This window comes from Apteryx rowi, unplaced genomic scaffold, assembly GCF_003343035.1.
Source record: "Apteryx rowi isolate R43461 unplaced genomic scaffold, aptRow1 scaffold_24, whole genome shotgun sequence".
NCBI classification, from domain to species: domain Eukaryota; kingdom Metazoa; phylum Chordata; class Aves; order Apterygiformes; family Apterygidae; genus Apteryx; species Apteryx rowi.
The window spans coordinates 534,159-603,360 of NW_020448752.1; the positions used below are offsets into that span (position 1 = coordinate 534,159).

The window sequence follows — 69,202 nt, forward strand, 5'->3', positions numbered from 1 at the left end:
CTGGTGTTTCTGCTATGTGAGGACAGTGGGGGGTAGTGGGTCGGCCCCAGGCTTGCGAGCAGTGGGAGGCTGCACAGTTCGGGGGCTCCTACTGCCTGCAGTGGGGTGGGGGGCCTGGGGGATGTGGGCTGTGCAGAGGTGGGGCGCTCCCCTGCATGCAGCGGGGGGGTCGTGTCTGGGGTGTGTGTGTGCGGGAAGGGAGCACGTTCCCGCTCCGTGGGTGTGCGACAGCGGGGTGTGCAGTGAGGGGGTCCCACTGTGTGCGAGCGCAAAGGCAGGGTGCTCCCGCTGCACGGAGGAGGTGGGGGCGCCGGGGGAGAGGGTCCCCCCGCTGCGCCCGCCTGCGTGATGAAGGAGCGCCGCCGCGGTGGGTGCGCGCCAAGGCAGGGCCCTGCGGGGAGGGGGGCTCCCGCTTAATATTGCATGTGCGTGTGCAGAGAAAGGGGTGTAGGTGGGAGGGTTATTGTGCGCTGGGTGTGTGTGCGTGTGTGTGTGCGTGTGTGTGTGTGTGCAGTGGGGAGGGGCGCTTGTGCTCCGCGTGAGCGCGCCTGTGCTGCGGGGGGGAGCCGGGCCGTCTGCGTGTGCAGTATGGGCCGAGGGTCCTGCGTGTGCACGGAGGGGCTGCGTGTGCTGTGTGCAGCGGGGGGCACGTCCGTGGGGTTGTACGTGGCGTGTCCGCCTGCCCACGCAGCGAGGATGAGGGCTCGCGCCGCCTGTGGATGCGCGCGATGCCGGGAGGAGCGTGTGCAAGGCGAGGGGAGCGAGTTAGCTCGCTGTCTGAGATATGAGAGCTCCGTGCTGCGGTTGGTCTGTACCGTCAAGGGTGTCTGATCCCCTGCGGCCTGGCTTTGTTACCTGCGATATTCCAGTTGGTCCTTCCTCCCAGTCCATCAAGAAAATGGTTACAAGTGCGGGGAGAGGGGTGTGCGCACATCTAGCAGCGTGTGTGTCAGCTTAATTAAGTATTCACCGTCTTGGTAAATACTACAGATATCATCCATGGGAGCCTGGATTTACCCAGGCTTTTAGCTGAAGTAAACTTGGAGGCATTTTTCTGTATAGTCTGTAGGAAAACAAAGCTATGTTTTTCATAGGGGTTTTGCTATGTTTTGGCTCATCTATGTTGTACTTCTGGATTTGTTTGCTACTGGAGTAGTTGCTGAAAATGGGTCATTTTGAATAATGTGCTAGAACAAAATATTAATGAGAGATCTAGCATCTTTTTTTTGAGAAGTAGTGGTGGTTTTCCAAAATGTTTTTTGAGTGAATTAACTCCAARGGGGTGTTTTTGTTTTGGGTATTTTTTTTAAAAAATGGGTTATGAATAGCTGGCTTATTGTACTGAATATGAGACTGCCTATTGTGGTACCTTATCCGTCTCTGACAATCCTGTACTCCTGGTTCCATCAAATATTCATTCTGTTGCTCTTTGTGGGCTGTATTTTGTGCAGAGGGTGAAATAATGATATACTGATTCTTCTGTGATATGGTAGGGTGTAGAATTTCTGAAGGACTGATTTTAAAATCCAATTTCCAGTATCCAGTACCAAGCCTGCTAATGATTTGTAGGTTATTAGCCTATTCTTCCTGACACACGTGATGCCTCTGTATGTGTGATGCAGAATGTGGATAGGTAAAAGTGTGTTAATTATTTTATAATGGGAGCACCAGATTAAATTAAAAAGGGAGTTCATTAAATAATAGCTCTGTTTCCTTGTAATAGCATAAAAATCTTTTCAACAGCATAAAAATATTTTCAACAACATAGTAGACAGTTTCTATGTATCAATATTCAATAACTAAAGCATTAAAAATGAAACATTTTATATAGGGAATCCATTATTAAAAAGACCTTTTCTTGATGAACTTGCTTCAAGATGACAGGATCCATATTTTGTGTCTGTATTTTGCATTTTGGGTTTAATTTATTTTTTTTGTTTTGTTTTCAATTTTAACATATTTCAGTAAGAGGTGTCTGCAGTGATATTATCTTTATCTTTTATAATGTAGTAGAGCCCAGTCACCACCATCAGGATTGAGTCTTCAGCATGAAAGATGCTGTGTGAAAATGTTTAAAGACAGTCTCTGACAAAAATAGCCATATTCAGAGCTTGTTGCTCTGAAAGCACTTATTTAAATAGTTGATGTAGGTGAATGCAGGTAGATTATTCACATAACAATGCTGATTTAATGTAGCACTGATTTAAGAATTAATCCTGTGAAATACGAATTTTAGATGTCTTTCTAAAACTTTCTTGTAAACACTAGCTTTGTAGTCTTTATTTTGACTTCATCTGTAGATTGTTTTTGATGAACGGGTAAATGGTATCCTGCTGAAGAATCAATGATTTTCTTTACCAAGTATCAGTATGGTACAGAGCCTGATCTAGAATCCTCTGCTGCTTCAGAGGCAATCATCATATTTTTTTAAAAGACATTTTGTATCAGTTACTGCTGTTCAGCATTGCAGCATACCCCTGAATAAGACAAGATAAGAGTCTCTGTCAGAGATGTAGGCTGAGGCATGTCGGGGGGGGCAGAGCTTGGGTCAAAAATATTTGCTGTGTTTCATTTTTAGATATGCTGTTCTTAAGTTAGTGATTCTCTGAAATTCAGATCTGCGGTACCTGAAACAAGCATTTAAAAAACCCCCAAACATATCAGAATGTAAAAAATTTCTTTTCTGTATCACAAACCTTTATGCATTAGGTTCTACAGTGTCACTGTAAAACCAGAATATTCTGTCTTACCGTCAATAAAATGCATCCTAAAAATGACTTCTGTTACTGAAGTAGAACTACTGCAGATCTGGGTAGTTCTGTTTTGGGCTTTTTTTTTTTCTCTTTTTTTTGTCTGGCCACATTTTATATCTGACTTGTACAATGGCTTGCCAGTACATAATTTGCAAATAGTACACATAAATAACACATTTTGGCCATCTTAAATTTATATGACAAAACTTATTTGCTGAGCTGCAGTATATTTCTGTTTAACTCTGACCTTATGTTTCTCATATCTTTTGTCAAATGTGAATTTTAATTGCAGTTTCTTGGTGGGGGGACAGGGGGAGACTTGATTTTCTTCTTCCCTAAATTTGTCATCTGGCTGTTCAGACAAGTCCTCTGCTGTTGTTAAGTGACTTCTGAAAAAAATTCATAGGTCATGAAATATTAAGAGGTGTATTGAGATGTATCAAGAGTTATATGAATATTCCATTCATTTTATTAATGTGTGTAATTTTGCTTCTCACCCTGTGGGCAACATTAATCCCCATGGCAATTAAGTAAATGAGTATAGTATATCGATATAATCTCTCTGTATTTAGCTAAGAGTTGTGTTTTCCAGTTTTTTTAGGTAGGTACCTGTGCTTTACTGCCTTGCTGACCCAAGTCAACTTATGCTTTTAGCAATTTCCCCCCTCTTTCATGAGGACTCTTTGAAATGTGAGTTTAGTACATATGAATGGGCTTAGTTGGTATTAAACTGACAGCTCAAGAAACAATTTCTTTACTCAGGATATATACAGAGGGGTCATCAGGCTCGCTTGCTTATGATTTGTCACAGCAAACTTAATTCCCGATTTTTAATTCCGGAGGAACCTACAAGCAATTGCAAGTAGGTGAAGAATTGCCTATAAATATATTAGCTTTGGAATTTCTCCTTTCTCACCACCTGCTACCTTTTTATATAGCTCAGGAGTAACACCAGTGTATTCCCCATATGACTCCGGAATGAGCCATCCTGTCACAGCTAATAACAGTCTCAGCCCCACAGGCAGAATTCCCACATTGAGATTCCTGGATGTGTCTGCTGGGGGAGAAATATGATTGTGGTCTAAGATACCACTGTCTAGCGTTACTTACATGACTTCATTGATTTTTTTACATCATGTTTCTGGCCCTTCTTAGGTATGTAGTCATTCATGTGATTACAGGTTAAAAAACAACAAAACTGAAAATGTTAATTTGTACTGTTGTTCTGCTGGATATAGAACATACACTTCTAAACCAGTTGTATTTTCTTGTATGGTTAGTTATTTTTGTTGATGATAGCAATTTTGATTGAAGGGATGACAAGTAATTGACTGAACAGCAACAGTAAACTCAACTTTCAGCATATGATGTATGACATAAATCTAGATTACATTCTAGAAATCAAACCTGTTGAAAAACATGTGTTTCTTGTTGGTAGCAACTTCAGATTTGAACAAAAACAGAAATTCAGATTAGACAGGGCTTTTGGGGTGTGTTTGTGTTCAGAAATGCATCAGATGCAAAATCTGGAAATGACTCAGTTTATAAGCAAGCAGTTGTGAAAATTCCTCACAGTGGTTCGTTAGCCTGTGCAATGTTTGGGATAAGGGAAAATGAATTATCAGATACATTGTTCAACTTCTTCATCAATGACCTGGATGAAGGGACAGAGTGCACCCTCAGCAAGTTTGCTGATGATACAAAACTGGGAGGAGTGGCCGATATACCAGAGGGCTGTGCTGCCATTCAGAGAGACCTGGACAGGCTGGAGAGGTGGGCGGAGAGGAACCTCATGAAGTTCAACAAAGGGAAGTGCAGGGTCCTGCACCTGGGGAGGAATAACCCCACGTACCAGTACAGGTTGGGGGTTGACCTGCTGGAAAGCAGCTCTGCDGAGAAGGACCTGGGAGTGCTGGTGGACACCAAGTTTGCCATGAGGCAGCAATGTGCCCTTGTGGCCAAGAAGGCCAATGGTATCCTGGGGTGCATCAGGAAGAGTGTTGCCAGCAGGTCGAGGGAGGTGATCCTCGCCCTCTACTCAGCCCTGGTGAGGCCACATCTGGAGTCCTGCGTCCAGTTCTGGGCTCCCCAGTACAAGAGGGATGTGGCACTGCTGGAGCAAGTCCAGCGAAGGGCCACAAAGATGATTAGGGGACTGGAGCATCTCTCTTATGAGGAAAGGCTGAGAGAGCTGGGCCTGTTTAGCCTGGAGAAGAGAAGGCTGAGAGGAGATCTTATCAACGTGTGCAAGTATCTGAAGGGAGGGTGTCGAGAGGATGGGACCAGACTCTTTTCAGTGGTGCCGAGCGACAGGACGCGAGGCAACGGGCACAAATGAAACACAGACAATTCCATCTGAACATGGGGAAATACTTTTTCACTGTGAGGGTGACAGCGCGCTGGAACAGGTTGCCCAGAGAGGTTGTGGAGTCTCCTTCTCTGGAGATATTCAAAACGCGCCTGGATGCAATCCTGTGCAATGTGCTCTAGGTGACCCTGCTTGAGCAGGGGGGTTGGACTAGATGATCTSCAGAGGTCCCTTCCAACCTCGGCGATTCTGTGATTGTCTGAGCCTTTCTTGTTGAAGGCCAGTAATGTTGCCAGCTTTAATTCTGTTGGGGAGTAGTATATTTGCTTTATCCTTAGGGACTGAATATAAACCTTCAGCTAGCTTTCTGTAGCCTGCTGAATTTCTAACCTACATGTATACTAGTGACTTAAACCAAAGCTTCTCTCATCATTGTCTTTTTGTCCCACTTCAAACTTTTATTTTCCAAGTGAAGTATCCAGTTAGAATGACATTCCAGAATTGTACTAAATTTTTGAAACATAGGTTTTATTTAAGAAAAGTCTCTGTATGTTCTCAATGTTTTAAACAAACCTCTTGGAAATCTGAAACAAATACCGCATTGTGCCTGTTCCTTGCCTATTAATCCAAATCAGAATGTATATACACAAATGTGTTTAGTAGAAAGTTACAGAGAAGAACATAGGAATTTTCATACAGCATTAGGTTGTATGAATATAATTCCCAATCTTATTTGTCATGCAATTTCACTTGTGGTGATGGCAACTCTCAACTCTTGATTGCACAGCAGTTAGGTTTCCATACAATTGTGCTTCCCAGAGAGAACAGAAGTTCCTGAATCTTCTATCTCTCTCTTTCCTTCCCTTCTGCTTTGTTGCTTATTATTTGAGGAGGGGAAACGTGTTTAGGCTATGAAATATATTGCTAAATCCTGTGCTATAACAAAAATGGACTAACCTTTGCTTTTCTGATTTTTCACTTGTGACAAATATCTTGTCACATGATTTGTGAAATTTTTTCAGAGCTGGTTCAAAAGTATAAGTTCATTTTATTGGCAAGACTGGCACTTACAGCTAAAACATGTTCTTAGCCAAAAGGTAACTGAACCAGACTGCCTGGAGGCTAGAATTCCCCAGAAGATGGAAAAATAATGAATAATTTATATTTGTGTTAAATATTCTACATGGCAGTGTGAAGAGATTTCTAAATTCCCTGCTTTTCTTTGGCTGTCTTACAGTTTGTTCTCACCATTCTTTCAGCTGACCTGGGATTATAAGAGTTCGTTGCCTGCTACTGCCAGGTTACTAGATGCATAGCTTTAAGTTCTGGTTTACATTAACTACCAGTACTACTGTTAACCAGAAAAAGACTAGTGATTTCTGACAGATCTAGAAAAGATTGTAGCACTTTGGAGAAAAAAGCCTTATTCTCTGTTACAGAACTAAAATAGTTTTTTGCTTGGGCAGGTGTGATTATCACTAATGTGATCTGAAGTGCTTGAAAGGTGCAGTTTGAGTGGTGAGGTATGATTTCTCAACAAAGATTTTTGTGGAACTAGGCTTGAAGGAACCCTGCATCTCAGGTTTATCCATAGCCTGCTGACCAGCAGATGTAACTGCAGAACATGAGGATCCCTGGCCATCTGTGTATTAAAACAAACATCTACTTCAATTTGTCCCTTTATCGCTTTGTGTTAATAGGTAGAATTAATATGGGGTGGACAAGACCGTACATGAAAGGCTCACATAGAACTAAAACGTTTATGTAAGGATTCACTTCAACTCATTACACGTAGTAATGAGAGATATTATATATTTACTTTTAAACTAACAAAAGTAGCTGCAACCATTCTTAAATGCTGCCATGAGGTCTGGCATGAGTTGGAATCGTAGGACAGCGTCAGCAGGAGGCACCAACAAATAAGAACAGGTGCTGAAGTCGCTACAGCAGCGGCCTTCATATCTCAAGAGAACGTTGTAGTTATGATTAGCCCCCTTTTGCTCTGTACCTATGAACTGTTTACCCATTTTCTACAGAGCTTTTTCTTCCTGCTTTATTCTACACTCACCTTGTTTTCCAGTGTCCTTTGTCTTGAAGCATTCTCGTTTTCTTTTTAAATATTTCTATTTAGTTTATCCAGTTATACCTTTTTTGAGGATGAAGTTACTTATAAGTCATATAGTAAACGTTGGTTACAGTTGCACTGTTGTAGCCCTTTTCCTCTGCCTCATGTCTCTAGATGGTAAACTCTTCGGGGCAAAGACTGTGAATGTGTATATCCAAGCATACAGAGACTAACATAAGCTTTTTCTGGGGTTTTGCATGCATTCTAGTAATGCTTAATAAACCGAGACTTTGCATCATTTAGGAGTGGATTGATGATTATTTTAACTTTTTCATAGAAAAGTAACGGGAAAATAATTTGAAGTGGAAATTTGAAATTTCAAAATTAAAAAAAATTGACAGAATTAAGTCTTTGAATGCTTGTGAGCAACCAATAAGTAATATTGTCAGTTTAAGTAGGGGATGCCCTGAGTTATAATACACAAGCTTAATAAAAATTCTTGCTGAACTGTCATGAAAACAGATTTCACTCTTTCTAATGTTAAGCTGCTTTAAGAATTCTAGGCTAGACAGAATACTAAAATGCCATTTAGTTTAGGGAAGCGGATAGCCTCCGTGTGGGAGTTGTTGCCTAGCATTTCAAATTACAAAAGATTCCTGGGGCTTTATTGAAAGGTTATTATAAAAAATTGCAGGAAGCCTTTAGAAGTGAAGGGGAAGCTAATCCTTGACATGGAGTAATGTCCCTTCAACTATATAGTCAGTTGGTGCGTATGTAATTATTTTAAATGATCCTCTCCTCTTCATGTGTTCTTGTGCTTTTGTTTTTGTTGTGCCATGCTAAAATGACTGAACATACATACTCAAGAGTTGGAGCAGGATGCTATCGTATACTGGGAAAGCCTGGACCCTTCTAACGGGGTAACRTGGTGATGAATTCACTGAATTCGTTTGTTGGTTTCATCACTGCTTTGGTGCGCAGCAGGTCAGCACCTGCATGCCCCCCAGTTGCTCCAAGATTTGAATCAGAGCTTCTAGTTTAGTTTTTGATGAGTGAAAATGTCAGTAAAAACCACATATACCCAAACCGACATGAGGCAAGTGGAGATGCCTTAAATCCAAAACCAGAATTGCTTGAATGGCTAATGTAGACACGTCCACTGTCTGCTAGGAGACTGCTAGGAATGGGGCAGAATAGCGGCTTGGTTCCTCAAGGCTACCTGGCTTCAAAGCCAATGTGCTGGGTCCCAGTCCCTCCAAATCTGTCGGAGACAGCTGTTGATCTGTTCCAGTTACAGAAATATGTACTTTATGTGGAAGAGCCATGCTTCAAACCTAGAGGTTGCTTGTTCAAGTCCCTAATGTGATAAAAGTATAATTTTGAAGAGGATTTTTTTTGTTTAGTAGCGCTGTTTAGTTTGTAGAGTCAAGAACTTGGAAGGTGTGAAATACAGTTTCTGGTTGCCTGTGCAACTTGCCTGTGCTTTATGAGAATCTTCAATTGCATGGTCATGTACAGTTTCTCCTTTGTCACATTCAGTGCTCAGATCATGTAACTAAAATTAGTGACATGAATAACCATTAAGCAGGTATTTCCAAAATCCTGAATTAATGAATTTGGAACCCAAACACCACTTTAGATCTTTTGGTAATATCTTTTTCACAAAAATAGAATCTACTTTGTGCTCTGTCAAACACTCAGTAGAAAAAAGGAGCTTGTAACCACCCACAGTCTTGGCAGTGGTGTTTTTTTCCCCTTTCTTTTGTTCTTTTAAATGGCTCAGAGAAGAAATACAAGCAGAAGAGTATGAAACTGAGAAGCAATATGAAAAAATTGCTAATATCTAATGTGAAACAGCCCTGTACTAAAATTCCTTGATATTGTATTACTAGGAGAACAGTCACTCCCATAACAATGATCCAATATCCAGTGTTTCACTTAGTAGCATATTAGGAGACGATGCATGTGTTGGAGGACTGATTAAATGACTGAGCATGCACCAAATGCTGACCAAAGTAATTCATTTTCCTGTAAGGTTTTTCATTTCTCTCTAGCTATTAAATACTGGTCGTATCGGTGGCAGGGAAACACATGCTTTTTATACGTTTTCGGAATATGCACAGAAGTCCCGAGTGTCTCAGCTATGCATCTTGCTATTTGATGACTAAATAAAAGCTGAAACTGTACCAGTGCTCTTTTTCCTTTCAGTTTCAAAAATTTCTATTTCCCTTACTGTCAAACTACTGTCATTTGAATTGTGAAAGTTTCTTTTTCCCTTTGCTACCCTCTTCTCCTACCTTATTACAAAATCCGCACGTCCCAGCTGTAGAATACTGGCCTTTCTTCCCTGGCTTAACAGGTACCAATCCCAATGTGTGTGCGGTCTCTGATCATTTTATTTGTCTGAAAAAATATGTTTCTAATTTATAAATTGAACATAACTGTGTTAAGACCAAAGGTCTATCTGGCCCCGTATTCCCTATGAAAAGCTAATAATCTTTTCCTCTTACCTGATAACTTTGTTTGAGGCCCCATATTTTTACTGAAAATAATTGAAATTGATTCTGTGCGTCTCTTCCAGGCTCATGAAACCTATTCTATATAATCTCTTCTTACACTGAAAAAACTTTCATTTGTGCACTTATGATACTCTGTGTATATGTTGCACAGTCTCTTTTTTAAGATGGTGTGATTGGAACTGCATGCAGTGTTTAAGCTGTGGGTATGCAATGAAATAATTTTCTGTTCTCTGTTCCTAGCATTGTTTTGGGCCTTTGACTTGAGTTGCCATTTTCAAAGAAGGAAGAGTTGAATAATACAGTTGCATAAAGCTCAGCTTTGAAACTTCAGCATACTTCTGAGTTAGTAATTAAATTCAACCTATTAAAGGTAGAGAAGTGTGTGAAAGTGAAATTCTCACAGAACTGTGTCTAAGATGAATAGAAAGCAAGGCTGGAAACACAGAAGTAGAACTAGCTATGCACGTAACTGCTGAAAATGCAAAGCATGTTTTAATACTTTGAATTCAGTTTTTTAAAAGCATAAGCAACTGCAATATTAATCATGAAGTGAAGATGAAGTTCAAGCAACATAATTTAAGTTTACTTAAGTACATATGAAAATTCTAACCAGTGGATTAATATAGTTCCTATAGTAGGTCCTTCTGAACAGAAGCATTAAAAAGCTTATTTCTTAAATGGTCTCTTGCTTATAAAGAAACTTTAAGTGGTTAGCTTTTTCCACAAACTGACTCCGTGCTCAGGTTAGAAAGGCTTATAGTCTTTTGAAAGTTTCACTCCTTTGAGGGAGGTTGTCTAGTTATAATTTTTACTATTAGTATTCCAGGTGATTTGTAATTTAAATTTTAATTATGGCAATTCCACTTGCATTTAAAAAAAATCATTTGGAATCAGTTGGAGGATGATCTCCTTCAAGTTGTCATTAAATATGTGTATATATAAAATCATATTCTGTACTAATGGCCTAACTTTTCTGAATATAAAACAACAAACCTCAGTGCTAAATACTCAGACTTAACTTCGTAACATGAGTAGTGCCTGTGTCTACTGTTTAAACAAAAAGAAAGTTTTCTGTTATGTTATTACTTCCCATTTTGTAGACAGTGCTACAGAGTGTAAATCCTGCTATCTGTGGTTCCATAATAAATATGGACTTATATTGAACTTCTGTCTATTCCATATCATTTTATCATGTCAATTAAAATATGAAGCAACCACAAAGATAGTAGATGAAAACAGACTCTGCTTCTGTTTTACTTCAGTGTGTACGCACTAGATAAAAAAATTAATTTAAATATTACTTTTTTTGTTTTCCAGCTGAAGTGGCTGCTGTCCACATCTGTATGCACAATCGCTCTAAATTCTGACATCTTTTAATTATTCAATGCTTAATTTTGGAAACTAAGTAAATATAAAGAGTTGTGATATTAGATATTAAATTAATCAGGCTTCATTTTTCCTTTTCAAAGAAAAGTTTCAAAATGTTCTAAGTTTAACAACCCTAGTCATGCATTAGCATTAAGATTTGAACTCTGAACCCCCAAGCACGGTGCATAGAGTTTGAGGGGAATCCTCATGAGCATACATTTTCACATAAGCTTGGCAAGCTTAAGAGCTCCTTTCTTCTGAGGTTCCTGGAAAAATTAGGATGAATCAGTAGTTTCTGAAACCTTGTTTGGAATGTTATTTCAATTTTAATGGAAAGTGTTAGGTACCTTATGAAAAGAATTTGCAATCTGCACCCATGAGAAAAATGGTCTCAAATAATCTCTCTCCCTCCCCCTCTGCCTATCACCAAAACTAACTTTCATTTTCTGGCTTCATCTTGTTTTCTGTCCTGTTATAGATAATAACCTAGCAGCAAGGCACTTCGTTACAGTAGTATGTTCACTTTCATTTTGACAAACTGGACACAGGATACTCTGAAGTTGAATTTAACTTTTTCTTCTTCTTCTTCTTCTTCCATTGAGCTCCTATTTGTTATATGAAGGTTTGTGTTTGATTAATACTGACATCTAAATTCATAGCTAGCAGAACTATCAGGATCTTTTATACAAGATAGATGTATATTTAGGTACATTTGGCTTCTTAAATGCATCTTTCGTTTTCCTCTTTACCATCACAATGAACTGATATCAGAAGTATCCAAATAGTGGTATGATTGATTATACTCCTAAAAAACCCAAACTGTACCATTTAAAATCATATAATTAAATAGGTTGGAGGAGAGCTGCAGAGTCATCTAGTTAGCCTCTTGGTCAAAGCAGGTCCAGTTAGAGCAGGTTGTCCGGGGCCTTCACCAGTTGAGTTTTGAGCATCTCCAAGGTCTCTCTGGGAAACCTGTTTTCCTRGATTATCTTAGAAGTCTCTGTTAATTTCTATTTCCTGCCTGAAGCAGACACTGTCACTTAAACAATGCAATTTGTTTGTTCTGGCTAAGTGCTATTTCTGTGGTTAATGATGAAAGCCAAATCTTTTTTATTTTCTTTTTTTAGTTTCTCGACAAACTGGACAGGAAGCCTCATGAGTTTTAGTAGGCTCCAAAATTACTTTTTTTTTCTTCTTTTTACATACATCATTTGTCATTATAATATTGGGCTTATAGACTTCGGTTTAAAGTCAGTAAGTTGAAATCTAACCTTTAAATATTTACTGAGCTCTCATGGATCCATTTTTCTCTGTCATACAATGGTTATATCATTTATATGGTACTTACATGATTCCCTGAAAGATTAAACCATGATAGAAAATAAGGGTATTCTTAGCGATAATATTGAAGACAAATCATATTCTTAGATGGTAAAGTTATTCACTACTGAAATATCACAACAAACTGGTAGCTTCCGTTCATTAATATGCAACTAGTACATATCCACAGTTTTCATTACATTTTTACTTCCCAAAGCAGTATTACTAAAACAAGGAAGGAGTAAAATGTAATACAAGTAGGCTTATTTTCTAAACTGTTTTGTTTGGACTTCTGTAAGTTGTTAGCAGCACTTTAAAGTTTAAAGCTTGGTACAGAGTATTAAAATGAAGAGTGATTTTTCAGATGTGAATAACTGGAGTTTAATGTTAGCTCATCAATGGTTCTTTTTTTAATAAAATTTCTGAGCATCTGCATTTAATCCTTCTTGGTAAATAAGTTGGCAAGACTAAAGATAATGAAGAAATACAGCTTTTTTAGCATTACAAACATATCTGTATGTGAGGTATGCAAACTGGAAATATTTTCAGGTCTCTATCTCAGAAAAGCCTAAAACAAGCAAACAAAAAACAAAAACAGGGATATGGCAAAGGCTGCTGAATAAACTGTATCGTAAGTCCAGTTTAGGAGAAATATATAGTTATGGTGGAAATGGCAAGACGATGGGGAGTCTCCTTCTCTGGAGATATTCAAAAGCCGCCTGGATGCAATCCTGTGCAATGTGCTCTAGATGACCCTGCTTGAGCAGGGGGGTTGGACTAGACGATCTCCAGAGGTCCCTTCCAACCTCAGCGATTCTGTGATTCTGTGATTGTGTTAAAGTCAGCAGAAACTAGCAGCGTCACAGTAGTGTATGTTGGAAGAGGTCTGCTCAGACTTAGAAATGGAAGCATTCTCATTCCTGTTTTGTAAAAAATAAGCTTCTTGCTTTCACGAAATATGGAAAAAGGCTAACTGCCTCTCAGTKATGCTTATTGATAAATGTACTTAGGTGATTGATTAATACAACAATGCTTATTCTTGTTTTTTTGACTTTTGTGTTTTCTTATTTCATCATATAATTTGTATCACTTATGTGCATAAACTATGTAATAACCGATATTGGAAAGAACTCCCTTCTGATTAAAGTAATACAATGAACTCAAATGTAGTATGCCTGCTCAGTCACAAATTGTGCTTAGCTGTCCACAGTTGAGCTCTCTGCTTCTATTTTCCTTCAACGTTTGCAGATTGTAATTGAAATCACTGCTGAAAACAAAGTAAATGGTGGATACATGCACRTAAATGCAGTTGGCTCACTTCTTATCATGCAGCTGGTATATATATCAAAGAGACAACTTTATCCATTTCTTTACTTATGGCTATACCATTGGCTTTCAAATTTTCTGTCTTATGATTTGTAGTCTTGGAATCATGAAAGGAGATGAGGAAAGACAGGATTCTGTTAGTAAGAAATTTCTAGGGCTAACATAAGAACTGGGGGAGCTTCTGTAACAAAGTCTTTTTCCTTTGCACATGCCAGAAAAACAAAAGTTCTTAAAACATAACAGCTTATCTCATTGGCAGGCTCTAATTATTCAACCATTTTAGTCATAGACAATTATACTGGCAAATTAAGCAGTGTAGTAAAGTAAGTGTTAACACTTTCCATACAGCCTGCTTTAAAAAAAACCAAAAAACCTCTATTCATAAGTATTAACAAGAACGTAGGTTGCTGATGTTGGTTTTTCTGATGGTTATATTCACTGGTGCAAGTGTTCCAAGTTWCTTGTGTGATAATCCCTTTAAAGCACTGGGTCTTCCCACTGTACTGCAAGTTGTCATCCTGCTGGCATTTCATAGATACCATTTGTGCTTGTAAGCATGGCTATGACAACTGCTAGGTAAGCAACACCGATAACATTTGAGTGCATGACAGCATGGTTTTCTTTCCTTGCTCTGTTAATGACAGCATCTTATCTGTAGAAGAAGACTTTGTGTTGAAGTCTTTTTTGGGGGGGGGGAGTTCATCCTTTTGAAGAAATATTGCTACAAAGAGCTCTCTTTTTGATGGCTTAGTTGCCAAGATAACGGCATTGATGTAAATGTTCACCATGCATGAGAAAGTTGCAGTATTTCAGTCAGTGTTTCTCTAAAACCATACTGCTGGACGTTTATGTAGGCCAGGAGCATTATTCCAATGCTCTTCTAGAATACTGCGACTTCATCTAGGATATTTTCAAGCCTCTGTTTTTTGCTCCATGAAGACATACMAGAAATAAGCATGTTGTCGTCTCCCTTCCACAATTATGCCCAGAACTTTAAAGCTTACTCTGCCAAATTCTTTTGAGAGGTCTTACATGTTTTGAAACAATTACCTAAATTCCTATTTTCTCTCTCACATTAGAAATTGAGATGTAATATGGAGGACTCATGGGAGCTACAGTTTCAGTAGTACGAATGAAACTATTTGAATTAAACGAGATTTCCTCCCTGATGCCAACGGCTAGTGCGCCCTTATTTTGAGCTCTGAAGCACCCGCCAGTTTAGAAACTGGTAATAGTTAAATGTATGCTAGCCCTGGTTTGCATGCTATCATTTAATCACAAATCTCCATTTAAATTTTGCTTTAACTCAGCCTGTTATCCATTTCCAGCCTTGATTTGCTTTGTTATATTAATTAAACCCCATAATTTACCTTGTCTCAGACTATCAACCAAAACTAAGGAAGGTAAGAATGGCTTGTGATAGTATTACTAAGGTTGAAAATATGTGAAGAAAAAATCTGTTCTGTCTCTTTTATCAATCTTAAAGTGATACATCAGTCTTAAAGTGATGGCCTTCACCTCAAAGGAACAGACAAAAGATCAGCTAATGATTAGTGACCTTTCAGTCTCAAATACTAATTTGAAGTATGAATATATCCTCTTCAGTTCTGTATGTAGCTTTGAGGGAAGGAGAATCATACCTACTTATCTTCTTTGAGAGACAGCAGCTTTGCTTAGCAAAATTAACTCCATGAGCTAGAACACAAATCTGGTAGTTTTCTCCTGGTAGGACTTTCTTCAAGGAGGGAGACTTGGCTTTCTGCTGGAGATGGGAGAAAGGGAAAGACTGGATATTTGTGTGACAGAAGAATAGCTGGCAGAACATGTAATCATAAGCTGGTTTGGGGATGTAACATTTAGTAAGCCCACTGGCCTGCCTGTATTTCTTCRTTACCGTTGGCCTGCAAGTGATTTAATAATCACTGTGTGAAATGTAATTAAACTGAGGGGGCTTTTTTTTTTTTTTTGATGCTGTTAATGTTCCATATAAATGCCAACCATCCCAAGATCATTATGTGCAGATGTTTCTGAGGTATTTGCAATTGCATGTTTTAGGAGTATTTTGTTCTTCTTTTCTTGTTTTCCTCACAGCCAGAAGCATAATTGGTTCTTTTAGTCTGACTTTCTTGTATCTGACGGACTAATAAGTTTTACTCATTTTCCAAGTAGTGATCTCAGACCCGTGTTTAGATTGGCTAAAAGTATGTCTTTAGGATCAGGTCTTATGCTTTCARTTTAATTTGATACCTTCTTTGACTTCTATAGGCCAGGTTACATGAATAAAGCTGCTGTTGTGCTTAGATGTTTTTAGGCTTAGACTCTACTAAAGTGTTACCGGAAAAACTGGGTAGGAAAGTCTTTGGATGTTCCTGGTTAGGAGCAGACCTGGTATTTTTCCTTCTAATCTAGTTTCCAAATAAAATTTTGAAACAGTTTTGTCCAAAAAAAAAAAAAAAAAGCACCCTACCATAGGTCAGCATATTTTTATGAAAATGCATGTTTCAACACGGTGTTCAAGTGTAGATTTCTCAACTAGTCCTTGCATTTCAAATTCAACATTTAGCTTATGCGAAATGTGATCTAACAGGGATGGAAATGGAACATAAAAATGGTTGCACTGGATCAAAGCAAAGGCCAGTCTAYTCTGGCAATGTCTTTGATGGTAACAAATAACAAATGCAGAGGGAGAACAAATGTTAAACATAATGTTAATACTCTTTGACTGCCTTACTGTGCTTTAAATKAGACCTGAGAAAATCTGAGGCTTCTGTTTTTACTTTAGAACATAACTTAAGCTTATGGAAGATGCCTTCTTACTTCTACTAGCTCCCCCTCCAAAATCTGACTTTCTGTTCTTTTTTCCCTAAACTCTTTTGTTCTGAACCTCCGATACTGTGCCTTTAAATTGTCTCCATGCGGTCAGTGAAGACTTTGYTCTTTTAGTTGCCGCTTAGTTTCTTTTTAACAAACTTCCTCAGATTTTTGTAGTTCCTCTTTTTAAATTAACCTCAGTAATGGTGTGCTTTTGGCTTTTGTTGCTTCTGCAGAGATAGTGAATTGAAATATGCTATGGTTCATGAGTAATCCTTGATGGTGTCTTATATTTAGTCTTTGCACAACACCCACAATTTAGAGTTATTCAGTCTAAACTGAGTTAAGCAAAGAATTTGTATAATTTCACTTCTAGATGAGTTGTCATAAGTCATGTGCACTTTTGCACTTGCCAGCTTTCCTTGCTTCTTCAGTCTATTAATTCTTGAAAAACTATTCTTATTTTAAGTGCCGCCAATCTGCTTCCATTTTGATTTAGATGAAATCTATCTTGCTTTTAAAGGAGCACTCCACTTCCAAAATTTCCCCAGTTCCTAATGGAGATGACCCCCCTTTTCTTATAATATTTTCTCAATCATTTATTGCATCTTTAGTTTTCAAAAGTTACCCAAATTGCATAAACTTCACATCGACATTTCGTTAGATGGGTTAGCATCTGTTATGCTAAATAAATCTGTTGTTCATTGTAAAAGCATTTTTGGAGTAGAAATCATTTTTTTCATTTTGAATAAAAAATAGCATCTATCTGTAAAAAGCAATAAGTAGATGTGATGTATGAATGCCATGTAAAAATATATAGGCTTGAATCTTTTGCTTTACTCATTACTTTTTGCTGAACTCATGGAGCTATTCTAATACTTTTTTGAAATAAAAGATTGAAAAAATTTCTTGGAAGAGAAACCATACTACCTTCCAACTTTTTATTAACTTTTTATTTTACAATTGATGGATAATGGATGTTATTTCCTAATTTAAAATGTGACTTTTGGATTTCATTTCATAATAGAAAAGTGAAAAATTTCCTCCATTGAGTCTAAAGCCATTGTCTTTAGCGAAATGTTTTTAACTTTAATATATACCAATTTCCCAACACTTGCGTATTTTCTTCTAATATGAAATTGTTTCATGTACAAGGCTATACAAAGTGACTTAACCAGAATGTACTAATATGATTTTCTTCAGGCCAGGTTAGTAAACACAGCTGCTTCTGTATTGCCTATTGAGAACCAAAGTCCTCGTTCAGTCATTGCACAGATCGGGGATTTGGAGTGCGCTGCACCCGTTGTCTGGCCCACTTCTGGGTTTGTTTCTACAGAAAAAGTGGCAAAGCAGCTTTTTACCTGTGTATTTCCCAGATGTGTAGTTGGGATATAGCCGGATGGACACACAGCAGCAGAATCTTCCTGGTGCTCTTGAATCTGGGTGTAACCAACAGTACTGCTCTCCGGAGTAGTGGCTGTAAGGTAGATTCTGCAATTTGTATTTTGTGGGCTAGACTGTTGTACTTGTCTTCAACTATCTTTCCAGCTGCTGCTGGAACAAAATCAGGAAGAGCCTTTCTTCAGAAGAAGATTTACCAAAGCCTGACTCTTGTAGTGGTGGCGGTTCTAGAGCTATGCCAGCAATAAGACCATGTGTGTCTATTTGCATGCATTTATCGTACTCTATTGGGTATTGGTGTAAGAGAATCTTTCTTCAGCTTGAAAAGGATTTTGCAGAAAATTCATTCAAATGTAAGCTACTGTTTTCCTATAATGTTTGGAAAATTAATGTACTGGGAAGCAGAAAACAAACTGTTATTTTGAAAACTCTCTCAAAGTATGCTAAAACCATTTTAGTAGGCTTTTCAGTTTCAGTTGGATGTTTTGTTGTAGTTAAATCTTTGTCCCACAGTCTTTTCATCCAGTGCATTAAGAATCCCAGTCCTGCAACCTAAATCTCTCTCTTCTTGCCTCTTGAAGCTAGAGTTTGCTGAATGCAGTGTCAGCAGTGTTCCTTACTTGGGCAATTTGATGAAAAGGATGGCTTTGTGATACTTATGCTTGAGAACATTTCTTAGAAATGAGGCAGTGGTGGAGTGACAGCCAGTTGGCTCTCAACTCTCCTAGACTTTAGGAAGCAAAGTTAATGCTGCTTCCAAAACTACTGCCACTGGAAGGTGGTGTTTCTTTGCACCGGTCCCTGTGGACCTTCACTACTACAAGAAACACTTATGTTCAGTCTGAAGTGTACGAGGTTCTTTCCTGCAAAGAAAGTCTTCTGCCCTGCTGGCCCCCAGCCTACAGCAACATGTGGGGTTATTCTGCCCCAGGTCCAAGTCTTTGCATTTGCCTTTATTAAACTGGACGAGGCATCTGTCCATCAAGGCCACGCTCCTCGCAACTTGGCATCATCCACAAATTTCCTAAGAGTGCATTCCATCCCATTTTCCAGGTTGTTGATGAARATGATGTAACAGTATTGTCCCAGTGTTGACTCCTGAGAAATGCCACTCGTAGCTGGTSTGCCAGCTGCACTTTGAGCTTTGAGCTCTTTTCTTTGAGCCAGCCGCTTTCTAGTCCGCGTCTCTAGTCGGGCGGAACAAACAGTATGTTTGTTCCACAAATAGTGCGATAGTGGCTAAGCAGAAACACAGTCTTTTTTGTGCGGGTACTAAAGACTAATAACCAAAACCTGAAATAACAAGGGATTGTCATTGCTGCTTTGTTAAAACAGTATGTCCAGTTTCTGAGAAATCACATCCTTTGAAATATCTTGGGTTGGGAACAAGAGTTTCCTTTGAAAACGTAAGCTTTTTATCTCGAGTAAATCTCTCTCTCTTCCAAGAYGATAGTTTCATGGACTTCTGTATGGTATAGGTTTTGGTAGCTGACTGATAATTTCCAGGATTCAAGGGTCACATTCCACTTTTTTTTTTTTAATTTTGCATATTGTATATACTTGTCAGAGATGGTATAGATTCTGTCAAAACTGGTTGAGTTAGTATATTGACAAAAAAGTGCACTATAAAAATACATCTTTGGCATGCAGATTTGCATGATGCAGTCATGCATTATCAGAATACTTCTAGCCAAAGTGTTACATTTCCTTTGTCAGAGATACTCCACTTCTGCTCTTAGTCTATGCTAAATTGCATCCTTATTTTCATAGCTAAAGAATTTTGACATTGGTTTGTGTGGTTTTATTCTCTTTTGAGCTAAGTTATAAATGTGAAACTGGAGAACAGACCAGTAACTGTGCTTAGGATAAAGAATAAATATTTAAGTAAGAATTGTAGATCTCTAGCTGAATAAATACATAAGTATTTTGTGCCAGTTTGGCTTTATCGTTGCAGGTGTTATGCACAGTGAAATTAGCTTCTAATGTAACTGTCAAGAACAGAAAAAGTTATCTGTTTACTTGGGTTGCAGTTTGTGACTTACTGTTGTGCCTTGAATGAAAAAAAATCAGAACAGTTGTACAAAACAAAGACTGAGAGGAGGGAAAAACATAACTGATATTCAGTTGCATTTAAGTGTTCTTAATTTTATAGTTGGTATAGTCTTTTTTTGTGTTTATTGTGTTTGTTTTATCCAGTAGCCTTTAGTAAAACCAAACTATTTTAGACTTCCTGCAACACCTTAATTTTTAGAAGCATGACAAGAATAACTGTGGGTATTTGCACATCCTCTTATTGTGGGCAAATTTTTGACTAAAAATTACTTCTTTTTCTTTGTTCCCAGATCTTTCAAAGAACAGATTTACTGAAATTCCTTCTGATGTCTGGCTGTTTGCACCACTTGAAACTTTAAATTTGTATCACAATTGCATCAAGTCCATTCCAGAATCTATTAAAAATTTGCAAATGCTAACTTACCTTAACATTAGGTGAGTAACCCTTGTCATTCTTACTTCTGTGCTTCATTGGAGTGGTGGCATCTTACTTCATTAGGACATCAAGTGCCCTTGTGCCCTTGCTTTCTCCCAGGCAGATAAAATGATTCTGTTGGTTGTTTGACATATTCTTGGTGTTTTAGACCAGCAGTTCTTGTTGCTTCCCTTGTGGGAAGGAGTTGACAGCATCATGAAACTTCAGGCAGTACACTACAGTAGGAGAGTTTGGGGGAGAGTTTTCTCTATAAAGAGAGTTTGGGAAGTTTTATTTGTTGTTAATGTTATGCAGGTAGACTATGATTAAAAACTACATATATAGAAATTCATTGTTTTGTTTTTTTTTCAAGAGGGTAAATTACTCTGGCCAGAAGACCCTACTCATTTTGTACATTAGTCACCTCCATTGCTATTTTTAGACTTGGGAAACATACAGCTGGATCTTCTCAGAAGAATCGAAAATGAATATGAGCTCTACTGGAGTTCATCTAAAGTACTATATAAATGTACAGAAGCAGAGGAATCTAGAGGAACCCTTCCATAAAGAATTGAGACCTTGTTTTCCACAAGGAAAACATATCTTCTGTTTTTTATACTGACTGTCTAAAGTCCAAAGCAGTCTTTTCAACCAGGAACTATTTAACATATGAGCTTTGTTCCAGCAATAACTTTTTGCACAAATTTCAAATTACTTTTTGAATTAACACTTGGAAAGGAAAAGGAAAAAAACCAAACCATTAACTATGTCTTAATCTCCAAATATCAGTAGTTATACTGATAATTTCCAAGAATTGCCTGCTGTGTGGAGGTTTTAAAGAATAGTAATGACATGATAAAACTGCAGTGTTTTCTGGAAGAAACTTGACCTAATTTCTTTCAGAGAACAGCAAAAGCATGTTTCTGTGTTGATGGTAACTGAGGTGCTGAATACAATTCTTGATACAGAAATAAAGGAGCATCTGGTTCTAAGTGAGCATTGCATATTATTTCTGGAGTTGCCTTATTTAATGGCCGTTTTCCATACCTTGATTTTTCTTTGTTTTTGTGCTAACGTCTGAGGACTGTTTTCAGAATGCATGAACATGTGGACAGGCAGTAGTTAAGCACAGGCTGAAATACTGGCTTACTATTTTCAGTATTGTGATTACAGAAGAAAACCACATGATCTCAAATTCTAATTTTGTATGCAGAAGAGCAAAGAAAAGTATTATGCAATTCACTGTAAAGTAGGCAGCTCCTTTTTTTTCAAAAGAACTTCAGAGGTAACTGATTTAAGTCATGCAGAGAATTACAGTTTCATTGCAAAGGGTTTTTTTTAAGCAAATAAAAAAAATTTTCATTTACTTGCACATGATATTTTTGCTTTCCACACATGCTAACAGATCACCAATCAGAAAAAGACAGTCTCATTTGCCTGAAATGCAAAACAAAAAGAAGCTTATTGCAAACCTACACCTAAAACTTACTTTTTTTTCCTTCCACTTAGTATTAGCAGCAAAGATGCATTGCTCTTTATAAGGATAGTGATACCATTTTACTGTCTGCTTACATTGTCAAAATTGCACTACTTCGAAGCTGAAATGTTGCAGGGGTGTAGTGATTTTGTTGTTCTTGCAGACGTATAAGCTATAGTCATGTAGAGGGGTGGTTGAAAAAGTTTAGGTTTTCAATATGAAAGCAATGTTCTGATACAATCCCATTACACAAAAACACTTTAAAACTTTGGGTTTTTTTTCTTAACATAGTGTGAAAACAAATGTTAGCCTTCAAAAGGTTCTTGCAAAATAGAACTTCTGGCTTCTGGACACTTGAAACTGCTGGAAATTTTTCACTTTTATGTATGAAAGCAATTGCTTTCCTACCACATCTGAACAAGCTGGTTTTCCAATGGCTTTTTTTAAATGTACAAGTTGACCAGAAAAAAATAACATGAATTTCTGGCAGGAGGCAGCCTGCAGTTGGTAGCTTTTCTGAAAGCAATTTAAATTAAATTGTCAGCAATAATACCTTTCCTGTTAATATAGCAGGCGTATGTGCATGCAGTTGGAAAATGATGCACACAGCAGAAATCAACATTAATTAAAACATACCTTCCAGACCATTGCTCAGCAAAGTAATAAATAGATGTTTAGGGCTTTTGGTAATGGCTCAGGAGAGCTGTAGCTACATGATGTGAGAAGCAGTGATCTTGTATAAATTCTGCCAGTTCCAATTTGTTGAGAACATGAAGTTTATATTGGTAGACTGTCAGATCAGTTGGTCCTTCTGAAGGTATCAGAAACAGCATAGAAGTAAATATCAAGCGTAAACTGAATATTATATGCCATAATTATTTCAGCAGAAATGTGGTCATGTTGTCAGTATTTGATCCATGTTGACTTAATATGGGTGAAAGATTTGTTATTGTCCAGATGCAGTATTAATAGAGTGACAGCATTCATGACAAGGTGCTAGATTAGCTGCACCTCTCCATCAAGAAGAGGAAATGCAGCCGGATGCCATTCCATGGAGCTTCAAGAATGCAAGCTAGAATACCCTGTGCTTTTACTGGTGTTATTTACAGCTACGTTTATAGGTCAGCGGGCTTTTTTGTTTCTTTCGACAGATTTCTCTGTGTGTACGCTTTATTGTTAGGAGATTCAGTTATAGTACATCCGCATTTACCAAATGAGATGGGGACCTACAACTTATTTAGCTAAGAGAAGCTTTATCCGGTAAGGAATTCATGATGGAGATTGTAGCTTAAACTTAGATGAAATTGTAATAAGTGGAGAATATCTTCTAGAGTAGGAGAAATATTGTACAATGTGCACCTCASACTCCTGTTGAGCTTAAAGAGAATATTATAATCTAGCCTTTCTTGTTTGTTTGTTTGTTTTTTCTTTCAAGTCGAAATCTTTTATCAACGTTGCCAAAATACCTGTTTGATCTTCCACTTAAAGTTTTGGTAGTCAGTAATAATAAGCTGGTCTCCATTCCAGAAGAAATTGGAAAGCTGAGAGATCTAATGGAATTGGTAAGTATAATTGCAAACCACTGTATTAAGTACACTTAAACTATAAGCAGCCTATTTGCAATGTAAGAAAAATGTAGATTCATGATCATTTTTACATATAGGAGTGCAGAATGTAAACTTAGTTACTGCATTTTCTGTGTTTGATCTCAAATTACAGAAGTAATATTTATTGCAGAACTTCAAAAGTTGGGATAAGCYAATCAGTATGGTGGATTAACTAAAGATTAATAGGTTCATAAATAAAACTGCTCTTTGCATTATTTCATTTGAGCTTTTATTTTGTATATTGTTAAAAAGGTGATTTTTTTTTTCTATGTTTACCGCCTTTACAGGAGGTGATTTTTCTTATATACTATCAGGAATCTTTTTCCTCCATGAAGAATTGAAGTCTGTTTAGTCTGTCCTCTTATACATGTAATATCATACCATCTTTGTTGTCCTGTTTTGCATTCGTATCCAGTTCTGCTATTACTTTATTTGGGCTGGGGTAACTAGTGATGTGTGGTATTCCCAGTTCAGCTGTCTGTGCAACGTGATTTTATTAAATGGCACCCTGAAGTTTTGTGTTTTGTCTTCTATTGCTTTCCTTATTTCTTCATAACCTGTTTGGTTTTTTCTGATGGTTACTGAGTATTAAGGTTGTACTTTAGAGAATAGTGGGCAATTATCAACAGATCTTATTTCTAGGTGGTAATAAATAATTTAGATATTGAATGTACTTTTTTTTGATACCCTTAAAATCTTCATACATTGTGTGTTAAATATTGTTAAATAAGTTCTTACTAAATTTTTGCTCCTTTCACGTGAGACTAGAACAAAGTTTTTAATCAGTCAGGAATAGAATTCCACTTTTGTTTCCTCTCGCCTCTCAGGGGAGAAAAAGTGAGTTGTAATTAGTTTATTTTTGCATATTACTTTGGAGTGACTTATGTATCCTTGGTGGTACAAGTGCAAGGAGTGTGTAGCCTAGAGCATTGTGTCTCTTGGCAGTAAGGAAATATGACAGTCTCCAAAGCTTCTCAAAAGTGAAAAGACAGATTAAACTCAAGCTCCTTCTTTGTCATTTTCTTAGTATCTTCCTTAGGTGAGTCTAGTCTCTCTAGAGACTAAAGAAGCATTTTAAAGAGAGAAAGGCTAAATTTCAGACACATAGTTGAAGAATCCATTTTGTTCCTTGACTCAACGTTGGCGTATACAGATGTAAGCCTTGCTTGAAAACGAAGTGCCTGTTTTTGTTGTGAAGAATTTTAAAGCAGTTATGCTAAAGCTAAGCTGTAAAAGCGGATCGAGAACTCACTGAAGCAGGGAAGGCGATCTTATGAGAAGTCAAGATTTGCTCTGTTGCCTTGCCAGGAATTTTTTTCTCTCACTTGTTGCCATTGCTTCTCTCCGAATGAAATGACTTTAACTACTCTAAAAAGGTTTGATAGAGAAATGGTGCTTGGACTTAATCTGACCTTTCAGTATTTGCAATTTCTTATCATATTTCCAGGATATGTCCTGTCTCAAGTGTGCCCTGGAGTTTTCTTTTAATGTGATGTAATTTTTGAGCTATAAATCAACGTTTCTTTTTTTAATTTGCAAGTAATATGAGATATTCTGAATGTTTGTGAGGCTTTTCTGATGTCTTCTACTCTGTTTTTGGTGAATTAGAAATAAGAAATCCTTTAATGTTCTCTTCAGTGTTTTAAGATTTCAAGATGGAATCACTGCTATTTACAGAAAGTGAATGTTTCTTAGAATTGCAGCTGTGGTACTTTTGCCTTTTTTCATAAATGTTAAACCTGGAGTATATGCTTGATGACATAGATTAAGGACATACCAAAGAGTTACAGTCCAATATCTATGTTGTACTTATTGAGAACATAAATAATTTATATTTTAAAAAGTTGACAACAAAGCAATATGGATGCGAAAAGATGCTTTCAGGAAAGGAATCCTATTTTAACTTGGGTGCTGGGGACAGAGAAGAACTCAAAATAGCTATGCAACAGCTCATTCCAGGCAACCTGTAGTTTCATAGACATCTGGCTCTGTGCAGACGTTTCTACTGCCAAGAGCACAGGAGCTGTGCCTATGCTGAAGCTCTGGAAGTGTGTAGAGGAGGAAGAAGGTGGATTTTTCTCGTTAAGGCCTAGCTTCTGGTTGTTTCTCAGCTAGGCTTCAAAATTAGCTTCTGTTTTTTCATTGGGTAGATAGTTAACTCTGCTTTGTTACCTACATCTAAGAAACTAGTCGCTGAAATCAGTTTTACTGAATTAGTAATAAAATAGGTTAGCAACTGTCTGTCTTACATYAATATGATTGCTGACTCAGTATGGACTACCTACACAAATACTAAATAAGTTAGTGGTAGAAGTAGCTGTAAACTGTGTTGATTTGGTGCAGCTTTGTCACCCTCTAGTGACTGAACCCAAAAAGTTGGTGAGCATGCTATTGCTTTTGTAAACTTTTAGTTGCACTGGTTCAAATTTTATAAGGAAGGAGAGTAATTTTTATGAAAGGAACAGAATCCAAATCGTTTGCCTGCAATAACACATGAAGTTTTTAGTTGACATGAGAACTACACCAGGCTCTCTTGATTTCTAGGCTCCTGTATAAATCTCAAAGCCAGTCCTTATTTATTGTTTTAACCTTTTCAAGTGAGTTCCTGAAACATAAATTGCTGAAGTTGTGAAGGAACAGTGAGGTCTGTGTTACAATATTTCTTCCACTTGTGGGGAAAAAGCAGGAAAGATCGGATGTCTTTTCTGTGATATGCTTTATAATAGTTTTGATTGCAGTTTTCCTTCATTTAATTCCATTTAAGATGTTCAGTTCATTCATTCATTTTATTTTACTTAGGATGTTAGCTGCAATGAACTTCAGGTCCTTCCCCAGCAGATAGGAAAACTACAGTCACTTAGAGAATTAAACATAAGAAGAAATAATCTCCACATGTTGCCAGATGGTAAGGTTCTTCTTATCCTTTCTTTCATGTAGGTAAATTATGTAAAGTGTTAAGTAGATAGCTGATTTTTTTTTCTTTTCCTCCATTACAGAATTAGGAGACCTTCCCTTGGTAAAGCTGGATTTTTCTTGTAATAAAATTACAGAAATTCCAATTTGTTACAGGAAGCTACGTCATCTACAAGTAATAGTTTTGGATAACAATCCAATGCAGATTCCACCAGCCCAGGTTAGTATGAAAACATTGTATTTAGGTTAGGTGCATTAGGATCTTAAGAAAGGGGAGCTGTTCTAAGTTATTACCAAATTTTTTTTTTAGCTGTATTTTTCCTAGTAGGAAATTGTGGGCGTTAACTTATCAGTGTAGAAGGTTTTGGTTGGGTGCATTATCAAAAGACATGCTATGTAATATTTTTTTTGTTTCCAAACAGATATGTTTAAAGGGTAAAGTACATATATTTAAATTCCTCAGCATTCAGGCGTGCCTCAGAATAGATAAAAAACCAGATTCTTTAGATCTTCCATCATTGGGTAAACGAATCCCCTCCCAGCCACTCACAGACAGGTAAGTGGTGTGGGGTTTTTGTTTTGGTTTTGGGGTTTGTTTTTTTCACTTTGGTATTGCTATGATGTGATCCTTGGGGAACAAGAGGGAAYGTACCACAATAAGTTCATTATAGTTTAATAGCTGTAATTTCAGTAGTTTAAAGGTTGTTTACTTAGAAGTTATACTATATAAGTTTGTGTTACTAGAAGCTTAATGACCATCTGGGTTACTATGAAATTTTTTCATTATTCTCACTAAAGATTTGAAAGTTAGAACAAAGATGTAGTTTCAGTTTATTGAAAAACTCAGCTTTCTATTTCTCACCCAGATTTGTCAAAAACATTGATGGTACATTCCCATATGTGCCCTGAATATAGAGTTAGTCTGTTAGATGAAAAGTCTGCCTTGCAAACTTGTTAATGGAAACTAATTTAAACATCAGTGAAATATCTTAGATTTGTTGATTGGATTATTCCTGAAGTCAAAAAATGTAGCACTTCTTGCTTGGCTTCTTAACTTGAGTAACCATGTGGAATAATGCTCTATTTTTGCCTATTTGCTTAAAATATTATGTGCAACCTGTGCCACTTTCTTTCAGTGCTGAAGGAAAGATAAAATTATGAATAAAGCTTACACAGAACCATCCAAAGCATGAGATTCAGTCCATGATCTCGGGCAGCTCTGCCATAGGTGGTCAGGCCACAGCGTCCATAGAATGCTTCTAAGTGCTCCTGGAAGCTGTGGTCCACACATGCTCCCCAAAAGCCTACACCAAACTTAAGGCTACAGCTATACAATGTGTTGCAAAAGGAATGAAGTCATGGATATTACTGCTGTACAACATCTCTGTAATAGTGAGATTTTGTTTGATACAATTTCCAGATAATAAATATAAACCATATAAACCAAGCTCTGCAATGCACAGCTGGAAAAGCACACCTTCCTAATGCTGCCAGTCTTCTGTCTACTGTGTTAGTAATCTTTGGAAGGCATACATTTAGAGAGAAAAAAAATAGTAGATATTTAAGCAGATTTAAACTGTTACAGTGTGGCAGTACATTAGGGAATATGTTTGCTACTAATAGAAAATCACATCTGCCAATGAAATATAAGGAACTGTAGTACTTCAAAGAAAGTAATATTTAAATTCTCCAAAGACAATATTTTAGAATGAAACATAGAACAAATCTGAAATTAGAGACATATGGACAGAGTGCCTTCATTAATCTTTTTAACTTTTCTCTGATAGGTTTTTTTTTTTTTAACAACTCTTTCAGGAGATGAAGAATTTTTCATCTGTGTGCATGGGATGTGCAAAAATTCTGTAGCAGCAGCTGTAGATGAGTATAGAGAACATGTATTAAAGAGGACGTATATATTCTTTCAGAAAAGTGAAACTAACTATTTGTTCAATTCTTATTTTTTAAATAGCATGGAGGACTTTTATCCCAATAAAAATCATGGACCAGACTCTGGCATTGGAAGTGATAATGGGGATAAAAGGCTGTCTACAACAGAAGTGAGTGTTTTTCACTGTTAAATTTGTCTAAATTCTGTTTTATAGAACAGTCTTGTTCCTCTGTATTTTGCATCATTTGAGAAATGCTTAATTAAGTTGCAGTTACATCCTTCAAGTATTTGTCACTGAGTTTAAACCTTAGCAGTATTAGACATATAAAACCTTCATTGCTTTGAGTTCTTCAGTTTAGGTTCATTCCAGTCCAAACTCTTATACATTTTAAAATTGAGTTCTGATCTAAGGAATTGTTCAGATCTTTTCAGATATGAAAAATGCAGTCACGTTTTACACAGAGGACAAAACATATGTGACATTTGCTTTTGCTATTAATAAAATAGAGGAAAATGAAAATGCATTTTCACTAAACTTGAGTGCTTGTATGTGTTAGTAATCCTTCTTGTTGTTTAAATTTTAATATGAACTTCTGAATGACACACTAGGTTTAAAGTGAAGAACAGAAGTCCCCACAACATATCTGTGTATTTGTAGAGATCAAAGTTTAGCCAGTTGTAGTTAATACTACCAATGTCAAAACTGAGTGCTATGAAACAAGACTTTGATAGTACTGTGTCCCAATTTAAAAAGAATAACTGCAAATGCAGAGCTATATTTGTAGAACACTGTAGAACAAGGAGTATTACAAGTTTTATTATGAAAAGTCAAACTGATTGAAAGTAAAGCTGTGATTTTTATCATTAGTCTAACAAGGATCAAAGTGGTTGGAGGTTTTAGATGGAAAAGTACCCGAGTTAGTTTGCTCAGCCTGTTGACCAGTATTGGGTTAGGGCTCTTTGAACAAGATGCTGTATTTCAAAGGAAACCGAACAGTCCTTTCACACAGTGTACTGTCATTCCCAAAAAGATACTGACTTGATGTTATTTTCTCTGCCCTAGGAGGCATCCCTCATGATAGGATCTTTTATACTATGTATTGTTTATTAGCAAATCATATCATATGTGATTAATATTTTGTAATAAGTGTGACTGTTTTTGCAGCCATCTGATGATGATACAATCAGCCTTCACTCCCAGGTATCAGAATCAACACGGGAACAGACATTAAGGAATGACAATCATGTAGTGGGAAGTAAACTCGATCCACAGAAAGGTAATATCTGTTGTGCATTTGTCATTTTAGGTAACAGAAATACTCTTGCTTAGGTAATATAATTTAACAAAATTGCACAAAAGATACAATGGCATGTTGGAACTGTATTTTTATCATCTCGGTAAACAACATAATAAAATCATAAATACACAAGACCAGAAAGAAAGAAAAAGATCCTTTCTATTTAGGGAAGACAGGATTTCACTGTATAATCTTTATTTGACATTTTTCATAAGTACCTCTCTCTCTCAGGAATAACACTTGGTTCAGAGAACTGCTTAATGTTATCTTTTCCACTCTTCATCAATCCTCACTAGACCAGGAGGTGTATGATTATATTGATCCGAATGCAGAAGAGGGAGCTGTTCCTGAGCAAGGAGATATACAGATTGGACCATTGCTGTCGTATATGAAGGTACTGTAACTTGATATAAGAAAAACTGTTCAGTGGTTCTTTTTTTTAAATCGAATTCTAAGTTTATTTTTCACCATATGTRAGGAGCGGGGGAAACATCCTGAGAAAACCCAGAAGACAGAACGGAACGAGGAGTGGGGAGATGAAAAAAGGTAAATCTAGATCTTTTGGGGGAAGGCTTGGGGGGGCGGAGAGGGGGGCGTTAAACTCGTTGCATATGGAGGAAAGAAATCTATAGACATGCGAAGTATTCCTACTTGGACAGAAAACAAGCTTATAGGAAGGACTTTTTAGTTATTGTCCAGTGACGTACCTGTTTCTGTCTTGCTTGACTAAAGAATATACTTTGATTTCCATAATCTAAAGAAAACTATAAACTTTAAAACTGAGGTAATGTTTAATTTTTTAGACTTCAGAAAGAACAGCTGCTGGCTGAAGAAGATGATGAAATTAAAGAAGTGACTGATCTGAGAAAAATAGCAGCTCAGTTACTGCAGCAAGAACAAAAACACAGGTATTACAATATTAGGTTAGATAACTTGTATGTTACAATTAATTTATTCTTTAACCTGTCTTATGCCCAAAAGTTCTTGACACTTCATCATTTTGAGAATAGTTTTATCCAGCTATATAACAGCTTAATCAATAGACTCTTCCAAGATACTTCCAAGATACATTTCTTTACATAAAATTGCTGTTTAGAGAAGCAGCTCTATGAATCATGTGGAAAGGAAGAGATGAATGTGGAAAGTCTCTTGTGTTTTCTTTTTTTTTCTGGTTTATTTTTTTTATTCCCCCCCCCCCCCCGGCAAGACACTTATGTAGGCATGGGTGATGTTGGTATGAAGAGATTTAGTGAGGTATTCGCATTATCTTGCCTTAATTTATCTCTGTTTACAGAACCCGCATGCAGTTTGTGTGGGGCTGGTTATTGTATTGAAATAAAGGCAATTTGGGTGGTAGTTCCTCCATCCACRTTTCCTATGGATTGAAGGGGAAATTTGTTCAAATACTTTTCTCTCAAATAACAGAGCATATATATGCAGGATTTGAATAGCATGAGTATTCATCCTGATGAACTATCTGACTTCCTCCACTTCATGTTGGCATCACAGCTGAAAGTTCCTTGAAAAGGAAAAATAGAACAAGAAGCAGGATGAAGGAAAGCAGCAGAACAAGTTAACAAATGGGCCAAAGGAAAAGCAGGAAGGAGTACCTGAAGGGGCATAGGATGTGGCTGGATTAGGGTAGGAACTGTGTTCTCTGGTTCCTTTACCAAGCAGGAAAATAACCAGTGAGGTACTTCTGAGACAGTAAGCTGTCTTTCTGAAAAATGATAGTTGTAGTTAAGTAACAGTTTATTAACCCTGATGTAATGGATTCAACCTCAGAACAGGTTTTGTTTATTTTGAATTTCTGTATAGTGATAAGATTCTGTGCTGCTGTTTTTCTCTGAAGATAGTTGCAATACACATGAAGCCCTTAGGGAAGGTGATATCTTGATACTATGCATTGCAGATGTTTAAGAATTCACCCATGTTTCATATTAGTTGAGATAACAGCAGTACTGCGTGAAGAAAAGATAAATTACGCTTCACTTAACTGTCCAGTGTATTTAAGCATTTGGTCATGACCATTGGGAAGAAAAAAAGAATGAAATCTTAATGCTAATATTTTTTTTATTAACAAAAATATTGCCAAAAGGAAAAAAAAATAATTCTTTCCTATATTGCTTAGTATATGAATAGAGGGAGAATCTTAGTGTTGTTTCTTAAACAACCATCATATAGAAACGTAGTATGTATTGCATGTGGGGTTTGTTTGTTTCTTTTTAATATTTCCTGGGTATCCTTTTTAATATTTCCTGGGTATCTAATCATTTGAAATACCAAGCCACTCCTCTTCTCAAGTATTGCAGCTTCAGTTTTACTTTTGTTAAACATGGTTGTAACTTACTCAGCTATCTTGTTAATGGTTCTACTCTGCTCTTGAACTGGTCATACATACATAATTTTATTTGTTAAGTTTTACTTCTTAGTTTAGCATTTATATTTTAAAGCTTGCTTATTTATCATTAAATACATAGGTACAAAATAGCTTCTAATTTAAAAAATCGTAATTACTTAAAGTTAGTAAAGTGTAATTCAGTGAATCCATAGTTTTGTGAATTTATAATTTCTTGCTGTGAACAGCAATAAGAATAATATTTAGAAATTAAGTCAAGACATTTCTGAATTTATTTGTGGAAAATATGTACTGTTCAACCTGAGTAAATGGAATTCTCAGAGTAAGTGTGCATCATGAAGTAATTTCTTACTAACCATATTTCTGTTCATTCAGTGTATTTTCTTTTAATATTATGCAGTCTTTCTCTTTTCTTTTTGCTTGCTATGCTATTGACTTCCTTGTCCTCTCCCATCAACCTGTCGTGCTTCCTTCTTCCGTCTTTGGCTTTGATGTACATGAAATGTGAATACAGACGAAGGCCATTAAGCTATAGGACTTCATTCAGTGAAAAGCTCTTCCAGAGGACAAGGGCGGCAGGACGTGCATCAAGGTATATAGTGCTTGTAGATCTTCAGATTTCCAAAGATAAAATATGGACAAAAGAACCAATTTGGGCCTTGTCTTGAACAAAACCAGAATAAAGGAACTGACTAAGTTAGCCTAAGAATTTTTACAATAAAAAATAGATGGAAAAGCTTTTATTGTTAGTTAAGATGAAATGCAAGGGAAATATTTCATTAAATTGGACAACTGTCCAAAGCAGATTGAGTTCAAACTAGAAGCTCAATTTCCTTCACCTTTGGCATGTTTTATCTCCAGTGGTTGTCTTTGAATATGGAAGTGCAGCACCTCAAGTGCAGAGCCTCAGGCAAAAGGTTCTTTAGAGCTTTTGATTTTAAAGTGATCACTTTCAAATTAGCATAACTGGTGACAACTTGTTTTGTATTTGACAGCCATGAGGGAGGAAATAGCAGATACAAAAACCTCACAGGAGACAAGAAATCCAGAATGGGACTGTATAGGTTATGGTCAGACATGTATGTGATAAATCAAGTGATTTCAAAGTTTGTCACCTTGTCAGATGAAACTCTAACTCTACTCTGGATACTCCTGATCTGTTTCAACAGAAAGTACAGTATCTCAGCTTAAATAACTTTCCTTAGGGAGGGTTCACTTTGCCTGAATGTGAAGTACGGATGCTCAGCAGACAGCAGTGACTTTCTAAAGCAGTCTGTATCCGCAAGAGTGCATCTTACTGTCACAAAGCAGCGAGGCATATGTGAAGACAGGAGACTGTTCTCAAAGGAAGGGAGTCTTGACTCTTGAGTTTAAAATCTGTCAGGAGTTATTTCTCTGTCCCACTGTAAAAGCTATTGTGTCCTTACATGCTTTATAGATCCCAGATAGTTCTTAATTGTTTAAACTTGGAGGCAGCTATTCTTAAAGTAATTAGCATCATTCGCTTCATTTGTGTCTCTTAAGCGTGATGTTATGTTTACTCAGGAAATGCAAGCAAAAGAGAGGGTTTAGAAGAGATTCCACTTATTTAATCTCAAGCCTTGGAAAATATTTCCTGATAACATAGTTTGTCTTGCCATCACCTTTATCTCCCATCTAGTCAGYAATTTGGAGCAGATGTTATGCTTGCATGATTATGAGAATTAGAAAAGTGAGTCACAGTGTTGATTTTTGTTTCRTGTATACAAATATGTATCWGTGTGTGTGTTGTTGAGTAATTTATGTTTCAAAGTTTGTATGAGTTTCATAACCTTTTCAAAACAATAGATTATACGATAATTATGTAACAGCAGAATCTGTGTGATTGGTGTGAACCATAAGTATGCAGTTAACTAATACTTACACTAATGTGTTATGACTATATGTATAAAAGTCTATTTAAGGATTAAGTATGACCATAAATAAGAATCATTTTGCTAATGATTGGTCCAACAAAATAAAAAATTTTGGATTTGATGAGATGTAATATTGGCAGAAATGGTTGCTGGAATCTTTGCACCGTTAGCACCACACTTAAAGAGCCTAACTTCAGAATTTGAGCCACGTATACTTTCATTTTGTATACTCCGTTTTGTATTTTATTTCCTCTAAGACAGATTATATTTTTATTACAACTAGAGGGTTTTTTCCCTTTCCAGCTAAACGAATTATTTTGCATTGAATTCCTTAGTCTGTGGAAGTCTGTAAATKCATACTGATTTATGTTTTTACAGTTTTCTTGAACTGATAATTTAAGTTCCTGGTTCCACAGGAAATTCATAGCTCTGACTGGACTAGTAACTACTAATGTGACATGCTGAGCTTAATTATCCTTCAATRCCTTCAGTTTTGAAACTGGAAGTTTTTAAAAAGATTGTTCTTTTTTTACAAAGTAGTAAAATATATTTGAACATAACTGGAAAACTTAATTTTTAATAAAGCCAAACATCAATTATGTATATGTTTTATAGAAATAGTTTATCTAAAAAGCATATATATGTTTGGCATTATTTTGAATAGCTTTTCCTAACACTTCATCTAATGAGATTGTTAAAAAGTAATGGCCTTTATTACATACGATCATCAACTTTACACTGCTRGTCAGATTTGGTGATAGTGCTTAGGTGACTCCGATTTTCATTTATTTATTAAGCTTTTTCTATTCTAATGGTTATGTCTTGCTACAAGTCTCTCTGAATTTCTCTTTGGCTTCAGTTGCAGAGATAAGACTAATTTAAATGGGAATTCTCCCTGAAAATCAATGACTCAAAAATGCCTTGTTTATTTTATGATGTTTGATACATCCTATGCTCTGAATGTTAATTTTTTGTAACTTTTTTTCTGGGTATAGTATAATTTAATACCTGAAAGCACCCTCAGAATTAACTTTCTGAAAATAAATTATAAGGAGCAGATACTGCAGACTGTAAATTATCTTGTTTTACAGGTTTAACTTGTCATAATCCCATTAAATTGAGGTTTATACAGTCACAGAGATCTAAGCTAGAAATAAGATTACTCAGCTCAAAGCTATCATAATAATCACAGATGTCTGACTGAAAATCATTGATCCTTTAAAATTAATTGTTGTACTGCCCTCTGTAATGATGATGAAATACAAAATGAAGATGCCTACTTTATTTTACTTTCTTCCATTAAATAGTTGCTGGTCTTCCAGTTCTTTCTGATTCTTAATAAATTTTAGTTCTCTGTATAATTTAACATTAGAATTCAAAATTAATGATTCTAGTTACTATTCAACGTGACGCTTACTTGAAAATGTTTAATTTGAAAAGTGTTTCTGATTGGTTTGCTCTCTGGTCTGGGGGAGGTGGTTTTGGTTTTTTGAGGGTTTTTTGTTTGTTTTTAAGTGTTCCTAATAAATAGAGAGCTTATKTCTTCTGCCTGTGTGCACATGTGCATGGTACGGGTTTGTTTCAGATGAGAAAACATTTCTGAATTTATATGCAAGTTTAGGCTTTTTTTGATTGATTACATTTTAGGAAAATGGAATTTTTGCTGGTTCATTCCTGCCTTGTTTCCTTCTTTCTGCCTTAGTCTTTTCTCTTACCGTTCTGTGCCTAAAATCCTATTCCATGTGTCTCTTTCCTCCCTCTTTTTCCTGCATTTCCTTTGCACTTGCAGTCRTCTTACCTAGCTATCCTCTTACCCGCTTCTACAGTCTGACCAACTTCTTATGCTCAGTCTCTGTATCATTTCCTATCCGCTTTACTTCCACCATCTCCTGTCTCTTCTACTTTTAGTGAACTGTGGGGCCTTTTGTGTTGAGGGCAGCGTAACTTCACAAAGGTGTGAGAACAATTCAGATGGTGTGTGTGTGTCAAGGAAAAGTAAGAGGAGCCTTCATTTTGTTTGGATTATGATCAAGTTTTACTTGCTTAAAACTCAAAACTTGCACTATTGCAAGAGCTGGAAACTGCATTGTTGACTTCAGTGGAAGCAGGATTGGGCTTGGGTTTCATGTGTGCATAATACACGTGTTCTAATTTTATGAAAAATGCTACTTTAATGTTCAAACCTTTTCTTTATAGGAAAAGTTGCACACACAGTACCGTATACTCTCAAAAGAGCTTTAACTACAAAGCTCTTGGATAAATGTGTATTTTTTTTTCATTCCAGGCTCCTTAATCATTCAGCCTCAGTAAGCACAAGGAACAGACCAAAGCAGCCAACGGAATCTGAAAAATGGTATTAATATACTTTTCTGTATCACAGCTTTCATTATTTTATTAAATTAAGTTTATTTATTTCATATCAGTCCTGCCATATTCTGTCCTATTGTTTTAGCTGAAGATGAAATTGAAGTTACACAGGTAATCTGGTTTTTAGCTTCTTTCTGTCAGGGGAAAAGTCAAGGTGTTCTTCTGAGCCATTAAAGTTGATGTCCTACAGAAACTCATGTGTGGGTCTGATTCAGGGAGCAGTTCAGATGCCTAAACATAGGCATTCAGTGGCACATTAGACATCCTAAAGTATCCTGTCTTGCTTCCAGTTCCAGTCCAGAAAAACATATGTCCCCTAGGTGATAGTCCCATGGAGATGTGTTGGGATACTCTTGAGTTGTACAAAATGGCATTGTGTCTGTGCTTAGGCATCTGAATTTTCTACCCTGGCAGTCCTTTTGTGTTCTTATGAGCTGTCGGAAAAGTATTGATGGGAGTTCAGCCTAGAAAACCTTTAGTTTTTATGGGGGAATGTGTCAATGAGGAATCCACTCTTGATAGTCTGTGCAATGAATTGTGCTGCTTAATACYGTTGTCTGCAGGAGCTGTGCGCACATCCGGTGCTCTTTGTGTGAATGTAAAACAAGAGAAGGGGCAGAGCCTTGTCTCTAGGAAATTGGGAAATTGCAGCTTCCTTTTACTACCCATGTGAGTGAGAGAGAAGCTTGCAAGTTTTTGGCTTTCTCTTCCTTAAGGAATCCTAGGCCAGTTCTGGGAATCAATTTGGCCAAGAAATAATCTTTTATTCCTTCAGCTGAAGGGGGAGAGGTCATTGACAGCCACCTAAAGAGAACTCTGTCCATGGAGTGGGGGAGGGCTTCTGTGATTTTTTTGCCAGCCTTTAAAATCTATATCTTCCAAAGACTCTCTATCTACCTGTGTTCAAACCCCACTTTGACTTTGAATCAGGAAGACGAGAACCCGTAGTTATTGCTGTTGTTGCTAGAGAGCACCGTGGGTGGTAACTGCTCTCTACAGCTCTGTGCAGCCCAGGTGCAAATCAGGAAAACATCCAAACAGAAAAGGGACACGATATCGATATTTCAATGTGATGCATCCTGTTTTGGCTATCTTCTCTCTCACTGGTGTCTGAGATTTTGCAAGGTTGGTTGTGCACCTGTCCTGGGGTTACATGAGCCGTGCTGCAACTGCTGCTCGTTTGCACCTGGAGCTTCCCTGTCCTTGGTTACTTACCCTGCAGTTYCTGTTCTTTGGGATGCTGTCGCCTACTGTAGAGCACAGCTATGTCAGGCTTTGTATTATAGGGTAATTCAGGGAAGGTTACCTTTGCCTTACTCTGTTTTTTACATGAAACAAACAGCTCTGAGGTTTGGGGGTTGTTTTGTTTTTTTTCCTTCAAACAAACAAACTACACTTTGTTTGAGGTGTGTGTACAAGGTAGATGTCTCAGAATACTTGTTATTTCTTTGCACCGATATATAGGAGCCCTAGTCATTGGGTAAGGTGCATACAAATAGAACAGAAAGATTGTCACACCCCTAAAGAATTTCCACTTGTAAAAACATGTCATAGTTAATAGATACAACCATGTATCAACAGCAGGGTTGAATTATTTATTGCAGCAGTTTCTGGAATTCTCAACTAGATTCCTTATCGAGGTAATGGGCGTCATTCAGACAAATTTTCTATGCCACAGAGCTAACAGCTTTAAAAAGTAGGATTATTGATTTAAGATAAATGGAAAAGAAAAGGAAAGAAAAGGAATACGAGGTAACAGAAGTTACGGAAGTCAGTCTCACTTTGTGCCGTTTTGCTSTCTGCTAAGAATTTATTAGAATTGATCAGGGTGTTAGGACCTTCTCGCATTCAGTCCCGCTTCTAAGCCTRTTTTCCGCCCAGTTGTCAGGATGCGAATGAAATGGTTGCTGGTAAGGGTAATGGAAGTGAGCTTCCCGAAAAGATTCCAACAGAAGACACCAACTTCAAACTTTGTTAGCAGAAAACTTATAGTAAGGTTAGGCACTGTCCTTGGCCCCTCAGTATATATCTGAGGTTTTGCAGTTTTGTTATTCTGTCCTAAAATGTTTGTTCCTTTCATTGCTATGGAAAAGYCTCTACTTCACTGTGTGGCGATAACAATGAGATGAAGTATATGGTTCTTCCAAACGAATATACTTTTTCTTAACTTTGAACAAAATGTTTGGTTGCCTCTTTGAGAAATGAAACAATTAAGGCGCATTAGTGATTTCTTAAGATCAATCAACACTATTCAGATATAGCCTTTGCTTAATAAAGCACAGTGTTATGTAGGAGATACTGTCAGCGTACTATAAAGGAGAGTGAAATACTATTTGAAATTTTAATCAAATTGCCATCCTTCTAGCCACAGTTTGTAATATCATTATGCAGCAAACCAGAGTAGTATAATGTTGCAGAGAAGCTGCATTTTAATATTGTGTTTGCTTTTTGGGACTTTTAAAGTAACTTGATGTTACAGTATATAGAAATGTAGTAAGGAAATTTAATAATGTCTGTTATCTTAATTTTTAGTATTTCAACAGATGAAGGGAATTCTCCATTGTCTCCATACAGTTGGCAGGTAAATGTCTAAATGTAAAACCATATCAAGCAGTAAGAAAGCGTAGTAAAACTTCTGTTATTTCCTTTGAAAAGCTTTCCCTTACTGTTTCAAGACAATTTCACTTGTGTTATGTTTGTAATGCAGGTGGCTTTTTTTTTTTTTGTTGAGAATGTAATACTAAAGGCTTAAATACTTAAGATCTTGAAACTAATAAGACATAAATATTGTTTACTTGTTTTTTGAATTTCTTTACATATAAGTTTATTTTATTACCTAACCACACTGTTCGTTCTTTTTTTTTTTAATCTGAATCGTTTGAATTATATAGGTCTTTCACTTTCCACAACTCACTGAGAAACTTGCATGACATGATAAAAGTGCAGTGAAACTTTGAAGAGGTTTTTTTTTTTAATTATTGTTTTGCATTTTAATTCGTTAGTTGTTTATGGTTGCCTTATAGGGCCTGATATTCTAAAATGAAGAAAGCTTTAGAAATGCAATTTTTGTATGTCTTGTCCTTCTTATGAAATGTTTCCTTTGGGTTGTCTGCTTTTGTTTTTCATAGAGTATACATATACATACATATTCATTGTTATTTTATGAATAAACCTCCTTTAGCTGTCTCCTTCAAAGTACTGTATTATCAAACATGTTCTAAAGAGGTTTTTATACTGCCACTTGCTGTGTATTACCTTTTAGATAAGAACAGCAAACAGGTGCTTAAGGAAAAAGAAAAAAGAAAAAAAGTCTTGTAATAGCTATCCTTTTCCAGTGTAGTGAATATGCAGATTCAGAAATTAGATACATTAGATGCCTAACTGGCTTTGCAAGCAGTTATTTATGGTAACCTTAGCTGGTTTCCTAGCAAACCTGTGAAAATTAGGCTCAGTGCAGTAGATGAAGAAAAGGGTATTTTTTTTAATTATTTCATAGGTGCCTTTTCCTCTATGAAATGTGTTTTAGAATTTGAAAGGGAGTAAGTGATTTCCACTTGGACCATCATTGAGATGAGTAACATTTTTGTGTCATAAAGCTAGGTTATGGGAGACCCAAACAGTTTATAATTGTAGTTCATAATAATTTGTGCTAATGCAGACTTGTATATTTACCTGACATGTAAAAATGTTTCTGAAACTTACAGCCATTGGAAAACCAGAAAGATCCAATGGATGAGCAGCTTTGGCCAGAAACACAGCCAGTGATTTGGCAGAATGAAGAAAGAAGGAGAAGTAAACAAATTAGAAAAGATTATTTCAAGGTAATATGAGAGGAGTATTTAGTTTGCTTTCTTTTTTCCTTTTGTCCTGGCTTCTTCAGGCTCCTTTTTCTTATTTTGTGGATGGGTTTTGGGGGGTTTGGTTTTTTTTTTTTGGAAGAGAGTAAAAGAAACTGTGTAACAAAGTAAAAGATAGGTTGTTGCGCTTTTAATTTTGCATGTGATTATAGTTTTTCGTTTAATTCTTTTGAGTTTGATAATACATATGTATTCAGGGGTGATGTCAGAATGCAGGAAAACTGGGGGGAAAATCCACTAAAAGCTTTCTTCTTGTGTTTATTCTTTGATTAAAGAAGGCAATCTACAGTTGTCTTCTGATAAAGAGAAACTAACCTTCAGTCTTTGGTTTTTCCCTGGTTTGGGTCAAACTTGAGGAATTTTGTTTGTAGTTTAAGGAAAGGAAATGTGCATCACCTTTTTGTGTAGCGTAATTATAAGAATTACTTACGCATTTTGATTCTTTCCACATCAGTTTGTTTTAGAGGGGAAATTCACTATTAGCTATTTTGCTGTTTGTAGTGTGTATCATTGGTCACCAGGTGTCAGTGTCTGCTTGCTGCAAAACAGATTCAAATTTACTGCATTGTTGGATAGCATTTGTTTTCATACACGGTAGAGAAATGGGATATTTCTGACCAGTGCTAGATTGAGTTGAAATTAAATTTGGTTTATGAAATTAGTGTCTTGGGTCTTTGCTATCAAATATCTAAACCATAGCCTTCACGAAATGCTAGGGAATTTCCAAGAAATTAAATTCCAGGAAAGACAGAACATTCTACGTATGTGAAATATTGTGGGTTATAGTAACTATTAATTTTTTTTTCCTCAAGAATTTAGGGAGTTGTGTTCTAACATGAGTTCTACTGACTTCAAATGTGAATGAGTATCTTAAGAATGCATACCAAATTGTTGCAATGGGCATCCTTAGAATAGGGAAAATTTACTTGTATTATCATCCCGAAATACATGGAGAGTATCTTTATTGTACAATTTGTACATTGTTATTGTACAGCTATATTACTCAGCAGAAGAGTAGAAAAATGCCTGTGCCTGTGAGAATCGGAGCACCTTTTTTTGTGACACAGCACAGAAGTTTGGCTGGTACCTGAAAAGCTTCGTTGTGCTAGCTATTTAAAAAGAACCTTCCTACTGAAGACAGTTTTATCAACCAAAATGCAATTTTGCTGGAATAGTTTATAGTTAAACTTTGGATCCTGACTCCACCTAAGCTGTTGAATGTGGAGCTGTAAACCCTCCCARCAGTGCTCAGAGTTATAACTTTGAGGAGGATAACGTAGTTGCTGGTCAGATTTTTTTTCTTCCTTTTTTAAATTCATCTAACTACAACCTGCATGTGTCACCTAAGTCAGATCTCTGATGGAGAGCCATCTTTCTAGTTCCAGAGTTAGTCTTTTAATGCAACTTGTATTATATAGTGTATCATAAAAACAGGTAGGCTTGTTGTACACACATACCACATTTCTTTGTTTTTGTAGGGATAGGACTATTTAGTTCTATCTCTACATTTGCTTTGCAGGCAATGAAATGCACTTGTTTTCACAGGTACCATTTCTGTAACTTTCTTCCTGCAATCCTTCCTTCATTTACAGTGCTAAGCAATCTTAGCTATATTTAAAGTATGTTTCTTTTTGTAACTTTTGTGGGTTATACAGTTTTTACTAATAAGTAATACTTCAGAGTAACAGTTGCTCTGATCTTTTCACTAGGTTCAGACATGTATACAATCAGAGTTAACATTGTAACAGTATGTATTTTTGAAATACACTTACCCTTTAATCTCTGTGAAGAAGTTCCTGACTAGCCTAGGAACTACATGTTCCTTTTTTTTCTTTTTTTCTTTTGACAACTCTGTTTAAAAAAAAAAAAAAAAAGATATTGTCTGCCACTTTACCAGTAATAAATAACATCAGGCTAATATCAAGCCATTTGGTTCAAATGAAAACCATACTTGCATTTTAAAGTAATAATTGTGTGTGTTTTGCAGTATAAGTCTTCCAGAAAGAGTTCAAGTGGAAATGAAAACGATGAGGTGAGACATGGTAATCACATAAATACAAAGTTTTGTTTTATTTGCATTTTATGAATGCTTAGGAGGCAGTTATGGAACAGGAGAATGTTGGCTAGAGTCTAYGCAAGCAAGCCTTGTATTCCAAAACCGTAGAATAAATATAGCAAAATAGGTATTGCACTCCTTTATTTGAAAAAAGGTCAGTAAGATGATGTATCGAAGAAAAGGAGGGTATTTACATACTTCGGTAATAGGAAAGCTAATTCAGCTGTCAAGCAGAGGTAATGTAAAAGTAATATCCTGCCTAAACAGTGAACAGTATTTACTTGACTCTACATGTTTTTAAATTCAGTTGCTACCAATGTGCCATGTTTGACAGATGTCGCACGTTTCATGTATGGTGTATGTATTTCATAATTTCATGCTTTTATTGTTAAATCATAATTTTCATTTTATAATTTCATCTCTTTGATTTCTTTTTAGCAAGACAGTGATAATACTAATGTGTCCCCACAGTCTCCTGTGTCGTCTGAGGTACAAGTTTGTGGTTTTGTTTTTCATTCAACAAACATTTCTTTATGCACATTACTGTTGTCACCAGGTTTCCCATACAAATATTAAGCTGATAGTTTTCTTTGAAACTGGAATTAGAAATATTTCACATGCCTTTCATAATAAAAAGTCAGATATAAATAGGAATCAGAGACAGATATTAGCACAATGTTAATTTCTTCAACTTGTTTTACCTTTGCAACTATTTGAGCTCTCCTAGATTATTACTGTTTGGTTTTTTTTCTGGGCTGGTTTGTCAGAAGGATGCATTGTTTGGTCTCCATTATCTTTCCTAATGAAAATAACTAATAAGAAAAATCAAATTTGGCATGTTTTGTAGGTATCCACACTGAACTAGCAGTTCAGAAGATTTTAAGTACTTGTGGTTTAGTATTCTGTCCATCATAGGGAACCCAGAGATGCTGAGACTTTTTAAGAGGTTTCATCCTTCACAGTTCTATCTTCACTGCTGTGGTATAGCTTCACAGCTTGATTCATCAGTTGTTTTCCTTTCTAAGGAAAATCCATGCAGGTCTCACTATGGTTGCACTACTAAGCTATGAATAAAATACACCAAATACGATAATTATTTCCTCCTAATGTCAAAAGGGAACCTGAGGGAGCAGAATGAGGAAAGCATCTCCCAAATATAGCGAAATGAGCTGAAATAAGGAAGTCTGGTGTGCATATCAGATTACTGAGTATATTTCTCAAATTAGATGGTTGCATGAGAAAAACTGATCTTCATAATTCAAAGTAAACATTTCTTTAAAAAAAAAAAGTTGATGCTAAGTGTTATTAAGTAGAAGGACTCACTTTAGGCAGGAATAACTTAAACTTTATCTTGATGGGAACAAAAGTTAATTCTTAAAGTCAGTTTTCTTCCATTCATTTAATCTCTTTTCACAGGATTATGAAAGGACAGACAGTAACACTCATGGTCCGTTTGGTCTCAAACCAAGGTCAGGTAAGCTGCTCTTCTCTGACATAGCGTGATAGAACAGATGTTTCTTCCCCAGGCTGGAACAGTCAGTAAGGATAGCAGATGCATGAATTGGAACGAATACAAAGAGAGGCCACGGTACAGCAATCCACTCGGTGTGCTTACCACAAACATAGTACTGGGAAAGGCATAGACAGCTGCTTTGGCAAACTAATAATTGAAAGTTGCCCAAGTTGCACAGTGATTTGTTATTTCATTAATTTATTTTCTGCATATTTAGTCACCCACAAAGAACAGGGGGACAGCATGCAAGTCTTGTTGAGACTTGATGGCTGACGCAGAAGGGTTTCAAGAGAAGTAGGTTTTTGTAATTTGTCCTATGAAAGGATATGTGGAGCAGCACTTTGCCAGTTTAATGGCTTCGCGCCTTGTTGCGCCCAGATCTTTCAGAGTCTGCCAGTCCCCCGAAAGACAATTGTGTCGGATGGGATTGTCTAAAGCAGATTTTCATTCCTCTGAAATCTAGGAAGAAATAGTRCAGATTTTTTTTAACTGGTACAGTATTCTTTTGTTTAGAACTGTCAATGTGAATGCTGTATTGGAAAATGTAGTTTGGCAAGGCTACTGTGCAGTCTTTGTTCCCTTGAGAGTAGTATTAACTGGAAAAGTCCTTCTGCAAAATCATTAAGAAAAATGATCCGAACTCTTCAGAGTTTAGTTTCATTCTGTTTGTACGTTAACAAAGCTTGACCTCCGTAATACTCATTCGTGATCCCTCAATAGCAGAATACGTCTGCCTAAGATCATGCAGGTGGCTCCTTCAGGGGCTCTAATCGCTTGTGATTTGTAAGCAGTCAAGGGAGACTTGTGTGCCAGAGTTGTGTGTGTTGCACGTATGAGGGAAGCACAGCAGAGCTTATTTAGAGGCCTTTGACTTATTTACAGCCTTGGCTGCAGGAAGKTGCAGATTTGATGGGTGCACGCAAGGTTGTTTTACCATTTGTCTGCCCCCCCCCCTTTTTTTTTTTTTTGGTTCCCTGGTGCAGCTCCTAGGAGCTGTTGCCAGCTCACATCTGCAAACCCCTTCTAAAGCTCTCCTTTCCCCTCTGTTCTTGAGTGTTATATGGCATTTTATCTCTTGGCTGTGAGCAAAAATCTTTGTATGGCTTTTAAGACTTGCTCTTGACATAGCATAGTTCTGAGAACAGTTCACTCTCTCACAAAAGAGGTGTTACAGAAGAAATCCCAAAATCTTAGTGTGTTTTTTAGATACTTCCATAAACATTGTAAGTAAAATACAATTTTATTTCTCTGTATACAAAATGCATATTCTCATAATGTAAAAGATCAGAGCAGTGATTTCAAGAACATCTGCTATGAAATACCTGTGATTTTTTTGAATGTTAGATCTCTTGCTAAAATCCAAACTATTAGAAGCAAGAAGGTTCTGAAGAATTAAATACTGAATCTTTTTCTCGAAAGTACAGGCTAGAATACTTAAAAATAGAACAGAATTGCTACAAAAGCTTTATTTGCCAGCATTCTGTAAAATAATACAATTGATCATATTAAAAGCTTTCTGACAATGAAAATTAGTAATGTATATGTAGTTAAGAGTATTTAATAGACAAGGCTAGGCTTCAGGATAAGCTTGCTAATGTACAAAGGGAATTATATACATCAAATGGATATTTGTGTATTGTGTATTCTACCTCCATATTTTCTAGTTACAGATTTGCAGTTAAATAAGATGATCCATGTGCTTTGAAAGTTCTGTTTCATAGAGAGCAGCCTTTTCCTTAGGATTCTGAAAAGTCTCAGTTCTGAAAAGTTCTGCAGCTTTTTTCTGCCCATTTCGTCCTTGTTGGTGGATTTTTCGTCATTGCACTTTTTTTAATCTGAATTCTGAAAACTAAGTTCACTAACGTTCAACAGCTTTTAGCCGCGCATCTCGCCAGGACTATGGAGCAATGGATCCTGGATTTACAATGAGGAGGAAAATGGAGCATTTAAGGGAAGAAAGGGAACAAATAAGACAACTTCGCAATGTATGTACCCTTATTTAGTATATTGGTTCAAGCTGTTGGGTGCAGTGTATTTAGTTTGCTCTGTACTACAATTTTTACATCTTTATAATAAAGGCCTGGGAATCATTCCGGTTGTACTAGGGCATCTCTGCAGTGATATTTCTTCCCAAGGAATTTTGTGCAACAGAGCTGTCTTTCTACCTGTCTGACAACAGGCAGTTACAGTAAAATTAAACAACAAAAGTGTATCATTGGGATACCTTTATATCCCAGAGGACACTGGTAGTATTTTTGGTCCGCCGGAACCAAAAATTTTTTTAGCTGAATGCAGGGAAAATATTTTTAGGTTTCTAACATTCCTAGGGAGACCCTAAGTCTAATTCAGTGTGTGCTGCTTTGTGTGCTTCATCTGAGATTTGAAGAATAGCCAAGTGCTTTTTGTGTGTAGAACTTGCTGTGAATTACCTAATATCGAATGGGATCTAAATTTCAAAATTCCAGTAAGTTGTTTTCCATATAACTCTGTTTTCAGATATTTAATAGTTTTAGTTAACAGTAAATTCACTGTGAACGGTAAATGCTGTGGTAGCAGCTTTGCTTTCCAGGGTAGTGCTAGTTTGGGTTGTGACTTCTGTGAAGGCTGTTTCTGTTCTGTCTGGTCCACATCCTGATCTGTGAAAGCTTGTTGCTGGAATGAGATAAAAAAACATTCCCTGATTCCCCCCTCTGTCTTGCAACACAAGTGTGGGACCTTCCCGGCCACCATTTCCTACACTACTTAACTGTCACTTGGCACATAAGTGAAACATCAGCCATGCCTGAAGTGATCGTATTCCCCTCTTCCCTCTTATTTCTCCTGGTAAATCTGTGTGTGATTTCTGCCCTTAAATTCTGTGCTTTCCTATTGCATGTAGTTAGTTCATCACATGCTTCCGAGTTGTGAGCCGTGGTAGTAGCTGGCAGACTCTCTTTCTCAGTGTGTCTAATTGTGCCATTAAAAAAACGAGCAGAAAAAACATAAGATTAATAATATAAAGGATATTTGTACTCAGTAGAGCGTGAGCTTGACTTCATTTATTTCGTTTTAGGATTAGCGTGTCCTTTTTAAACTTAACGCTTTAAAACAAAAATTCTGGATTTAAAATTAAAAATTAACCCAAAGTTGAAAGTCACTTACCTATGGAATTTTCTTTAACAGAATCTTGAATCAAGGTTAAAAGTAATTTTGCCGGATGATATTGGAGCAGCATTGATGGATGGAGTCATTCTTTGCCATTTAGCCAATCACATAAGGCCACGTTCTGTTGCCAGCATTCATGTACCATCGCCAGCAGTGGTAAGTCATTTATCTCACTTTTATTTGTCTCTTACGTGAAAACAGGCTGTTAAAGCTCAATACTAAAAATCATGAATCATGTTTATCATATTAATTGGCTACATTCACCACCTCCATTTTCCTTCAAGAAGTGTTAAACAAGGCTCAGAAGTTTGGTTTAAAAGCTGTTGTCATATACTGAGTGTTCACAGAATTTGTTTYGTGTTCTAGTTTGTGTTTTAGCAACTGTTACTGAATTTGCATCAGAAATATACAATCCTTTACAAATGTATGACGAAGATCTAACATCCTGTCTTTACAGCCTAAACTCAGTATGGCAAAGTGCCGAAGAAATGTTGAAAACTTTCTTGATGCTTGTAAAAAATTGGGCGTTCCACAGGTATACGAATTGCTTTATTGACTACTATACTTATTTACAGTAATCAGAGAACATACGTCAGCAGTACTGCAGTTCATTTTTCTGGGTAAATTCAGGGAGCCTAGTGATTATAGTGCTGATCGGGGAGCTTTAATTGTATGAAAGAAGTCAAGTGTCCCATTTCTAGCTGGTGGCCTGAACTTGAACAAGACACTTCATCTCTATGGGTTTCTGGTTAGTTCCATGTAGTAAAAATGATACTGACCTCCGTAAAACAAAGAACAGAAAAACTGATGTGAGATAATTGTTGCTGTAATATTTGAAAGTCTTAGTTTAGCAACTCAACTTTGGAATGAGTTTCAGTGTCTGCCTAGGAAAAATCTTGCAGATCATACTACAGAAATATGTAGCCTTTAGCACAGTTGTAGTTGCAGCTCATTATCATGTTCCTGTTGCCCAAGTTCATCCTTTTACTTCTCTCAGGGTGGGGGAAAAAGTTAAACCATGTCCTGCGTTTTAGGGGAGAGACAAATCTCTCTCACCGCACTTCACTGGAACAAGAAAATTAGTTCATGGATTTAAAACCGTGGGTTTCTGCCCTGCCTCAGCTTCCATCTTGCATGAAGCCCTAGGTCTTTCAGAAATTAAGGATTCAAAGATTCATGTACTGAGTTACCTGTAACAGCAGTTAGCATGGGGGGGGAAAAATGTCCAGGTTGTGCTGTCAGAGCCTTTTTAAACTGAAAAATGACTTCACTGGGGAATGATTCATTACTGAGGACCTAGTCTATCAGCACTTTCTAGGTGTCCCTTCTACAAAATAACAGGAAGGGGGAAGTAGGCCACTGAGCCAGCACTGCCCATCAGCCTTGCTCTGATTGTGAAAAGAAATAGTCTTTGGCTTTATGAAATTAGCACCGTCTTTTATGTATCTTCTGCTGTTGTTGTAGCTTAACATTTTAAATGTTCTTTTTGCTGGTTATGCATTCATAGTTTGAGTGAATTTTTCATCCTCAAATGGGAATTTTAGATGCAATTAATTTCTGAGCATTCTGYTACTGTAGAGAGCCACATGCAAAATCTGAAGTCAAAGCCATTTTCTATGCAAATGTCTGATAGTGAAGTAAATGAGACTTCAGAGAAAATACTTTTGTTACCCAGCTTGGAAAAAATGAATCAAGCATAATACGTGTACCACTTTATTTTACAGGAAAGACTCTGCTTGCCTCATCACATACTGGAGGAAAGGGGTCTGGTTAAAGTTGGCCTCACAGTTCAAGCTCTGCTTGAATTACCTACGTTGAAACTATCTCAGCTTTCCTCCATGTAACGTGACTTCTTGGAAGCTAAACAACTTACCATTTGGTCTGTTGATATGGATTGCTCTGGGGCAATTTAGCTTCCTAAATTGGAACATCCAAGCCATCAAAAACTAATATGTGTCCTAATGCTGTAGAGAGCCTTACTTTGGAGTTGTACGTAAAACCTTGGAGTCAGCTGACAGTTAACAGAACATAATGATTTTTTTGTGTGTAATTGGATGCACAAAGAGATTGAAGTTCTCTTTCCAGTTAACCTAAGTCAAAAGCTGCCATAAAAGCTTCTGTAACATCTCATGATGTTACAATTAAAAGATGGATTTCTTTTCCTACATTGAAAATGTTGTTTGAATTTCTTTAGAAGTACAAAACCCAAACCCCTTGCTTGAAAGATTAAAGTCAATCATTGATTTAAAGGTAAAACAAAAATGTAGCATTGATATGATGGTAAAAATCTGAGTGACTGATCCCATGTAATCCACTTTTACTCTTTCAGAAAGCTTAAAGTTTGAGTTCTTTATTTCTTGCACTCCTGATTGTAACTTACAAACTTCTAACATTGCCAGTATTTAGTCTGAGTTTATGGTAATTATACAAACAGCATAGAATGGGAAAAAGAACATATTTTGAGTTTTTCCAGTCTTCTAGGTTGGTGCCAAATATTTTTTTCAGTTGTACTGTAGATTGTTTACATGTGAAGTGCCTGTGTAATTGATAACTCTTAACGGTCTTAAACATTTTTGCAATTTCTTTGTTTAAAATAGATACAATGGGAATTTTTAAATATTTTAATAGTTTTTTGTAAAGTCAGTATGTGAAGATTTGAATAATACTTCACTTTTTTGATGTTGGATGTTTTAAGTTTGTTGCACAATTTAATTGGTTATTTTATTGTCTAATGATTAGAAAATACTGTAAATACATTTTTATTTATGATATTTAATTTGATACCTAATCACTTTTGTTTTAATGTATTGTTGGACAAAAAGGTTGTCTGCTTTCCTTTGTTTGGGACAAACAGTAATGTACATGGTGAGTAAGACGTGAGGACTAGTGATGCATACAAAGTAATTTAGGACATTTTTGATAAAACTGCCAAAATCTCAGGTTTACGCTGTRACTTTCAGGATTTTATGTAATATTGTTCCTGATTTCACATTACATTTTTACAACAGATTTATCCATAATTTAGTTGAAAAATATCAGTGTTGGGATATTTATTTTTAGTGTTTACAGGGTTTATTGTAAAATTTACACACACGCGTGGCATAGCACACAAATCAGTTTGTACAGATGTCACTGTGCTGAGACGTGAGACCTTTCTGGACAAATGTAGAAAGAAAAAATATTCCCACAGTGGTAGTTATTAAACTTCTGGGTATATGTACTTGTTTGTTTCTGCACAAGATCTCAGTGTTTTGAGAACATTCTGAAACCATACACAATTGAATTCCTCTCCAAAAAAGTTGCAAATCATTTGGTAATTTTGGTAATAAGTCTGTTTGCATTAGTTTGTTCTTCACGAATAGGTAGCTCAAAAGAGAGAAGAAAAGAAAAAAAAGGGAAAAAGACAGAAAATGTTAGGTTCTGACTGTCACTGATTTTCTGGTTTAAGCTGTTAATTTAGATCAACGGATATGTTTGTCAATGTATAACAGAATTTAATTCTGTTCTTGCTGGTTGATCCAGAAACCACTTGATAAAATTCATAAAAGAACGAGGGAGGGGTATCATCTACTCCCTATTTCAGTTATAATAGCCCTTAATATCAATAGTTGAGAGAAAAAATAAACTTCCAATTACAAGATTTTTTARAAGTTACTTCATTTTAAAATGAAGTGAAACAGACTGATTCATGTGTAATAGTTAAAATACACTATTGTTTATATAGTGTATTCTCAATGTATAGCTMATTGACAAGTTAATTACAACTTAATTTGTGAAGTCATCATTACAAATTGTTGGTTACAAAAATATTTGCTTAAGGAAATTGGATTGCCTTGATGTTGAAACATGCTAGTTTATTTATCTCTAATTGTTTTTCAAATCATTCACATAAAACAGAGATTTGAGTTTTTAAAATGAGTATTTTTCACTAAAGGCAATGTCAGAAAAGTCTTGCTAAGACTAAAATGAGTAAGCTTAATATAATTCACTAAGCAGGATTTTTGTCTCTGCTCCACTTGCAGAACATAATTTAAGAAAGGTTTGTTATCTTTCAATTCCTTGCTATGATACTTGACAATAAAAAAAAGTGCTCTATTTTAGTATGGTAGCCACAGACTTGCTAGCTGTAAAGAAATTAAATTGTCATCTAGATTATGTGGCTTGATTTACGCTACTATTTCATTGTCATATTTTAAATGTGTTCTGATCCTAAAGTAGCACTTTCTTTTTTCCAGTTAGAAATAAATTCATTCTTCATAGCTCACTGACTATAGTGAGGTTTTTTTCATTCACTGATTATTTTTTATTTCTTGAAATAATACTATGTGTCAGGGAGATGATAGTTATCACAATGTAAACATTAAGAATTCTCTTGTAGTATGCCAGCTGCTTACAATTTTTTTAAAACTTAACCCACTATTTCCAAAATAACTTGAAAATTAGATATGAAGTTGACGTGCTCATTTTGAATTGTGTCTCTTAAGCTGAAAACCACTAAAACAGCATTTAGTTTTTTAAGCATTCTGGTGTTCTTCCACACAAACTTGCTAGAAGCAGTCTTGCTTTGCCATTTTGTGGAAATTATTACGGCCCCTCTTCATGCTTTTCAGCAGGCATCATGGGGAAGGATAATCATGATTCTTACAGGATTTCCTTTTTAGCATTGCAAAGGTTAAGGCCTTCCAGTATTCCCAGGAGAAGTTTGAGGAGTGATCCTGCATGTCCAGATGAATCTTTTCTCATCTTTCTTTAGCTGCTTTCACAAATACTCTAAAGCCAYGCTACAATTAGCCATTCCCTTTGTGATTTTTTGGGGGAACCAACTGCAAAAGAGATACTAAAAAAGTTTATACAGCACTCAATTTTAAAATGGCCAGTGGAAATAGTTGCTCTCTTCCCTGTACGAGAATCCGCCTACTGTCCCCTTCCTTCCTTTCCATCTGATCCCAGCATCTCTGTATTTCTTTTTCTGCTTGTTCACAGATCCAGGAACTTCACCTTATTCGTTACTGCATATTCCTCTTCCCCGCTCCCTCTTTACTACTTGTAAGAGAAAATTGCTCCAGTGGCAATAGTGAACTACTGTGATCCCAGAATCCCTGCTCCCAACATTTCGTACATTTGAGATGACCTTTTTCTATTTTGTTTAGGAAATAAAGTGATTACTTAATATTTGGCACAGCCGATAGGGGTTTTTAAAACGTTTATCAGAGGCCTGCCTAATTGCTATTGTGGTTGTTTGGAGTTTTGCTTTTGACTTAACATTAAAAGCTTTAGGAGAATTCATTAAGTTTTCCTAATAAATGTAAGAGTTACTAGGGTGCTTTTGTTATTGTAGATGCTATACAAAGTTACTGCAATAATGTGATATGAAACTGTAAATTACTGAATGAAAGAGCATACTGACAGAGGGCTTCTGGCCTTGTGTATATATATTTTTTTTCCCTGTTTCTTATGTCATTGGATGTTTGAATGGCTGCAGTATGTCACACATGAATGATCTTTCCTTTAAGCAATAATGTCCCAGATATTGTGAGATCTTAAAGTAGTGGCATTAAAATGTTTGTTTTAAAGTTTGGTGACTTCATATGCAGTATCTCAGAAATGCTTCACAGCTATTATATAATATAGCTAATTCCGTGTGCTAGTTGGGGTATTGCAGAGGATCCAGAAACCTGGTTATACCCTTACAGCTGAAGATCTTCCAAAATATAACTGAGAATTGAAAGTATTATAAAATGCAGAGGAATACATTTGGAACAGTAAATAACTATGACATGAATTATCATAATTTCTGGGTAAAATCCTAGCTCCACTGAAATCAATGTAGGTTTTGCTGTTGACTTCAGTGATTTCACTCTTTATAGGAAACCAAAGCTGCTGACCATGATGGCTTGGTTAAACTTGTTTGACATGAGCAAAGCTTTAGTTTTGAAATTCTTGGCAGTAGTGTTTTGCAGGGTCTGCTGTAAGCTAATTCTAAAAGAAATGACAGAAATTAGCGATCTCTGGTAAACCAAAGGCAATTATAAAATATTACATTGATCCATTTATTTAAAAATATTCTTATGTGCCATATACAGTATTAAGATGGCAGGAAAAATTACTSTGAAGCACAGCTTTCATTCTCTGGGAAGATATGTAGCCTCAATGAAAGTGCAGGTGAGGACTGCCATCGGGGTTTTTTGTTGCTCTAAAATTGTGGTTCAGCRGCAGTATTCTCAGATTATTGACATAAATCTGCGGCCAAATTTAAACCAAAGTTGAAAAGACATCTGTTTTTTTCACTAACCAAATTTTCACTTCTCTCCTCAATGTCATAGAGGAGAAAAAACTCCGGCATTGCTTCCTTTTGCTCATTTCTTAAATGCTTGTGCAAAAGGTAGCTCTTGTATATGATAGGGCTGCAATCTGCCCGACTGTCTGAGAACAGATCTGTATGCCAGTGCAGAGATAAGCACGTTAATGATGTACCAAATCTTAGTCAACTAACGGGCAAAGATTCAGTCAACCTTAACTTTAACGTATTTTTCAATCTGAATTGTGGATTTAATCTTAAAGCAACTTACAATGGTAGATTTTTGCAGCGTTTTTTAGCAGTTCCTCCAGACAGGAGATGACTTTTGTATTGGTAAACCAAACTTCTCTCTTTCCACGCTATGTCAGAGTAATATATGTGTTTCCGTGATGAAGTACGTCATATTAAACAGTGACCTTTATGTTCTTTTAAAAACAAACAAACAAAAAAAATTGTGAAATATTTCCTGTTTACAGATGACCCTTCTGATTTAAAAAACAAAACAAAACAAAAAAACCCTACCATGATCTTCAGTTGGAAAGGCAAAATCTACTTGTCCAAGGAGATGGTGCTCTCTGGTTTTATATCGAATAATTTCACAATGAAGAGACTTCAGGAAAGAATTAGTAGAGAAAGAAATAAATTATTTCAAACTACTGTACATTAAGGAAAGCAGACCAGTTCCTGGCGGATCCTTAGTACTCAGAGCTGCCTGCACTGGTTACAGTCACGAGAACCTACATGAGGCAAGGAGCTAAGGAGCATGTGGCAAGGCTCACCTGCGTGGTCCCTGGGCAACATCTCAAGGGAACATCCTTCCACGTAGTAGGCTGCAGAATTCTTTTAAATAAATCTTTGGAATCTAAACAAACACTAAGATTTTGAGAGTAATAGATAAGTAGGCATTTGCCAATATTTAACTCCCACCAGCAAATAATGACGTAGTGGGCTAGAGAGAAAGCTTGCTCTAGGAACTAGAGAACTTCACTGATGGAAAATTGCACTATGACTCTAACGGATTAGTGTATCTTATCCTGTCAAGTAAGAGAACCAAAACARTAATACTGTTTTCCACATGGAAAACATACTACGGCATGTACAAATGGAGGAAAATGCAAGCTACCATTTTTTAATCAGGAATTTTATGGCACAGATCTTTTGGAAACATAAATATGAAGGTAAAAAATTATTCTCCTCCTGGAAAGAAAATTTCTGTTGGTTTTTGACTGTTAAAATAGGATTTCTGGTCAACTTAATTTCAGTTTAAACTTGCCACTGTACTGGAGTAGTTCTGACTCTGTATTTTTACATAAGAAAATGCAGCTTTGTTTTATTTGTCTTAAGTATTTCGCATAGCAGAATTTTGATAATGTATAATTTAAAATTGCGGTTACATATTGTATTTATTCAGCAGTTGTTTTGGACCTACTTTTTTGGAAAAAGTGGGAGGCAAGGGGGATTGCTTTAAGTCTACCTAATCAGCTTCTATGGAAGGAAAAAAAGTTATTGTAAAAACGATGACATCATTCATTTTCAGTTCAAATATTTTATAGACAACTACATTTTTAAAGGAGTATATTTTTAATGTGTTTTCTATATATGCTTCAGAATCCTAATCTTAAAAAACAAAAACAAAAAAACTGACGACTCCTTTAGTCTCTTAGCAAACAATGGAGAAGAACAGCATGAACCAACAACAAATTAAATCCTTTTGAGAAACTTTCCATTGACTTCAGTGAAACCAGAATTTCCCTCAGCAGTTTTGTAACTGAGCTACAGCATAAAATAAGTCACTTATAATGAATTCTTGGCACTAACAGGGATTTCTGCAGTTCTTTCAAAATTGTGTGAAATAAGGCAAACCTGACATTTCCCCCCCTAGCAAAACTGTTCTAATTTTATTGAGGCAGATTGTGAAATAGCTAGTATTTGGAATTAAGTCCAAAACCACTTTTTAGGTTTGCTTTGTTTTTAAATTGGAGCGAACCAGTGAAATCTTTCCAGAATTTGTTTAGGATTTGGTTGTGCCATTGCTGGCATGGAAACTTCCATTATTCAGTGTTAATAGTCTTTCTGGAGCATGTGCAAGATTGGGCTCTGCATATGCAAATGTTAATGGCGTTCTGTTTACTGAATCCATGTGTTACAGGAAGCATTGCTGCAACTGTGGGAATTCCTGGGTTGCAACTGTTAATGTCAGTTCCACCAACAGTTAATGCAAATCTTTGCAACGTCCATGGAGGGCATACGCAGGCATTGCAAAAGGGTAGTGAGGTGTATTATGTTGGGAATAATGTGAATACTTTTTACTATTGTGTAATGTGTAGAACAAGGAAAATGTGATTGCTTTACAATTATCACTCGGTTGGCATTCAGTTATTTTATTTTGTAACTTGTGATTATAAAACTCAGAAAGCAAAATGTAACCAAATGATCATTGTGTAAATGTGTGCAAGACGTGAGAGAAGTAGTTCTGAGGCACAGCTGGAGAGTGATCATTTAATAAGATGATTAAATTGTGTATATATACTTACAACATCTATTTGATAGTGCATTTTAATTCATTTTGCATTTCATGTTCTTGTAAAGTGCATTTTCCACACTTCTGAAGATTGTCTACCTGTACAATACTGTATCTTAAGTCTTTTTTCAGGACTTCCATTATTGCTGGAGCTTCCAACATGTATATGTTTCTTTTGAAAAAAATGTTCCTACTATTATTTTTTGTAAATAGCTTTTGTATTGAATTTGCATGGATAAAACCCACATTTCCAAAACCAGTGTACATACTCTGTGTATAAAATACAAACTGTTTCATAACTTTAATGTAGTCAAGTTATTCAATTTGATCTCTTTTTCAGTTTTTACATAGTTGTGGTAAATAAGTTAATGAGAAATTGTTGTATGTTCTTTCAAGTGTCTTTGCTGCCGTTTTGAGAGATGAGTGACCTGCCTAATTACATATCAGGAAGTATGTTCTCTTATTGTGACAAACAAACGAAACGTTAACTGTTATTCCGGGAAAATGCAGGACACTTTTCTGCGTGAAGTATATTAGGTCTTCTCTTTGACCAACAGACAAATCAATGTTGAGAATACGTGAGGACAAAGGTGCCTTCGCTTGTAGCAGGGTCTTTATTCATTCGCACACTTTCCAGTGCTACCTACACGAGAACCACCCAATGTCTTACAGCCTCTGTATTTAGAACAGTACATTTTTCTGAATCTTGTTAATGCTCTCTTAGGAGTGCAGTTTCAGTATAAGCTTAATCCAGTATGGAAACTCCAACGGAAGGAGGTGATCTGCTTCCCTTCCATTCCCTGGGTTGGATCTAGCAGTAGTAATGATCACGTTTTGCATCGTTTGGCGTCATTAAATGCTAGATGTGGCCTTAGGGAAACAAAGCTGCCATTTTTTTGGCGGTAGCCGCAGTTAGAGCAGACTACACAAATGTAGGTTAAAATACAAGATTTTAATGACTTTTTTTAACCTAAGTTTCATTGTTTACTTCAGCATCTTCTGCAGAATTATAAAGACCTGAGTATTGAAAGTAAAAGATTCTTTTACACGGATGCTTTTCCCCTGTGAGGCTTTTCATTCTGCATCTGCACCTACCCAGCAGTCCTTTTTTACCTAATGAAGCACAATTTGGGACTTTACGAAACGGAAATTGAAGAACAGCATTACAACGAAAGTGAATAACATCCCTTGAAAAAGGCATCTAAATAGTTGGAATGGTTTTTTTGTAGTTATAGCTGGAAGTTTTGTGGTTTAAATGTTCTGTGAGTCTGTTGTTCAGTTCCCAGTTATAAAGAAAGCTTTCCTCTTAAGAAGAGGCTTTTCGGGTCTACAAATGGAATGGTACCATGTGTTGAGGCTTCTCATGGGGACTGGACTCCATGACCCATGAGATCCCTGTTGGTCCTTGGTCATCTTCCTGGGGAAGGTCACTGTTGGATAATGGAAATGTTATAAGCAAAAGGTCTCTAATTTTCTTTGTAGAGACATTTTGAGAGAAAGTGAGAGTTCATGAAGTTCTTTAGTGTATTTTTTGAGGCTGGCAAATTTGATCAGGTTACCACAAACAAATATGTTCCTTTGTGTTTGTACTATCAGCTGCTGGTAATTTGGTTAAGCAAAGTCCTTGTTTGAGCTGTATCCTGAGCTGTTAGAAGTTTTGTAACATGGCAAGCTTCATATATAAACAAAGAGTAGATGGTTTACAGTACTTCTGCCTTGGCAAAGGTATCTGCGGCTGGAAGATTGCATTGATTCCAGCAAGATTTGAGGATGGCTGACAGCGAATACATCTTATAGATCCTTATTACAATGCTTCCTCCACCCAGCGATACTGCAGGAGTAGTCCTTAGTTTTTACAGGCCTTGCTGAGTGCAGATCCGTTTTCACATGTCACACAAAGCTTGTTCCACTTACATTTCCTTCATCAGAGATGGTGAACTACTGCAACAGAGAACTCCTGCTTTCTGTTCAAGGTTGAAGTCTCTTGTGCCTCCTACCCTAGTCTGTCAGGTACATACGATGCACATTCTTATTCCCATGCTGTGTCTGCTTTTACGTTCTTCAGTGTCCAGCTTGCAGAACAAATGTATGTCTCACTATTTCCACCTGCTGTTTTGCATTAGTTAAGATGCATTGTCATGCCTTCAGCCTTTCAATTATCCTCAGCGATTAAGATATGTCTCCACCCGTGACGGATATGACTACAGTGCTCCAGATCAGCTACGCTGTTCTGATACAATATCAACAATCTAAAGAGTATGGGGGTTAAAAAAAATCAAAGTATTTTTCAACTCCTTCCCCATTGTTCCACATAATTCTCGTATTTCTGATACTGTATTTAAACATATTAATCAATACTCTGGCTAAATAAACTGGCTAAAAGTATTACTCAAATGACTGTTAGAACCCCTCAAGGAATATTTTCAAAAGCTTATAAGATGCTTAATGTTGCAATGACTTGAGCACAATAAACCTATTTACAAAATGTGTACATAATTATTTCTTTTTAATTAGTTAGGCCTCATACTAATAATGGAAATCTCATACTAACAATGTTCTAATTATGTAGCCAAAGAGTAGATGATAATATTAACATCTGGTTCTAGCAGTCACAACACTGCTTTCAGAACTGAATGACGCATAAATCGGCACAATGGCTTATAGCTAATAGTAAAGGCAGTATAAGAAGAATTAGAATATGTTAACTTTTTTGGAATTCACAGGTGATTGTTAAAGATTTAACTTTGTATCATCTTAACATAGTTTTCATTATAGTGCGGAAGTGGAACAACTAGATTGTATGTGGAAATTCTGTAGTTTTTTTAGCTAATATTTAAATGTGCCAAACTGAATATTTGTATTTTTCAGCAACTCAATAAACATCTATCTTTAGAGTATTAAAATGTGGCTTTATTATAATTATTTCAGTATCAGAAAGAATTGATAAAAATTTTTTTATATATATATATATCTTACACACACACACAGTGTAATCTTCAGATCAATATTCTTAAGTTGGAGAAGTGAGATATGATTTATCCAGATCATCCCAAACCAATAAAACCATGTGTTGTGCATATGTTCTGTTAGCTGATCCTGTAGAGCCTTTACTTACACTACCCAGTTCAGTTGCCTCTGCTCCTAGAGCCCTTGGAGAAGGAATACCTGAGTCCATAACTAAGAACGCACCCATAGGACAATGTTGTCACCAGCGCTCCAGCAGGCAGCTTTGAGAGCTCCCAGTGGCAGAGGCCCAGCCGTGACTGCTGCAATCCACCACTTTTTGCACCCACATCTTGACACCTTTCCCTCCTACTTGCATGGAGTTGTGTTACATTTCCCACTCTCCAGTATCTCAAAGAGTTTAGTTGCTTTTCTAATGTGTCCACTGATATTTTTGTGTGCCAATGTTGTAGTGTGTTATTTATTTATTTTACAGCTTAGGCGTTTCGGAAATACTGATCTCTTAACAAATAAACTTTTGCACTTAAGAAGAATTTGACATTCTGTATAGGTAGGTATGAATTTATAAGCTGATGAGACATTGTTCATTTCAGCCGCTTGCTCTTGTGATACATGATTTGGCTTCCAGAATCTCTCTTTCTTTTCCTGTAATCGGGGGGAGAGGGAGTAAAGCAACAGCAAACAATATGCTTCCTGGTATAAGCTTCCACATGCAGGAGCTTCTGAAAAATATCAAATGAGACAAGCCATCCCACACTCCATGCATTCTCCAGCTCCTAAGAAATTCAAGCAAAAGGAGCACAGGGACTCACTCTGAAATATATAGCAATATCATTTAGAAATGGGTAAATAATATGGTATTTAGTAACAAGTACGGTTTGCTCTGAAGCTTGTCTCCACCACTAATCAGCTGGTGATGTGTCTAGCTTGCCTGTTCCCTTATGTACTGAAATTATAAGGTCATTCTGTACTTTCCCCAGTAAGACATTTATACAATGGTGAAATTGAGATGCCTCTGCCAACAGTGATAACTGTGATTTTGGCTCAAGCAACATAAACTTCTGTTTCCTGGGAATATCAACTAGAAGATAATTATATTCTTTCTGGTGAAGTAGTAGGACAATTCTTAGTATACTGTGATATCCCAATATGGTATCTAGTTTTGCAGACCAGTGTTCTCTCTACATTTTTGATTAGACAGAAATAAGAATTGAGACACATTGATCAATGGCCTGTCCATGCGTATCCTCCTTTGTCTAAGAGCAGGTATTTAGTCCTTCAGCATTAGTTTTCTAGCTTTAAAAACCCAGAGGAAAAACAAACCCTGTTCCTGGTGTTGATTTGTACCTGCAACCTCATTGCTAGGATGYGACAGGCTCTGCAGTCAGGCTCACCAGCCACTCCAAGATCTGCCAGAGTTGTCTCTCCATCAGGCTACTTGGGTCCTTTTGGACCTTCCTTTCAAAACGTAGGCTTCCCACAGCACTGGGAAATTTGCAGCCTTGGCTGGCAGTGCCATTGTAGCTAAAAGCAAAACAGAGGTGCGAAGCAGAAGAAATAACAGTGGGAAAGAACATGTCGGGGTCATGGGGGCTGCAAATATATTGCAGGTGATGAGAGTATTCAATTCGGATGGGGGTGCTAGAGGTCTCCAACCACATGGGTCCTACTTRGTTTAGTCTAGTCAAAGCATCTTTCAGGATCAGGATGATGGAGACACAACTGTATCAGGACGGAGAACAGGAGAAAGAGAGGTTAATAGCATCAGTGTCAAACTGTTTCTTCCTCCTGTCTTGGCAAGCTAAGGTTTGCAGAAGAGAGGTGGTGGGCAAAATTGCTCTTCTTGGGTGTCCCCACCACATCACCACTAATTAGGCCTCGTTCGTTACTCAGTGCTCTTGCCCTTGCGCGTGCAGTCCCACGCTTGCCTGTTTGCTGGTCACCATAATACTGCCTGTTTGAGGCATCCTCAGGCCTTTTTGTGTGTGTTTGGGGACTTAAAAACTCCCTTTGCCAATTTTTAAATTTGCTGGCTTCTTAGAAACAGCCTTATTATACAGGCCGAGTTTGACCCGTGCTCTTGCTGGTAATTTGCATTCAACATTTTGTACAAAGTTCTTTCACTGGATATAGTAGTACTGTTTAATATATAAACTGAAATGACAAACCTTGTTGTATTTAGGAAAAAGGTACTTCATTCTTTCAGGACTTAYGTGTCCCAAAATTAGGATTTCGTTTCACTTGATTAGCCCATGGGACCTTCCAGATGTTAACAAAGCAAAGAAAATGAAACTCAGTTGTGACTAAAAGCAAACTCAGGTTGCTGCAGTGTGTTTGAAGGTGTCTATGAAACACAACAGCCTCTGGCTGTTCCCTCAGGTACAGATGGAGAAAGGAACCTTTCCCCATCTGTTTTTCTCACTTGGACTTTTAAACAAACTGGTAAAACCTTATGCACAGAATGTTAAATTTAGTTTTCCTTAACTGAAAATTTTTTTACCTAAATTTATCATCCTTTTTGAAAAGTAGCGACAAACTGATGTCAAATTGACTAATTATGCTGAACAACAAAATTGCTAAAAAAAATACACAGATATTTTTAACTTTCTGATGGACTGCATCTGTTGGACAACATTTATAAGGAAGGCAGGTTCAACAGTGCACAAGAAAGCTTAGCAGCACATGAAACAACTGCAAAGCAATCCATAGAAACATAATAATCAAGAAAAGAAACATTAGTCTTCAACAGCCTTTCCAGTGACTTAAAGTTCAATTCACAGTCTATGTGTGAACACCTGGGAGGGATAAAGCTCGGCAGCAATACGAGCTGGGCACTGACTGCTTGGGGAGCAGCTTTGCTGAAAAGGTGCTGGGGGTCCTTGGTGGGCGCAAGCCAGATGTCAGCCGGGCATGTGGCATGGCAGCCAAGAGCCACCAGCATCCTAGGCTGTATCGACAGGAGCACAGCCTGGAGATCGAGGGAAGTGGTTATCCACTTTAGTCCGTGCTCATTAGACTGTATCTAGATACTTCATTCAATTTTGGGTCCCCACTAAAGGAAAAACATCTACAAGCTGGAGCAATTTCAGTGGATGGCCCCCACCTTGAGCAGGGGCTGGTGCTTTCTTATCTTCAGTGTGAACATCTCCTGCTTCAACTTACATTGTTGTCTCTCATTCTCCCACCTTGCACCATGGTCAAGAGCCCAGCTCTGTCATCATCTTCATAACTTCCTCATAGACACCAGTAGACTACTGTTAGGTTCCCCCAAAACCTTCCCCTCTCCAGGCTGAACAAGCTCTGCTCCCTCTGCCTCTCCTCCTAGGGGAAGTGCTTTCACCACAAGGACAGCCAAGAAGTGGAACAGGTCGCTCAGTGAGGTTATGCAGTCTTCATCCTTGGAGATTTTGAAGATCAGCTGGGATATAGCCCTGAACAACTTGGTCTGCTCTTGCAGCTGACCCTGCTTTGTGCAAGAGGAGAATCAGATGAGGGCCAGGAGGTCCCTCCCAACTTGAATTTTCCTATAATTGCTTCTGAGTCCAGGTGCTGCTTACAAAGCATGAACGTGCTCTATTTTTGTTGTGGCAGTCTCTTCCTGTGCTCTGATCTCCAAGAGTACAAAACATTCTGCCTTTTGTAATTTTTCTGCTAGTTTATCCAAAATGCCCTTACTTGAAGCTGCTGAAGTTATTACCCTTTGGAAACTTCCATTATGAAAAGCAAACAAAGTGGAACAAACATGCGTTTGAAAATATGCATCTTGATAGGGGTAAGGGCAGCCTGAAGGGGTTTCAGTTCTCCATCACCTTCTGTTAGTACTGCCTAGTGTGTGTGTCACTATGGTCTCAGCATCTCRAACACCCTCCCCAAATTGGATGAGATCGGCACCTGCCTTCTCTATAAGCCTTGCCTCAACGAAGCCCACATGTTCTAGGACTAAAACCTTTCTTGCTTCAATTTCAAAACCGTTCCCTGTTGGTGTGGCAGACTCTTCTTGGAGCAGCAGGCTGGTGTAGATGTCCTCCTGAGATCCCTTCCAACCTGAATTATGCTATGAGCTGGCTAGCAAGTGTCTGTTCATGCTGGTGGTCCAAGCTTTGCTGACCTGCTCTGCTGGCTGCGGGGTTCCCAAGGATGCTTCCTCAGGAAGACCAGACTGGCCAGCTGACTTTAGGCGATTTGTACCAAATCCAGTGATTTTTGACCAACTTGGATGGGGCACATGCATACACTTCTGTCAGCTGACAGAACAGAGGGRGCAATGGTTCTTGACAAGTGAGTGCGCTCTGATATTTCCAACTGTACCAAAATGAACATGCCTCTCTRTTGCTGGTTGATTTGTCAAATGTTCTGCTTTGAATTTAATGGAATAAGTGAGTTTAAAGACATTTGGACCCTGCCCCACGCTGCATGGCTTAGTTAGGCTCACAGTTTTGACCACGCAGTTCAGGCTATGCAGTTCCGCAACATGCACATGCAAAAAGTCTTCCTGGAGACCAGAAATGTTCTAAAACAGGACTAGGAAAGAAATTTSAAACTGAAATAAACTGAGCTGTTAAAACTTGTTAAAGCAGGAGAGGGCTGTTTATTTGCTTTCTGTTTTTACCCTAGGATGAAGATAGCACCTAAACTCTATTTTGTTGAGCGGTCTTTTCTAGCAAGGAGAAAGTTCTGACATCTGATGTGTCGATGATGAATATTTTCTGTACCAGACATTGAGAAAATGTTAAAAGTATGGAAAGACTTGCTTTATGTTTAATATTCTCAGACTACAAAACAGGGTGTCAATGAGGCACAGAGGGCTGAAAGATGAGCCAAGGTGGTTCSTGTTCTGGAATCTGGCTCATTTTCTTCCTCTGCAGTGACACCCCTCTCACTATGGGCAGCTTGTTCTCATCTCCCTCCACCCCTCTTTCCCCTCTCCTCCGGCACTGTCACAACTCCAGTGTCCTCTGGTCACCCCCGAGTGCTGCAGACCCAAGGTAGCAYGCAGAAGTGGGGTTGGTGTCGCGCGTGCTCACCGGCAGCTCTCGGACCAGTGGAGCTGGCAATAACCTCCACCTGTGGCTACCTGCAATCACAGCTCCYGGTGGCACTTGGGTCCAAGCACCTAAGCGAGGAAGAAATGAGCCTCACCACCACCGAGGCCACACAGAGGTGACCTTCATGTGGTCGAGCATTGCRTCTCACAGGTCTGAATTTTTCAGCGGGAGGGTTTTCTCGGTCAGCAGTGGGTGGGGAGCTGTCTTCATTTAGTGGAGTCGGGACGTGATGTCGTGGGCACTTTCAGAGACGTTTGCATTGCTTCCTGTCTTCTCCCTAGCTTGTGTGTCTGTTTCTGCCACCTTCGAAAAGAGCAAAGAATACATTTGTCAATATTTGAGAAACACTTTTGTGTAAGTTAAAAAAATCAGTGTTTTGTTGAAGGCATGAACATTTCAGTGGTAAATGTCCCTGAAGCCTTTTCCTGCTTCTGTATTATATCCTYGTTATTACCTGTGGAAATTTCCACTGTGAAATGCCTTCAGTGGTGTTAGGCTCTTTTAGCCCAGAAGAAAAATACATTTGTTATCTTTTTTTTTTTTTTGTAGCCTTTGCTCTAGACCTGCCTTGCAATCTCTGATAGCGTTCCTGGAAGCAAGTTGTAGGGGAGCCAATTTTCCTGTTAACTGTGTTTTTCATCAGAATAGTGCTGCTTCTTTCTGAACTCTGGCCTTGCAGAGGACACGGTCTTGCGGCAGGAGGCAGTCCATAAGGAGGATTTTTGTATCATTTCTTTTTGGTGCAAGTGTGACTAGAGGTCAGACATCCTGTTCTTGAAAACACTTGGGTGTTCTTCAAAACTTGTTCAAATTCAGTCTGACTTGCAATGGAGCGTATCAAATGATGAGTCAGGCTGTGTCAGCACATGACTCGAGAGACTTCATATCTTGAGGGAGTTAGTGGGAACTATGACTTCATTAAGGAAATGGCTGAGTGTGCACGTGTCTGTGCTCGTGTTCCTTCAGCATGTACATGGGGGCTTTCTAGAGAGGCCACGGGGCAACTCCGGGAGAGGTTTCAGGAGCAGGTAGCTCTTTGAGATTAATGTTCATACTTGGGTTAAAAGCATATATGAAAGATGCTGCTTAGCCAATGCAGGAGGAATCGAGGAGGGCGAGACTCCTCTTTAAAAGAATGCAGGCTGCTGCACCGATGGTGGGTTTAAGGAATGTCTTTTACAAAACCAGGCAAGCTGCTGAGATTCAGTCATTGAAGAAATCGATATTTTTCTTTCCCCTAAGAGAAATCTCCCTAAGCCAGCTGAAATCCATTCTGTTAAGGGCCTTTAATTAACATGCTGACTATGATTTGTTTATATATAACTTACAGCCTATTGAAATATTTTTCCCATTGTACATCATTATAGTATTGCTCAGGTATTACTCAAACGCACACAGTCAGCCCTTAGTAATGTAGGACAAGCCCTAACTATAGCGYACAGCAACGGTGGAAGTCCGAAACTTGAACAAGTAGGAAATAGTGCAATGGTTTTTGAGCTTAATCCAACACACCCACAAATGCCTGTGCCCTTAGGAATTCTGCATTTCTCAAGCATTACACTTTTAAGAAAATCAGGGCTAAGTTGTTAGCTGACGTTTTTATGTGCAACATGTCCAAGCCATCTTTACAGCTGTCAAGCCCTGCCTGCGGGACACTGGGGCGAATGCCAGTTGTTTCCTACCAGTCACCAATCTGCTGTTAAGCAAATGCCAAGCAAGGAGCAGTGATGTCCAGCGTGACCGGCAGTCTGCAGCGGCAAAAGGACTTGGAGCACTTACAGCATCGGGGAACTGCGAAGAGGCTGCGACTCCACGGAGAGACGTTTTTGGGAAAGGGACCTTTGCCAGCCGCCTCGGTCGGCTGCGCGCAGGCAGAGCCAGGCTGGCAGCACGGACCCTGTGCAAGGGCAGGAGGACTCGACGGCGCCGGCTGTGGCTAGAGGCTTTTCCCAGATGCCACAGCAAATCCTTTCCAAAACAACCGCGGTGGGCCAAAGTCCAAGCCTGATTGGGGCTGCCCAGAACTGGGAGGGAGCTGGGAAGAGGGAGCCAGTCTGAGTGTTGGGAGTTAATGGGCATGAGAAATGCAGGAGGAGTGGAAGAACCTTATTTTTTTTGAATAAGAACCACACTTTCTCCTGTTTTTCCTCACTTCGGATGTGGCCATAACCTTTATTAGAGGAAATGTGATAATCTGCTTAACTGAAGGTAAACTTTGAGGTCACCACCTCCCGACTGCAAGGTGCCGTGSTCCGGTCACCCTGCCAAGAGCTGGAGGTGTGGGACTTTCCAAAGCCCTGGCTTGTAGCATCCCTGGTGAAGACCGGGGAGTTCAGGTGCTGATACTTGATACTTCTATGCTTGAGAGCCCAAATTTGCATCCAGCCATTACGTGCATAGGGCCCACATTCAAGCAAACATGGACATTGGGGCACGCTTGGCTTTCAGCTGCAGTAGTCATTGGAAGAGGAGGCCTTCGGGGCGTTATGAGCCCTGTGTGCTCTGCGGTTGTTGAGTAGAAACACAGGCATTTCTTTGGCCGATAGACCTTTGCAGCAATGTCGCTGCCGAGAACTGAACATATTAAATCATTGCGTTACAGCTCTTCAGTGGTTCCTCAATTCGTCTTTTCACTGTGCTGCTAACATGTTCTCCATGACATTAGACTTTTTGGCAATTTAGCACTCCTCTATCCATGGTGAATCAAACGCTATTGTTTTATGTCAAAGGCTTTGTATCATTCTGGCTTGCTATGCCAAGGGAAAGCTGTGGTTGGTGCAAACGCTGTTCTCTGAGCTTCTCCGTGGAGCTAAGCAGACCCAGATGCTATTGGAAGGCATCATAGAGGCTCATGTGGGAACGGTCCAGCCAGTGCTCCGGCTTTGGAAATCCTCTGTGCTTTCATAGAGCAGCGTTACCCAAGGTCATGTCAACCTGCTGCTTTGTCAGCGGTATAAATTCTTGATAAATCATCTGACGCCATCTTCTGTTCCTGGCATCCCGGGAACATCTCCAGCCAGAATCAGTCCCACTCGCTGGGACTGCCAGGGCACACTTTTCCAAGCAGGGCTCTGCCTTTCTGAGCATAGCAGTGCTGGGTTAGCCGAACCGCCCTGCCGAGGGCCGCGTGCGACCCGTCCCTTGCCTTCCTGGCCGACGGCGGGGCTGCAAAGCTGCTCTTCAGGTTCCCCCCCCCCACCAAGCTTACTCTGCTTGTCTCTCCCCTGTTATCTAAAACATGTCCGTGCTCCTGGGCACGTACAGGGATTTCACCACTGTGGGAAAAGGCAAGTCTCGCCTTTTTCCTGGAGCAAACTTCCTGTTGAACACCCACAAGGCAAATTACACCAGTGAAACTTAACCTCGTTCTGATTTCACCAGCAAAACCCAAAAGTGCCGGGTCGGTGCGAGGTGAGAGCGAGCAGCTGCAGCCCAGCTCCCCGCAGAGCAGCCCTCTGCAGCCAGCGCCTGCCTCGAGGCGCTGATGCACAGCCGAGCCGGCTGTCAGGACCCCGAGCCTCGCCGCCCTGCCGGTGAATTAACAACATCCCGCCAGTGTCACTTCTGCCTGTAACTAACTGCTTGGGGCAGGTTCCCCCCCCCCCCCCCAAGCTGCGTTTCTGCCTGAAGGCAGCAGTTGCATGATCAGGACTTGGGTCAAAACCTATTATTTCATGGGAAATAACGATGGAGCGAAGCTATTTTTTTGGTGAGAAGGAGCCTCATGAAGTTTGAATGGTCCCAGAGGAAGTCGAGTCCAAAATTTCCCATTGCAGAAAGATTCRTGTGTTTTACTTTCACGCGCTTTGTTATTCCCTCTGCAAATGCAGCAGTTCAGCTGCCCGTGGAGCTTTGCCCGCTCGGTCGCTGAGCCCCAGCTCCAGACGTGCAGAGCCGCAGCGGTCCCCAGGCTGCAGGGGCCGGGAGATCTGCAACGTCCGAGCCCACCCGGGCTTTCCAAGAGTTTCCTGGCCGCCCGCGGCGCAGCCTCAGCTCGGACCCCGGTCACCCGCGGCGAGCAGCCTGCCAGCGGCTCTCCACCGGGAGCACGGGGTTAGGAGCAGCCTGCCTGCGAGCTGGCCGGCCGCCAAGCAGGGATCTGTCACAAGTTAGCTGGAACCGGCGCGTTCCCACAAAGCACTTGGCGCACGTCAGCGTTTTCTGACCAGAACACCTCTTGTGGCAGAAAAATCCCCCGAGCGCTGGCACGGGGCCGTTTACTACGCCCCACGTGTGCGAGCTGTGCTCGCGCCGCTAACCGGTAGGGGATGTTGGACCAGGCGTGTGTCTTCCGTTCCCTATTTCTTCATGTGCATCCTATACACAAAACACTTTCAGGCTGGCTGTGCAGATGCAGCTGCTTGAAACTTGGTCTCCAGCAGCGGGAGCACATGCAGGACTTTTTCCTTCATTTTGCTGCTCCGGTTTTCTTTTGTTGCGGTTAGTAAACATTTTCGTCCTGTGCATTACCTGGCTGAAGGGAAAAGCCTGAAGCATTATGGTAAGCCATAACTATATTAATTATCAGCATTAAATCTCAGCAACTCACTCGCTGCTGCGTTTTGCCTAGTGGGGGAGGGTGGGAGAGTACATCATCATCTGCTTTGTTTTACAATTTTATTTCGTTGTGTGTTCTTAAAAACTCAACATAACTGCTCAGGTGTAATACAGAATACTGATCTCTGGCTACCAGCATTGCCACATGAATTTGAAAGAGTTTCCCAGTATTTCTTTCTTTTCTAGTGGTAAAGATGTTTGCATTCTTGAAATAACTTCGCTTGCATCTGCTCAGGGAGCCGAAGGTATTTGAATTGCAGGTTTGCAGATGGGCACGATTTATATCCTTTGTATTTACTCTTGTGATGCTAGGACTGAGGTATGTGTCCCATCCCCTGCAAGCCACATTCTGTGGTTATTCCTACCCCAAATACCTTCGCATGTTTTTCCTTGTATAGGTKGATATATTTAGCTCTTAGTACGGTTGACAGAACATAGGCTTGTTCTAAATCAGCGTTGCCTTGCCRGTTAGACGTGCCAGCAGCCAGCCCTGGGGGTGAGGGTGTCTGTCCCTGGCTAAGCGGTTTTTCCGCTTTAACGCTTGCCCTCGGGGGGAGGCGTCGCATTAGCTGAGTGCTACATCTGCAAAGGACAAACCTGCTCAGCCTTCTCGAGGGGGGGGGCGGGGGGGCTTTTTAAGAATTTCTTTTTGCTTTGGTCAGCATCGGGCCAAACCTTACGCCTTTAATAAAACATTAAACAAAAACGCCTTTCAGCACCAGCAGGATTTTTTCCGTGAGACGGGAAGGTTTGCTCTGCTGCTCGCGGCGCGGGAAAGCCGGCCGGCCGCTGCGGTCCCCCCCGGCACGTACCCCGCGCTGCAGCAAAGCCGTCTCCGCTGGGGCCAAACGGCGTTTTGTACATCCCCGGGGGTGCAGCTCAAGGGTCAAGGGCCGGTGCGCGATAGCGATCTGGACCTTGCCCTCTCCCGCGTTGCCAGCCGCCTGCCGGGCGCCGCGGGCTTCCCGCCGGGATGCGCCTGCGGGCCGCGGCGCAGCGAGCGGCACCTGCCAGCTCTCCCGGCTGGAGGGGTTAGGGCAGGTTAGGGCACCGTGCAGCGCAGCGAAATCTCCCTGGTTATTCCCTCCGCGCGGTGCTCRTGCCA

The 69,202-nt window shown here is 38.2% G+C and overlaps 1 protein-coding gene across 2 annotated transcripts; it reads left to right on the plus strand.

Moving 5' to 3' along the window:
• Positions 1 to 20,216: 20,216 nt before the first annotated feature.
• On the plus strand, positions 20,217 to 55,836 carry LRCH2 (leucine rich repeats and calponin homology domain containing 2). 2 transcript variants are annotated; one of them, XM_026066174.1, is made up of 21 exons: positions 20,217 to 20,358; positions 23,251 to 23,377; positions 26,222 to 26,327; positions 26,419 to 26,555; positions 26,758 to 26,891; positions 28,305 to 28,392; positions 29,389 to 29,500; positions 29,818 to 29,915; positions 30,000 to 30,067; positions 30,325 to 30,429; positions 32,395 to 32,472; positions 36,060 to 36,128; positions 38,675 to 38,723; positions 39,847 to 39,963; positions 41,987 to 42,031; positions 42,494 to 42,544; positions 43,472 to 43,529; positions 45,441 to 45,553; positions 46,731 to 46,868; positions 47,170 to 47,247; positions 48,437 to 55,836. In XM_026066174.1, the coding sequence occupies exons 1-21, from the start codon at positions 20,336 to 20,338 to the stop codon at positions 48,554 to 48,556; spliced, it is 1,914 nt and encodes a 637-aa protein (XP_025921959.1). In that variant the 5' UTR covers positions 20,217 to 20,335; the 3' UTR covers positions 48,557 to 55,836. The 2 variants fall into 2 exon arrangements, with proteins under 2 accessions (XP_025921959.1, XP_025921958.1); XM_026066173.1 differs by lacking the exon at positions 32,395 to 32,472 and having other exon boundaries at positions 20,257 to 20,358; positions 30,003 to 30,067.
• The last annotated feature ends 13,366 nt before the right edge of the window (positions 55,837 to 69,202 follow it).

Coding starts and splice junctions, on each gene's coding strand:
- LRCH2 (XM_026066174.1), top strand. CDS start 20,336: ATGCTAACTTACCTTAACATTAG. Junction 28,393..29,388: donor AAAGGCTGTCTACAACAGAA/GTGAGTGTTTTT, acceptor CTGTTTTTGCAG/CCATCTGATGATGATACAAT. Junction 43,530..45,440: donor TGGTCTCAAACCAAGGTCAG/GTAAGCTGCTCT, acceptor AACGTTCAACAG/CTTTTAGCCGCGCATCTCGC.